The 72089-nt window shown below is 34.5% G+C and overlaps 2 protein-coding genes across 2 annotated transcripts; both read right to left on the bottom strand.

Annotated features, from left to right (window-relative positions):
* Window positions 1-49846: 49846 nt before the first annotated feature.
* On the bottom strand, window positions 49847-59450 carry LOC131803094 (uncharacterized). Its single transcript, XM_059124108.1, has 2 exons — window positions 58589-59450; window positions 49847-51271 (listed from the first exon to the last, which is right to left on the bottom strand). The coding sequence occupies exon 2, from the start codon at window positions 51265-51267 to the stop codon at window positions 50359-50361; it is 909 nt and encodes a 302-aa protein (XP_058980091.1). The 5' UTR covers window positions 51268-51271; window positions 58589-59450; the 3' UTR covers window positions 49847-50358.
* Window positions 52030-56638, bottom strand: LOC131800798 (uncharacterized). The gene is made up of 2 exons (XM_059118524.1): window positions 54305-56638; window positions 52030-52119 (listed from the first exon to the last, which is right to left on the bottom strand). The coding sequence occupies exons 1-2, from the start codon at window positions 56636-56638 to the stop codon at window positions 52030-52032; spliced, it is 2424 nt and encodes an 807-aa protein (XP_058974507.1).
* Window positions 59451-72089: the final 12639 nt, after the last annotated feature.

The following is a 72089-nucleotide window of genomic DNA, read 5'->3' as shown; positions in this document are numbered from 1 at the left end:
TCTGTGAGATAACTTTATGTCTTATTTATAATCATTTTGCCAATTTTGTTTTTCATTTCTACAACGAATATATATATATATCTACTGCATCAACTCTTCATGAATATGCAACAATATTCTCAGGCATATCTATTATTGTATTATTGCCATCAGCATTTTTTGCAATTTGTTATAAATTACTATGCAAATTCAAGCTGCATGCATACTTTTGTTGTGTCCTTAGACCAAAAAATTAAAAGAAGATAACCTTCAGGCATGCTAATAATTAACCACCTTTATATGAGTAGAAAGCTTTTTGTTAACTAACATTTGGGGTACGTAGACAAATTTGGCCAACATTTAAAACAACACTGTTTTCCTAAGTGCACTTGTTGGTACTCCTACATATGCATGTACATGTGTAGCCACACATGTATTGTAGACTTTTGTTTTTTTTTTTTTTGTTGTTGTTGCTTTTAGTTAGGTAGAGAAAACTATAATTGTAAATTTCCCCCAACAGAATCTATGATTATTACCTCCCTCCTTGCCAAAAAATGAAACAAAAACAAAACAAAGATAATACAATCAAGCACATATGCACACACACACACCCACACCATGTGTACACCCATAACATACTCCTACAGTAATCGTTCAGGTGAGTTGTTTTACTTGTTGGCCCTTAGGCCTCATATACTTGGAACCTACAGCCAATTATGGTAAACATTGTAAGCGAATGAATGTAAATATCCTAGGACTGGGAGCTTTAGTAGTCTTGTGTTTTGTTGGTAATTTCAAAGATTTAAGTGGTACTGTTGTTATTCAGGGTTTTTACTTAGACTACAACATAGTAAACATAATATGCGTCTGTGTGTGTGTGTGTGTGAGGGATGTACATATGTGTTCATACAACTTAAGAGAAGGTTGTCCAAAGGACACATTGTGTCCTTTATCACTTTTGGGAACAATTTTTATTGAAGCCATTATACAAGACTCATTAAAAGGTATCAAATAGAATGTCACACACATTTTAATTGATTGCTAGCTCACACACACACACATAAACACACGTACACATACAAACGTATATGTATATTTCGTGTAATGGTTACAGAATCATCTATAGGTTTAATACCAGTAAGTGTCGCAACAACAACTTCAATCTACAACATATTATGTTAAGGCTTTAAACTAATATTTTAACCACAGAGGACTTTTTTGGTTTTTATTTTAAGCAGAAGCACCGATCTTAATAAAATGTTTGTAGAAGTCCTCTTAAGGTAAATTTTTAGTGAAGACCTGTAAAAGATTCAATTAATAATTCACGCTTTAGAGAGACTCTTTTTCTGCAGAAGAGAGAAAGAGAAGAATTTAGAATAGGTCTGTTCAAGAACAAGAGCTCCACTCTTCTAATAAATCGCCAACAGATAAGTGTTGAAACATCATTGAAACAATTGAATAAATTGTTAAATATAAAGAAAAATACAGTGGTGTTAAAGAACAAAAGCTCGCTCTCTTTTCTTTTAGAAATCATTAACAAATAAGTGTGTAACCATTATTTATCTATTTTTTTATTATTAATTATTATAATTTAGGCACATCTTTATGATTTACTTGTCTACGATATTTGGTCTATATTCTACATATTCGTCAACGAAATCAGAATAAAATTGCCAGAAGTTCGCCATTCTATCCTCTGTCCGAAACTCTAACTCCATGCGAGAGTTCGTATCCTTTGGTTTCTATTTGTGACTTTTATAACGGCTTCAAAATCGGGAACATTTTTAGTTGTTGATCCATTTCAACCCCTAAATATATTGCGGACAACTTTGAAAACAATAGGCCTAGCCCTTCTGAGCCTAACCCTACCCTTGTGAAAAATTGCAAATATGTATATATATATACGGAATGGGCAGAATCCTTTAATATGTATACTTTTATGCCAAGAGGACATTCTGAATTGACAAAATTTGTCAAAATCGGTCCAGCCATTCTTGAGATATAAACATTCTAGCTAAAATCTACGTAGCGGTTAGAATTGACCTGTTCGTCTATTTGTGATTTCGCCGGAAATAAAATTTTTCACGGATAAATGGAAAATTTCACTTTTATTTAACACAAATATTATGGTCTATTTCATCCACTAAATATTACCCGATGACCATCAAAATTAAAAGGCTTCTGCCCAGCCTATTGAAACCTATTGCTTTTGAAGATTATTTATGAATTTTTTGTATCAACGCTTTAAAAATAATTTAGTATGTTCGTATACACGACTCTTATAGAAAGAAGGTATATTTTAAGGACCTCCTAAGAGATATTTTATTTTAAGAGAAGATTTTTTCCAGACCATTCCGTTCGAAGTCCTTTATAAAGAGAGAAGACATTTCCAGGAAATCTTTTGATAGAACAACTGTTACAGATTTTCTTTCCATAGAATTTAAGTTAGCAATTCATTTTAATGTTCTATTTGGTTAGAAGAACATTTACAGATCTTCGTTAGATAGAGTCCCTTTTACAGTCCTTAAGATATATACCTCCTATATTGAGACGACGCTTTTTAGGCCTTCTATAGAAAGAGAGTGTGTCTTTTACAGGTCCCTTATAGGTTTTTTATAGTGACAGAGAGGACCACTCTAACTGTAGATCGAAGATTTTGTATGTCATTTTTATGTAGATAAGGACTTTATCGCTCTCCCGTAAATAGAGCACAAGTTAAAAATTATTTTTACACATCATCTGCAGAGGAAAAAACTTTTACATGTTTTCTATAGAGAGTTCACTCTATACATTTCTTCTGCTTAAGATAGAATAGGTCATTTGTAGATAAAATAACATAAGTCCGTTTGTAGGTCTTTTTTTAGGAGAAGAGATTAAAGAGATATATTTCGCATAAAAGATATTTAAAAGAAGTCATAAGTAGACCATTCTTTAAAATTGTTCTTTAGAGTTAGGACGGCTTACAGGTCTTTTATGATGGAAGTGAAGTTGAAGGTAAGCAGAAAGGGCATTTTACATTTCCCTACGGAGAGAAGAACATTCACAGAAATTATATAGAACAAGTAGAAAAGCAGCAAGTCCGGCCAGGCCGAACTTTGAATACCCTCCACCATTTGGGACGAATTAGAAAATTTTCAAAAAAAAAAAAAAAAAATAATAATAAAATCCATTAAAAATTCTTTTAAAATCTTTAAAATATTTAATATAGGAAGGTGCCGATATATATATGGAGATATACGATATTGTTGACCTATAGACAAATCTATGTCTGATTGTAAAGTACTTACAAGGAACTCCTTGTGTGGATTTTCATATAATTACATTGGAAAAAGTGGTTAAAATAATCAAAATACCGAATATAGGGGAGTACCATTATATGGGGGATATACGATAATGTGGACCTATATAGACAATTCCGTTTCAGGGGTAAAGTGTTCACAAAAAACTCCGTGTGTGGATTTTCAGACAATACGATTGGAAAATGTGGCTAAAATCATCAAAATACCGAATATCGCGGGGTACCGTTATATGGGAGCTATACGTTATCGTTAACCTACATAGAGAATTCTCTGTCGGGGGTAAAGTGCTCACAAAGAACCCCTTGTGTACAAAGAACCCCTTGTGACCATTCCGTTGAAAAATGTGGCTAAAATCATCAAAATACCGAATACCATGGGGGTACCGTTATATGGGAGGGTATAAAAATACCAGCTTAATACCATTCACGTCCAGTCTAAGGGTCATACCTACTCAAACGTTCTAACTTGATTACTTCTTCTGAAGGGGAGTACATTTTTTAGTTCTTGTAGCGAGAGAGAATACCTTTAACATCGTTTCTATTGAGAGAAGTTATTGTACCGGCCTTCCATAGGAGGCTGCCACCCAAAAAGTCTATAATTAAAAAAAGCTCTTTAAAATATGTTCTCTTTAAAGAAGTCAGATACAAAGTATTATAGCGAAGAACATTTATAAGTAAAAGTAGTAAGTAAAATTCTTCAATAATTATCAAAAACAATTTTCGCACAGGTATCCTTCCCACCGATGTAATAAGTCGAGCATATAAGGATTTTTGTTCAATGTTCGTACAAAAACCACGACTACAAAACCAAAGTCATCGCATAGGCTTTAACCTATCATTAAAAAGTTTTAACATCTGTTATTGCCAACCTTCAGAAACAGTGGCAGCAGTAGCAGCAGCTGCAACAACAATCACGAAAAGTCTGTAAACAATACCGCTGAACTATTATAAAATGAGTGAAGGTGTGTGTTTTGTTAACGTTACCTCAGTTCGGGCTATATAATGATAGCTAATAGTTGTTGTTGTACTACTTTTCTTGTCTTACTTTACCGCATTTCGCCTTAACTTGGCTTGCTAACAGTTCTTTGATGGCAAAGGCGTAGTAGGCGAATGCTCTCATCTGTTGTATTGTCATTGTTTTTATTTAACCACTAGACATACTACCACCGGGTGGGTCACCCTACCACCAACGCAGCATCACCAACTACTACTACCAGTCACGAAGTCTTCAAGAACACTAGATATTCTCGTTGTTATGTGACCTTACATTGTGCCTGGAAACATTTAACCTCATCCTCTTGCTTCACCTGAATAGGTTATCATCATGGGAGGTGGGATCGAGGTGTCTTCATGAAGGCAATGTATAAATGTGGATACATGTGTTTGTTTATTCGAATAGTTTAATTGTATATATACTGGTATGAATCTGTGTGTGTGTGTCTACATGATACACACGTCGTCGTACGTTACACGTACTTAAAGTTGTTTGTACTATTTTTAGGTAAAGTTTTCTTAACTGTTGTCACTGATGTTATTGTTGTATTCTTATCGTACAATGACTAATTATAAAATGGCTTAAGGCCTAAAAAAAGTATTATTACCAACAAGTTGGTATATACCACCATCGACTATAATTTTAAGCAATTGGCATTGTAAACGAAGGGGGAGTTACTGATACACATATGCAGAAGTACATACGAATGTATACATACATACGTATTTACAAATATATTTTGTCGAAATTTTGCCAAACTTATTTAACTCACATCTATGGTTATCTGAGCTGATTAGTGTAACAAAGTGCTAGACACTAGCGTTGGAATTTATCGATATATGTTCTTAAACAAGTAAGCAAAGGCTATAGTCGTGCGGGGCCGACCATGTGATACCCTACAACACTCTAATATGTTAGAAGCCCCCTCACGTCCAAATCCATTTTGAAGATTTCGCTTTTGAAATTATATAACGCAGCACTGCCCAGATATTACCCTTAGCATTTTGATCAGGGACATTTTCCCAATATTTATGCACTCCGTCATGCTGTTAGTTTTTGTGGTCCATTTTACGGCTAAATATAATCCAATGGTCATCCAAAATGCTAGAATTCTTCACTGTGCTTAACTATCTTCTCAGGCGTGTCTATTGGCTTCTATTGTGTGATCAGGATTTTTTTTCTGTTTTTGGTTCATTTGAACCCCTAAATATATTGCGGACATCTTTGAAAACAATAGGCTTAGCCCTTCTAAGCCTACCTTTGTCAAAAATTTCGTGAGGATCGAACGATAATTGCAATCTGTATATAAATAATAACCCCAACCTGTGTTGTAAAGAGCAAAAATATTACAAAATATACACTTCAATATTTTAAGTCAAATTGAAAAAATCGCATGCGATAAAAAATATGAAAAAATAAAAAAATGTCACAAAATACTACAAAATCTATATCAAGGCTAGGCAAAGAGTATCCCTTGGGATATCTGTGTGTTCACCAACACAATTGTAAAAAATAAATTGTTTTGAATTTTCTGTCAAATTGGTTTTGGGAGAATATTTAGTTTTGTTCGAGCAGTCGATGAGGAAGGTGCTGTCGGACATTTTTATGAATACACCGTAAGAAATATTGGAACACATAAATATATCTTACTACATATTGAAACAAATATTTCCGAATTTGTAAAAATTACCACTGTTAAGATTATCTTTTTCGATTGAATTCTATTTGACAGACTTTGTATACGAATTCACATGTTAGGAATATAAATTCATTTCATATTGATCGACAAATTTATTGTCCTTTCAAATTAGAGACATTTTCATATCCCTTGATTTCTATGAAATGATATATACGTTCTTGGTCAATATTGGGAAAAATAACAGGTTGTGATGTTTGTCATTCTGCTTGTGATTCATAGAAATAATCTTTTAGGACCCAACACAGGATATGAGTTTTTGATCAGAGTAAAATTCGACGACTATTTGCATATGTCTGTATGTCAACCTGTGGTAATCAGTATTAATTTTTAAAGGGTCAACTTTGATGGTTATTAAACACAAATAACATCAAAATTATGTTAACTTATATATTTTTGAAGGACATTTATATTATTTTTTTATACCCTCCACCGTAATATGGAGATTATATTAAGTTTGTCGTTCCGTTTGTAACACCTCGAAATATACATTTTAGACCCCACAAAGTATATATAATCATGATCAGCATAAAATTCTATTTCGATTTAGCGATGTCCGTCCGTCTGTGGAAATCGCTCTAGCTTCCGAACGAAATGTAGTAGATTAATAAAATTTTGCTCAAATGTATATAATGTCTGCAGGACTTTTGGTATTGAAAATGGGCCATGTAGGTCCACGTATAGCCTCCATAAAACGGTACCTCCCGATAATCGGTATTTTGATGACTTTAGTTACATTATTCACCGTTTCTTTTATTCAAGTTTCGTATTTGAATATTGTAATAGTTTATGACAAAAGTTACCTATGCAGGTCCATGTCGTCGTTTTGACTCTAATATAACGGCAACATTCGGTATTTTTAAGATTTGAACAGAATTTTTAACGGATTTTACTTTTTGTGAAAATTGCCTAATTAGTTCCAGATGGTGGATGGTATTCAAAGTTCTGCCAAGCCGAACTTACAGCTCTTTTACTTGTTTTATATTAAAATTAATCATAATCGAAATAATTGTGCAAATATATCTCCGATTTGTCTAATCAAAATATTAATTTTTACCAACAAAGTTGTTTTGAAAACAGAAAATTTTAAATTGAAAATTTAAAGGTTACAAATTATTTCTCACTCTGTAAAGAGAGGCAAAAAAGCACTTGCAATATTTTGTTATTTCAAAACACATACAATCACAAAAAATTTTTGAGGCTCTCTGCCTAGCCCTGATCTATATTAACATCATTATTACCATCTTTTTATGCCATTTTTTTAGATTTTATACTTTTATGCAAAAGGGCATTCTATATTTACAACATTTGTCAAAATTGGTCCAGCCATTCTTAAGATATAATCGTTCTAGCTAACATCCCCTTCCTTTATATATACATACATTGTATATATTTCGCTATATATATCCGATATTTTAACTATTGGTATCTACGTAACGGTCAGAATTGAGCTGTTCGTCTATTTGTGATTTCGCCGGCATTAAAAATATTCGCGGTTTTATAAAAAAATTGACTTTTATTTATCACAAATGCTATGGTCTATTTCAACCACTAAATGTTACCCGATGACCATCAAAATTGGAAGGCTTCTGCCCAGCCCAAAGCTCTAGCCCCATGCTAACTTTCGCTTCGATTGGTCTATAATTGTGACCTGTAGAGCAACTGCAAAATCAGGAAATTTTTCAGTTTTTGTTCCATTTAAACCCCTAGATATTATGCGATCATCTCCAAAAGAAGTAGGGTTCTGTTTTGACATTAACCCCACCTACATTTTAAATTTCGTAAAGATCGGACCATAATTGCGACCTGTAGAGTGATTACAAATTAACATGGACAGACGGACATACATAGCTAGATCGACTCAGTTTGGCGAGATAGGAAGATCCATATGTACTTTCCTATGTGGGAAATTAATATTTCATGGTGTTACATAATTTTTGGCCCAATCAAACTTATAATACCCCCAACACAAAGTGTTGTAGGGTATAATAAATACAAACAGTTTTGATTGAAACTTTAAACCCTCTACCACCTGTAAATAAAGACCTTCCTTGGGTAGAAAATTTAACAAAAATGCTCAAACAGACAACAAACTCATATTATGGGTCGCACATTCAAATGGTGGATTACAGGGGCAATGTTAGTCAAGGAGAGTATCTATCTGCTACGAGATAATATTTCAGTCTTCCTATTTGGGCTTAATTTTTATACCCTCCACCATAGATGTTATGGATCGTATATTAAGCTTGCCATTCCGTTTGTACCACTTCGAAATATACATTTTAGAACCGACAAAGTATATATACTCTTGATTAGAACAAACTTCTATGTCGATATAGCGATGTCCGCCTGTGGAAATCACTCTATCTTACGAACGAAATGAAGAAGGTGGCTAAAATTATACTCAAATGTATATTATGTCAAAAGTATATTATGGTATTGAAAATGGTACCTCCCTATTTCGGTATTTTGCTGATTTTGGCGAAATTATTCACCAGCATTGTTTCAAATTTGGTATTTAAAGTTCGTAATGGATACTACAGCCTAAGACATAAAATTGTCTGTGCGGGTCCGAAGATCTTGGTATAGCTCTCATATAATGGTACCTCCCGATATTCGGTATTTTGATGATTTTAGCGGAATTGTTTTAAATTTGTTATTTAAAGTTCGTAATGAATACTACAGTCAATGACAGAAAATTGTCTGTGCAGGTCCACGTCTTCGTATAGCCCCCACATAACGACACCTTCCTATATTTGGTATTTTGATGATTTTAGCTACATCATTCACATTCTTTTTCACGTTTCGCATTTGAATAGTGTAATGGCTTATGACAAAAGTTGCCTATGCAGGTCCACCTCGTCGTAAGGAAAGACAAAATTCGGGTGGTGTAGACTTTTTGATACCCTTTAGAGCGGATTAAATGTTGCACAGGGTGAGATTAATAAACTGCAACCAACTTCAGACTGCTGTCATTTCTAAGCCACTCGGCCGACAGCTGTTAAAATTATTCCGGTGACAGCCCACTATATTGTTTACAAGCGTGCAAAAGCACTTTGGTCGCAACCTTGATGTATTATTTACATCAAATTCGAAGATTATATATGGGATAAATTTATTTTCAGGATGTACCTTATATCTTGTACCGAACATCCTTGTTATGAAGTGTATAATACGGATTTTGATGGCTTATATATAAAATCGGATGAAATACTTATATTGGCGATATAGTTGAACCCTACATAGTAAAATTCATAATAAGACCCATATAAGGTCGGCCAGTAAGTTTGCTGTCAAAACACATAATTGTGATTTGAAATTTAAAGAAAGTCAAATCTCAATAGTGAAAAACTAACATGTTTATTGTCAAATTGTTAAAAGCAGTCTTCTTGTCTTGTGCCTTGCTCTGTTATTTTTTTGTTTGCTTTGCAAATATACAATAAAGAATGTTGCGTAAAAATCGCTACAACCGCTACTTTTAACAGCCATAATCGCTACTGTAGTGACATAAAAAAGAAAATCGCTACAATTCTTAAACAGTAGTTTTTATGCGTCAAAATCGCAACAAATACCGAGAAAACCAACAAATTGGCATATCTGCTCCCACCAATTATTTGGAGTTAATGCTCTCCGCTCTCCAAAATTATACAATTTCTCAGTGCTCACGTATATGCTCATTTTGATAAGGAGATTATTGATGAGAGAATATTCCCCAACAATGTGATATTTCTCTGTATCTATGTGGCTGTTTTTCGCAGCTATGAGAAATTTCAGAAATTGAAAACTTACCCCACAAAAAAAGTTTGGAATAGATTATTTTTAGGTCAATGAACAAGTCCACACAATATAATATTAATAATACATATAATGTAATAATATAATGTTGATAATACACTTTCTGCGTTATACAATGAAAACCAGCAAAGAAAGTCCTAAAGTCGGGCGTGGCCGACTTTTTGATACCCTACACACCTTTGCTAATTTAGTAGAGCTCCACATAACAATTAAAAGTTTTTATGGGAAAATTCAATCATACACGCTATGATTATAATTAAAATTTAAACTTCAAAGGACTAAATATGCCGAAGCATACTTGTATTGCCCATTTGGTGCAAAAGTAATTTGAAATCAGGTAAAGATATATATGGGAGCTATATCCAAATCTGAACCGATCTCGATAAAATTTGGCCAAAAGATATTTCTGAGCTGCATTTGATATATTTCCCCGAATATTGTTGCTACAGAGTGCATATTACGGCTGCGGAGGACAAAAATAAGGCCTAATTTGATATATTTCCCTGAATATCTTTGTTACGGAGTGCATATTACGGTTGTGGGTAACAAATACTACAAATCGGATGAACAATATATATGGGAGCCATAACTATATCTGAACCGATTTCAATAAAATTTGGCATACTAGCTTCTAGACTCAATTCGGTCCAAAGTCCAAATCTCATCCCATTTGGGCAAAAATTAGACGTTTGGTGCACAATAAAAAGTAAATCGGACGAAGTTATATATGGGAGCTATATCCAAATCTGAACCGATCTCGATAAAATTTAGCAAAGGTATTTCTGAGCTGCATTTGATATATTTTCCCAAATTTTGTTTTTACAGAGTGCATAATACGGCTGCGGAGAACAAAAATAACAAATCGGATGAACAATATATATGGGAGCTATAGCTATATCTGAACCGATTTCAATAAAATTTGGCATACTTTTTTTTAGACATAATTTGGTTGTGTATGCAAAATTCCATACTATTCGGGCTGATATTACACGTTTGGTGCACAAAAAAAGGCCAGTATTCGGTGTAGGGTATAAAAACTTTAAAAAGTTGAACGCTTTAGAAGCGGCGCCGAACTGCACAGCCGAACACAATAAAAACACGAAATGAACTGATTTCATTTCGATCGCAACTGTGAGCAAAACAGTTAATAAACCAATACGCGAAAATCTCGGGAAAATGAATAAAGTAGAGAAAATATTATAAAGAGTATTATCAAAGAGAAATTTTACGAAATTGGAAATTTACTCAAAAACAATTTTATTCTTTCAGCCTTATCAACTGTTAATGCAATGAAAGTGTATAAAATAGTTACAGTTATATCAATATAGGGTTTGGCACATTTCATTTGTTTGGCGAACGTACCAAAATTTGTTATTATCGGTTCAGATCTGAATGTAGATCTCTATATAATTGGATTTAATTTATCTGTAATGTGCAACAAATGTGTACTATCTTTCCGAAATAAATGGATTTTAATATCGCTTTTAGCATTACTATTAATGACTAGGACTTTACATTAACTTATCTCAAAAATAACGACACTTGACCACTAAGCTAATAAACGTAATGTGTAACGACGGCATAGTGTGAACACTATAATACATGGAGACTTGAGCGAATCTCTGCGATCGCATCAACTGTTTTCTTCTTCTTCTTTTTATTTTTTTTTTCCTCCCTTAATTTTTTGGCTTCTCGTGGCAGTTGATAAGTACTTAAGTCTTTTATATGAAAATCAGGGATTTGGATGCTGTTTTGTAAGTCATTACTGGTGTCAAGCCGTGCTTATTAAAGAAATTATTTGGTAATGAGATTTGTGCTGGGAAAATTCAACTTGAAATTTGATTACAAACAAATAATACACTTCACCTTAGCGTAAAGGCAACATTTTTATATAAAAGTATCTGAATTCAAGCGTTTTTCACTTTAAACTTAATATACCAGTAAGACTTTTTGCATAATGCAATTAAACTTATGAAAAACCATAAAGTAAGTGAGGCTGTTATATGGGGGCCACACCAAAACGGGAACCTCTGTAGACAATTTTATACTTCAAGGATTGTCATCTATCAAATCTTCTAAAATACCAAATGTGAAAAAATTATTGGTGTAAATGTGACTAGGATTACAAAATACCGAATATCTGTGGGTGTCGTTATATAGAACTAAATATTCAATGTTCTGTCACCGGCCTAGAAACCATTATGACCTACAAATACCAATTTGTAGACAAATCCGTGAAAAAATGTGGCAAAAATCATAAAAATACCGAATATCGGAAAGTACCGTTATATGGGGGCTATACCAAAACGTGGACCTATACATTCAAGGTTTTGCCACACGAGCTAGAAATCATTATGACCTACAAATACCAATTTTTAGACAAATCCGTGAAAAAATGTGGCAAAAATAATCAAAATACCGAATATCGGGAGATACCTTTGTATAGAGGCTATACCAAAACGTGGACAAACATATACAATGTTCGCCATGGATTTTGGGCAAATCCATGGAAAACCAGTAAAGAAAGTCCTAAAGTCGGGCGGGGCCGACTTTATGATGCCCTAATTTAGTAGAGCTCCACATAACAATTAAAAGTTTTTATGGGAGAATTCAATCATACACGCTATGATTAAAATTAAAATTTAAAGTTCAAAGGACTAAATATGCCGATCTTTTAAATTCGGACTTGTATTGCCCATTTGGTGCAAAATAAATTTAAAATCATATAAAGATATATATGGGAGCTATATCCAAATCTGAACCGTTCTCCAAAAAATTTTACAAATATATTTCTGAGCTGTATATGATATATTTCCTGAAATATCGTTGTAACGGAGTGCATATTACGGCTGTGGGTAACAAATACTAGAAATCGGATGAACAATATATATGGGAGCTATAGCTCCGATCTTACTAAATTTGACATACTTGCTTCTGGACTCAATTCGGTCTAAGTGCCAAATTTCATCCCATATGGGCAAATATTAGACGTTTGGTAATAAAAGGTACATCGGACGAAGATATATATGGGAGCTATATCTAAATTTTTACCGATTATCTCCAACAGGGTTCGTCTTTGGGCCAAACTGTTATATGATTTGTGCAAAATTTCATCTCAATCGGATAAGAAATGCGACCTGCGTTTTGTTCACAAGAATACATGGACAGACGGACGGACGGACGGATGGACTGACATGCATAAATCAACTCAGAAAGTGATTCTATGCAGATCCTCAAAAGTAACTATGGGTCTATCTCGCTTCCTTTTCCATGTTACAAACAAATGCACAAAGACATAATACCCTTACCACTATGTGGTGTAGGGTATAAATATGGCACAAATCATCAGAATACAGAATATTGGGAGGTACCGTTATATGGGGCCTTTACCAAAACGTGGACCTATACTTACAATGCTTTCCTATACGAGCTAGTAGTGGATTCTACCTGCAAATACCAATTTTTAGACAACTCCGTGAAAAATGGTGCAAAATGCAACAACACACTGTATATCGAAATGTACCGTTACCTGGGGACTATACCAAAACGTGGATCGATATATCATTTTCAATACCAACCATCCTAGACACAATAAAAATTGTTCTGCTAAATTTTGACGCTCTACGTCAAAAAATATGGGCTGTATCGTGATTTCAACAGACAGACAGAGGTTATGGGGTCTACAATGAATATTTAGGGATGTTACAAACGGAATGCCAGGAATTAACATACACTCCTTTCCAAGGTGGAGGATATAAAAATGCATGGATACAGGAACGGAGTAAATCGACTCAGTATGTATACAGATCACCAAAAAGTGCTATAACTCTATCTCGAAAAACAAGTTATTAAAACGTCTTTCGAAAAACGTCAATGTAGCCCAACATTTCTGTGAAATATTTTTTTTAAATTTAAGTTTACTTAATCGATTAAGTCAGAACTTTTGATATTTTTATACATATCTGGAGAATAAATTTACATTTTTTTCCAAAACTAAATGAATAACTTCATATCTTGATAATTAGGAATTTTCTCTTTTGGCTCATATAAACATGTTTGCTATTTTATTACAATTGGCTGTAAATATTTGTATACTTAAAATAAAGCATGTATTTGAAGTGTATTGTATGTGACATGCTAATCCTTTAATTTATGATAATCATACAATTCATTATTGGTACTAAAAACCTCTTATAATATATATCATTGCATATGTATTCATAATACTACAATAATGATATTACATAATTTTATTTTAAATACAAAATAAGCCAAATGCATGTCAGTTTTAGTTCTTTATAAATTTTTATACCCTACACCACATAATGGTAAGGGTATTATGTCTTTGTGCATTTGTTTGTAACATGGAGAAGGAAACGTCAGTCCGTCTGTCCGTCCGTCCGTCTGTCCATGTATTTTTGTGAACAAAATGCAGGTCGCATTTATTATCCGATTGATTGAACCCTATTGAAATTGGTGAGAATCGGATCAAATTTAGATATAGCTCCCATATATATCTTCATCCGATTTCGGGTTAAATGTGTACCAAATGTCCACTCTCAGTCCAAATTACCTGAATTTTGGCACACCCAACCGAGTTCGGCCTAGAAGCAAGTATATCAAATTTGGAGAAAATCGGTTCAGATATAGCTATAGCTCCCATATATATCTTTCATCCGATTTGATCTTTAAGTCCCTTACATTTCTACTATGCACTCCACAACCGTGATATTTGGTACCAGGTATTAGATGGAGCACAGAAATAGATGTTTTAAATTTTATCGAATTCGGTTCAGATTTGGATATAGCTCCCATATATATCTTCATCCGATTTCGGGTTAATTGACCACCAAATGGCCAATATCAGCCCAAATGGCCCGAATTTTGGCACATGTGACCGAGATTAGCCTTAAAGCAAATACAACAAATTTGGAGAAAATCGGTTCAGAAACAGCTATAGCTCCCATATATATGTTTTATCCGATTTGGTGTTTAAGCCTCTCACATTCGTAATATGCACTCCACAAGAATGATATTTGGTACCAGATATAAGATACAGCCCAGAAATAGCTGTTTGTAATTTTATCGAAATCGGTTCAGATTTGGATATAGCTCCCATATATATCTTCATCCAATTTCGGGTTAATTGTGCACCAAATGGCCGATATAAGTCCAAATGGACTGAATTTTAGTACATCGGACCAAATTCAGCCTAGAAGCAAGTATATAAAATTTAGTGAAAATCGGTTCAGATATAGATATAGCAACCATATATATGTTTCATCCGATTTAGTGTTTTAGTCCCTTACATTCGTAATATTCACTCCACAAGAATGATATTTGGTACCAGGTATTAGATAGAGCACAGGAATAGCTGTTTTAAATTTTATCGAAATCGGTTCAGATTTTGATATAGCTCCCATATATATCTTCATCCGATTTCGGGTTAAATGTGCACTAAATGGTCAATATCAGCCCAAATCACCTGAATTTTCGTACATAACCGAAATTAGAAGCTAATACGTCAAATTTGGAGAAACCCGGTTCAGAGATAGCTATAGTTCGTAAAATGCACGATAGAATTAGATAGATTTTGATTTTGTACCAAATATCTCATAGAGCTCTGAAATGGCCTGTATAAACCTTTTTACGAGAGCTCTACTTAATATGCATAGTGGTGTAGGGTATCATATAGTCGGCCCCGCCCGACTTTTGAGCTTTCCTTACTGGTTGTATTCAATAAAGCGAGAAAATATTTTACGCTTTACATATTTCTTAAAAATAATCAGTTTAATAATTAATTCATCGAACTATATAGGAAAAAAAATTTCAAAGTAAATTGCAAAATTTGGCTGGTACAGTTATATATCAATATCAATCAAAATGTTGACCTGTATTAAAAGATGTTGAAACTTCTCTCATGTCAGAAATTTTATACAAGTAAAAAACGTAAGTTCGGCCGGTCCGAGAATGGAGAATTTGTAAATATTCAAAGAAAAAACCGTTGAAAAAAACTGCTAAAATAATAAAAAGTAAAAAAAAACCCACCATTGGGTAAAGAAATCATTTTTTATACAAAAGTATCTGAATTCATGCGTGTTCCACTTTATACCCGCAAAGCCGTTTGGATAATGCAGTTAAACTTATCAAAAAAGCATAAAGTGAGTGGGCCTTTATGTGGAGGTCATACCAAAAGGGATACCTATATAGACAACTTTATGTTACAACGATTGCTATCTATTGTGAGTCCACGTTTGAAAATTTTTGTAGGTGATTGTGACTAGGGTTACCAAAACACCGAATATCACTAAAGGAAAACATGGACCTAGATATTCAATGTTCTGCCACCGGAGCGAAAACCGATTAAGAACTACAAATACCAATTTTTAGAAAAACTCGCAAAAAAAAAATGAAAAAATCATCAAAATACCGAATATAGGGAAGAACCGTTATCTGATGGCTATATGAAAACGTGGACATATACATTCAATGTCACCGCCACCGGAGCTAGAACCCTCACATACATAATCCGTAAAAAAAAATGTGGCAAAAATCATCAAAATGCCGAATATCGAGAGGTACCGTATGGCAACTATACCAAAACGTGGACTGATATATCTCATTTTCAATGCCAACCATCCTAGACACAGTACAAATTGTTGTACCAAATTTTAAGGCTCCATATCAAAAAATGTGGGCCCTATCGTGACAGACAGACGGATATCGTTAAATAGACTTAGAATTTTATGATGAATAAACTGCAACCAACTTCAGACTGCTATCATTTCTAAGCCACTCGTCCGACAGCTGTTAAAGTTATTCCAGTGACAGCTCATTATATTGTTTACAAGCGTATAAAAGCATTCTGGTGAGAATTTTCCAGAAAAACAGTTACTCGTGATGGAATTAAAAGCGTTACAGTGTGATTTCTTTATATTTGGCTGGAAAAGCACAAGTGGCTTTCGTTAGAGCACTGCAACATTTTAATGTGAATACATCTTTTGTGTCTCGAACCATCGCTCGTTACCGTGATACTGGTAGCGTAGCCCGACGTCAAGGAAGTGGACGGAAGAAAACAGTAATATGAGCAGAAATGGTTGGAAAAGTAAAGAAGCGACTTGATCGAAACCCGCGTCGCAGTGGCCGAAAAATGGCTCGTGAGCTGAACATATCGCAATACATATCGCAGTTGTCCAGCAGTTTGTAAACAAACAAAATGATCGTGTTTACTTGCCAAAGAGGTCGGCTGAAAACGTGCACCTTCACTTGGCCACCAGAACTCAAGCGCCGGCCATAGTGATGGTGGGGGCCTACATGGCATCAGAATGAATGCCGAATATTATCGCGAAAATATTCTGGAGGGTGTTTTGAAGCCTTGGGTACGCAAACATTTTGGCCGCAGACCGTGGACATTCCAACAGGACTCTGCACCATCGCACTGGTATTTTGCTTCATTTCCAGCGCACAATGGCCACCAAAATCTTGGAATACCAATCCGTTGGACTATTGTGTCTGGAGTATTTTGGAATGCAAGGTTGGCACTAAAATTTACCAAAGTGTCGGTCATCTCAAGCAAGCGCTTCGCCGGGTATGGGTCAAAATACCGCAGTGCAACATTCGGGCAGCGTGTGACGGTTTCATTGGCCGTTTGAAGGCCATAATTCGTGCCAAATGTGACCAATTCGGACAAATCTAAACTTATTCTAAAATTTGATGCTATTTCCGATATTTTTTGCTTTCATTCAATAAAATTAGAAAAATGTAAAAATTATGGCGCTTGACGTTGTTACAGTTTTTTTATCTCACCCTGTGTATGTACATACCTTATTGGGTCTACGGCGAATATTTAGGGATGTTACAAACGAAATGACAAAAGTTAATATAATCTCCTTTTCAAGGTGAAGCGTATAAAAATACGTTTATATTGGGACCTGTATAAGCAAATTTCTGTCACAGGTTGTAGCTGCGATTACGAACTTATAATACGCAATGTGAAACAATTCTGAAGGTGATGTCGCTAAAATCATCAAAATACGTGATCTGAGTAAAATTTTATAAACCTACATCACATCGTTCGGAAGATAGACATCGTTAAATCGGCATAGAATTTTATCCTGATCATAAATATATATACTTTGTATGTATACATTGAGCTTTTACATACGCAATGACAAGCTTAACGACCCCTCCATTCTATGGTGAAGAGCATAAAGATATTGAAATCATCCTATGAACTAGAGTGAGAATGAAAAGTATCTTCTCTTTAGTTTGGGTTCTATAACAATAAAGAGGAGATTTTTAATTTAGACTTGCATTTACACATCATAGTATATTTTTAAATTTTTTGAAACATCCTTCATAAGATGAAATAATTAGTTAAATTCCTCTATGTAAGTGAGATACATAGGGCCGAACATTCGCGTTTGAAATATTCATATACTTTAGGTAAATTTATCCATTTCAATAATATCTTGTAGCATCGTAAATCTCATAAAAATTTCATTAATTTTGGCTTGAAGATTTTTTAAGGAATTAAACAGTCATAGACTGAGTTTATTTAGTTTTTGACAAAACCCACTGATGATTCTTATTTATTTTCTCTTTTCTACAACTAAAAAAACGGAATAAATCGATTGATAAAAGAAATTACTGCATATTATTTCAATATATATAATTATAAAACAAAAATGTTTAAATATATTTTTTCCCAACCGCCTAAATGATCTTTAAACACTTCTGTACAAAATTACATGTTGAATGTAGTTTGATATAATATTTTTATCTTCGCCAAATTACTAACAAGCATTTATCCTCAGGTGTATAGAAATGCATATATGTACGTACACGTAGGTACATAGGTTTATGTGTCTGTGAATACAGTCTGAAAATATTTATTTATGTTATACTTGTTTCTAATTTCCACAAAACACATTCACAAATATCCAAAAATGCCATTGCATGGACCAACGACAAAAAAAAAAACAAAACGACTGGGTTTATACGAATATTAATATGAAAACCAATACTAATCCAAAATATAGCCCAAGCCATTATCAGTTATGACCAACATAAACATTTATGGGTTGTTTATTCCATGCACCATAATGCGAATAAAAAGAGCAGTGTCATTCGGGCCTAAACACAAACAATATAAAACCAGTAAAAAAAGTCCTAAAGTCGGGCGGGGCCGACTTTATGATACCCTACACCACTTTGCTAATTTAGTAGAGCTCCACATAACAATTAAAAGTTTTTATGGAAGAATTCAATCATACACGCTGTAATTATAATTCAAAGTTCAAAGGACTAAATATGCTGAAGCATTTGTATCTTTTAAATTCGGATTTGTTTTGCCCATTTGGTGCAAAATTAATTTGAAATCATATAAAGATATATATGGGAGCTATATCCCAAATTGAACCGATCTCGATAAAATTTGGCAAAGATATTTCTGAGTTGTATTTGATATATTTCCCTGAATATCGTTGTTACGGAGTGCATATTACGGCTGTGGGTAACAAATACAACAAATCGGATGAACAATATATATGGGAGCTATAGCCATATCTGAACCATTCTTCACCAAATTTGACATACTACCTTCTAGACTGAATTCGGTCGTAAGTGCCAAATTTCATCCCATTTGTGCAAATATTAGACGTTTGATGCACAATAAAAGGTAAATCGGACGAAGTTATATATGGGAGCTATATCCAAAGCTGAACCGATGACGCTAAAATCTAGAAAAGGTAGGACAAAAATAACAAATCGGATGAACAATATATATTTGAGATATAGCTATATCTGAACCGATTTCGATCAAATTTGGCATACTTATGTTCAGGCCTAATTTGGTTGTATGTTCAAAATTCCATACTATTCGGGCTGATATTACACGTTTGGTGCACAATAAAAAAGCAAATCGGACGAAGATATACATGGGAGCTATATCTAAATTTTTACCGATTATCTCCAATTTCAATAGGGTTCGTCCTTGGGCCAAATAAATGTTTTTTGGAAAATTTCATTTCAATCGGATAAAAAATGCAACCTGCACTTTGTTCACAAGAATACATGGACAGACGGACGGACAGACGGACTGACATGCATAAATCAACTCAGGAAGTGATTCTATGGAGATCCTCAAAAGTTACTATGGGTCTATCTCGCTTTCTTCTCTATGTTACAAACAAATGCACAAAGACATAATACCCTTACCACTATGTGGTGTAGGGTATAATTACAACTATGTGGTGTAGGGTATAAAAAGAAAAGTAAAACTAATTAACTTTTTACTATTTTGTTTTTTCAAGTATCACGAAGGGAAGTTTCAAAAGTAAAACCGATGAACGGAAAGCGTCCGATAGGACGAATCCACGAGATAAACGAAAACCACTAGATGCACTAAAATAACTATGTGGACTAAAGAAACTAGATGAGTGAACGAGTTGAATACAATTCTGATCGTCCTTTTCACGTTCATTTGAACTTATTATTTTGGTAACGATTCAACTTTAGTTGAAAGATAGTGAAAAATGTTGTGTTTAGACATGTCTCTTTTAAGAATATTTTGAGTCGACCCTTCTGTGAACAAATTTAAATAATAACATGCATCGAGTATACAGGGTGAGATAAAAAAGAAATATTTGCCGAATGGAATATTGCGATATGTTCAGCTCACGAGCCATTTTTCTGCCACTGCGACGCGGCTTTACTTTTTGAACAATTTCTGTTTATGTTGCTGTTTCTGATGATGTTGCTGCTTCCGTCCACTTCCTTCACGTCGGGCTACCATACCAGTATCACGGTAACGATCGATGGTACGAGACACAAAAGATTTATTCACATTTAAATGCTGGAGTGCTCTAACGATAGCCACTTGTGGTTTTGCAGCCAAATATAAAGAAATCACACTATCACGCTGGAGTTCCATCACGAATAACTTTTTTTCTGGAAAATTCTCACTAAAATGCTTTGGTACGCGTGTAAACAATGTAATGAGCTGTCACTGGAATAATTTTAATAGCTGTCGGACGAGTCGCTTAGAAATGACAGCAGTCTGAAGTTGGTTGCAGTTTTTTCATCTCACCCTGTATAAATAATGGTATATGTATTCTATATTTAAACGAGTTCTTAAATATACAAATGCATGTGAAATCGGTTAGAGAATCCATTTAAGGTCTTTAAAATATCATAAAGAATGGACAATACATTAAAACGTGAACCTACAAGGAAAGCTAAAGCGGTTGTTATCTATTGTGAGTTTCAAATAATAAATTTAAAATAACCTCGCCGAAAAAATGGTTATGGAAGCTTTAGTAAAACGTGGTCCTATAGACAAGTTTATTCCTAATAAGCTCCAAGTACCAAAATTTAAACAACTCCGTTATGAATTGTAGCTAATATCATGGGGTCAATAGGAAACTATTATTTGGACCATCGTTTGAACCACTCTATCTTTTTGAATGTTACTGCGCATTTAATCCACAAAACATAGACAATTCAAATAATTAAAATAAATTTATCACATTTCTTAACAAGTAAATAAAGACTTAGGTTGAGCTGCGCCGACCATGTGATTCCCTATAACACTAAAATATGTTGAAAGCCCACGTTATGTCCAAATCCATTTTGGAAGATTTCTTTATTGAAATAATGTCTTAGAGCCCTGTCCAGATGTTACCCTTATTTGAGCACCCCGCAGTGTTGTAATGTATTTGAAATAAATTTAACGAAAGTTGTGATTTATTTTACAGCTAAATATAATCCGATGGTCATCCAAAATGCTAGTCTTCTTTACTGTTTTAACTCTCTCTTCAGGCAAAATTTGGTGTCGATTGATTTTCAATTGAGACCTGTAGAGCGACAGCAAAATTGTAATTTTGTTGGTCCATCTGAACCCCAAAATGTGCATCTCCATAACAATATGCTTTAATTCAGAACCTAACCCTACCCCATGCCAAATTTCGTGAGGATCGAACAATAATTAAGACCTGTATATAATACCTCCAACAAATAATGTTGCGGAGTGTAGAAAAACTTTAGAAAATGTACAATTGTCAATTGTAAGTCATATTAAAAAAATCACATTCGATAAAAAAATATTAAAATTAGTAATTATTAAAAAAATTAAATATTTACTTTTTTTATGGGCATATTTTCAAACGATTTTCTTAGATTTTATCCCTTTCTGGCAAGAGACCATTCCGAACTGATGAACTGTGAAAATCATTCTAGCGGTTCCTGAGTTATAAGCGGCATAACTAACATACATTTATTTTATGCATAGATTGTAACAATATCTTGGCTATCAGCATCACTGTAGTAATCAGAAGTGAACTTTTAATGTACATGTGATTTCGCTGGGATTAAAAATATTCGCGGTTTATTGGAACTATTTTAAATTTCGTGATGATCGGGTCATTTTCGCGAGCTGTAACTGGATTACAAATAACATGGACAGACGTACGGACGGACGGACATACATACATAGCTACATCGACTCAGCTCGGCGAGATAGGAGGTGTAATATAATTTTTGGGCCAATCAAACTTATAAAACCATTAAAAAAGCAGCTAAGTTCGGCCGCGCCAATCTTTTTATACCCTCCACCATTTTGAAGGAATTTGAAAATTTTCAAAAAAAAAAAAAAAAAAAAAAAAACAAGTTCTGGATAAGCTAAATTTTGTGATATGCTGTAGTTACGATTCCGAACTTAAAATACGAAATTTAACACAATACTGGTAAATAATGTCGCGAAAATCTTAAAAATACCGAATATCGCGGGTAACGTTATATGGAAGCTATATTAAAACGTAGATTAATATAGACATTCCCTTACAGGGGTTTAAGTACTCAGAAAGGAATCCTTGTGTGGATTTTCCGACTATTCCCTTGAAAAATGTGACTGAAATCATAAAAATACCGACTATAGGGGGGCAACATTGTATGGGGGCTATACGATATCGTGGATCTATATAGAAAATTATCTCTCAAGGGGTAAAGTATTTACAAAGACTCGTTTTGACTCTAGCGTGATTACAACAGACGGACAGGGCTAAATCGTCTAAGAATTGTATGCTGATTAAGAATATATATTTGTTGGGTCTAAAATTATTATTTCGATGTTTTTTTTTTTTTTTTTGCTTCGATCTTTTCCTAATTGGCTCAATAATTATCATAATATTGTAATTTGCTCCTGTAGTGATGAATTTAAAAAAAAAAATACTCCCCACAGTTTTTGGTATCTTTTATTAGTATATTTCTTATCACAACTGTTTTTAATGGCCAAATATTTATTTAAGGGTTTCCATATCTCTGTATGTGGATGGATGTAGGTATGAATATTTTCTCTATCTATGCTGTTGTCAACTGTATTCCATTGTGTTTGGCTGTGTGTGAATTGATGTTGTATTGTTAGTGGCTTCGTATTTCGAATTTGTATTTATTTATGTTTTGTGGCTTGTAGCGTGAAATTAGTTTTTAGACTTTAATAATAATAAACAATACCGGAAAACGCCATTATGGCCGTAGGTTTATTACAAACAATTGCCAAAAAAAATATTTATAAGTGCTGGAAGAATATGCATGGTAGGGGAGGATAAAAATGGGAAACCGAATAAAACAAAACAACAAAATAGAAACAAAATGGTATTTTACAATCCATACATTTAACATGTTTAAATTATCGCAATTTACATCACTCCCTCTAACCAACTGGCTGTTCACTCTTTAACAACTTCAGCATAAAATTTACATTTTGCCCATTGACACCAACAAAAGTGGTGACACAAAAAAATGAAAATTTTCATCACCCCATGTTTGAGTGAAATGGGAAAATCAAGTAGCGACGAAATAAAAAAGACAAGATTTTTACCCTCTGGTTTGAAATTGACACCATTGAGTAAATAGCGTCTAAGTAACAATGTTTAACCTTTCCAGCACCCCTCTCCCTCAACAGCAATGATATTGAATCTATGAAATCAATTTTACAAGAGTAGAGCCCTCCCCGAACTCCCATAAGCATTTTGCAAATACAAGACCTTTTGTAATGGTGTTTATCAAAAGTCTAGAGAGTAGAGTGAGATTTTCTTTTTGTTTACGTAGTTCATGAACACTAAAGTACTTAGAATGCTGCTGCTGCGGATGCTGTTACTGATGTCCCAACGCTTCTGGATATGTAGTATGTCTTTGTGGGGAATGCACATAACAATATTCTGGAATATGGCAACTAGATCAGCAGACAGATTAGGCAAAAAACTTGTAAAACGAAGAGCGACCATATTTGAAATGCGTAGGTTGGGTGTGGAGTAAACGAGCTGAGTTATTTTCTTTCGTGCCTTCAAAGGGTCAACTTAACATCTAGATTTTGCAGTAATATTTTATCGGATACGTCCGTTCCGGTTCCAGAAAAGTTCAGGAAACGTTCATAAAAACATTTTCAAAAATTCCTTACTATAATAATATTGAAATGAAAATTAAGTCGTATAGATAATTAACCTCAATTTTGAATAACGACACTTGTTGGATTTTATTTTCTCTCTACAGGGAAATGCAAGCAATTACTTTGAAAAATGTTCAGCGGAACAGTGGAGATTCGATCCAGTGCCTGATAGTCCTATAAAAAATATTTACAAAAATACTGCTCTAGATTGAGTTGCTAATTAAGAAATAGATCTTTCCATATTTGTATCCAGAATTTGACTTTTGTAACACTCATAGCTTTAAACACTATTTTAATAAATCTACAATTATACACAAAAAAAAACTAAAAAAATATAATTATAATACTCAATTTTTTTAACTCCACGTTTAGCAATAATTAGAAAGAAAAAAAACGACAAATTCCCGATAGTGAAGATTATACGAAGGCGTGGACCTGCACGAACAATTTTCTGTCATAGGCTGCAGTATCCATTACCAACTTCAAATAGCAAATTTGAAACAATTCCGGTGAATAATGTCGTTAAAAAAATCAAAATACTGAATATCGGGAGGTACGGTTATATTTGGGCCATACGAAGTCGTGGACCCGCACAGACAATTTTCCGTCATAGGCTGTAGTATTCATTACCAACTTCAAATGCTAATTCCGGTGAATAATGTCGCTAAAATCAGCAAAATACGGAATATCTGGAGGTACCTTTATATAGGGATTATACGAAGATGTGAAGCTGCGCAGACAATGTTCTGTTGCAGTCTGTAGTATCAAGTACGAACTTCAAATACCAAAATTCCGATGAAATGCCGCTAAAATCATCAAAATAACGAATATCGGGAGGAGCCGTTATATGGGGGCTATACCAAAACATGGATCTACATGGCCCATTTCCAAAAGTCCTGCAGACATAATATACATTTGAGTAAAATTTTTATACCCTACACCACATAGTGGTAAGGGTATTATGTCTTTGTGCATTTGTTTGTAACATGGAGAAGGAAACGAGATAGACCCATAGTTACTTTTGAGAACCTTCATAAAATCACTTTCTGAGTCGATTTATGCATGTCCGTCCGTCCGTCCGTCCGTCTGTCCATGTATTCTTGTGAACAAAATGCAGGTCGCATTTATTATCCGATTGAGATGAAATTTTCCAAACAATATTTTTTTGGCCCAAGGACGAACCCTATTGAAATTGGTGAGAATCGGATCAAATTTAGATATAGCTCCCATATATATCTTCATCCGATTTCGGGTTAAATGTGCACCAAATATCCACTATCAGTCCAAATTACCTGAATTTAGGCACACCCAACCGAGTTCGGCCTAGAAGCAAGTATATCAAATTTGGAGAAAATCGGTTCAGATATAGCTATAGCTCCCATATATATCTTTCATCCGATTTGATCTTTAAGTTCCTCACATTCCTACTATGCACTCCACAACCGTGATATTTGGTACCAGGTATTAGATGGAGCACAGAAATAGCTGTTTTAAATTTTATTGAAATCGGTTCAGATTTGGATATAGCTCCCATATATATCTTCATCCGATTTCGGGTTAATTGTGCACCAAATGGCCGATATAAGTCCAAATGGACTGAATTTTAGTACATGTGACCGAGATTAGCCTTAAAGCAAATACAACAAATTTGGAGAAAATCGGTTCAGAAACAGCTATAGCTCCCATATATATCTTCATCCGATTTCGGGTTAAATGTGCACCAAATGTCCACTATCAGTCCAAATTACCTGAATTTTGGCACACCCAACCGAGTTCGGCCTAGAAGCAAGTATATCAAATTTGGAGAAAATCGGTTCAGATATAGCTATAGCTCCCATATATATCTTTCATCCGATTTGGTGTTTAAGCCTCTCACATTCGTAATATGCACTCCACAAGAATGATATTTGGTACCAGATATAAGATGCAGCCCAGAAATAGATGTTTGTAATTTTATCGAAATCGGTTCAGATTTGGATATAGCTCCCATATATATCTTCATCCGATTTCGGGTTAATTGTGCACCAAATGGCCGATATAAGTCCAAATGGACTGAATTTTAGTACATCGGACCAAATTCAGCCTAGAAGCAGTTTTATCAAATTTAGTGAAAATCGGTTCAGATATAAATATAGCAACCATATATATGTTTCATCCGATTTAGAATTTTAGTCCCATACATTCGTAATATTCACTCCACAACCGTGATATTTGGTACCAGGTATTAGATGGAGCACAGGAATAGCTGTTTTAAATTTTATCGAAATCGGTTCAGATTTGGATATAGCTCTCATATATATCTTCATCCGATTTCGGGTTAAATGTGCACAAAATGGTCAATATCAGCCCAAATCACCAGTCTAGAAGAAGAAGAATACGTAAAATTTGGAGAAACCCGGTTCAGAGATAGCTATAGTTCGTAAAATGCACGATAGAATTAGATAGATTTTGATTTTGTACCAAATATCTCATAGAGCTCTGAAATGCCCTGTATAAACCTTTTTACGAGAGCTCTACTAAATATGCATAGTGGTGTGGGGTATCATATAGTCGGCCCCGCCCGACTTTTGAGCTTTCCTTACTGGTTTTAACCTACTTCATTTCTTTCGGAAGCTAGAGTGATTTCCACAGATGAATGGACGGCGGAGATCGCTAAATCGCTAAAATAGAATTTAGAAATTATATGCAGGCTTTAGATGAGTCGCACCTTCATTGTCAGTGGTCTCAGTTGGAAGATGTATATCAGCGCTGCTCAAGAAAAAATATCTCTTTCCAGTCAAATTTCTCTTTGCTTATATAAATCAAGAACAAAACAGTGTTAAGTCATTATTTATATAATTTTTTTTTATCCATTTGTTTGATAAATTATTTTGGTAAACATTCATGTTTAAAAACAATTAAATGGAACGGAAAAATGTAAAGAAAAACAGAATTTTAATTTTCTCTTAAATTATCTCTTTTTTCGACAGATGCAAAAAAATCCACTAGGTTGGTGAGTTAACAATAAGACAGCGGTGCTTAAAACCGTGTTCTAGAACATGAAGAGAAAAAAGAGATAATTTAAGAGAAAATTAAAATTCTGCTTTTCTTTATATTTTACGGTTCTATTTAATTGTTTTTAAACACGAATGTTTGCCAAAATAATTTATAAAGCAAATGGATAAAAAATATTTGTATAAATAATGACATAACACTGTTTTCTTCTTGATTTAAATAATCAAAGAGAAATTTGACTGAAATATTTCTTCTTGAGCACCGCTGCAATAAGAGCAAATTGCGAATAGTTTATTTGAAGCTAATGCTCTCCGCTCTCTAAAATTCTTACTTCTCTCACGCTCATATAGAACGTGAGATTATAGATGAGAGAATATTTCCCAACACTGTGAGGCAGCGGTGCTCAAGAAGAAATATCTCTTTTCAGTCAAATTTCTCTTTGCTTATTTAAATCAAGAACAAAACAGTGTTAAGTCATTATTTATAAAAATATTTTTTATCCATTTCCTTTATAAATTATTTAGGCAAACATTCATGTTTAAAAACAAATCAATGAAATCGTAATATATAAATAAAAACAGAATTTAAATTTTCTCTTAAATTATCTCTTTGTTCGACTCATGTTCTAGAACACGGTTTTGAGCAGGGCTGCTGTGAGGTGAATATATTCAGCGGTGCTCAAGAAGAAATATCTCTTTTCAGTCAAATTTCTCTTTGCTTATTTAAATCAAGAACAAAACAGTGTTAAGTCATTATTTATAAAAATATTTTTTATCCATTTCCTTTATAAATTATTTAGGCAAACATTCATGTTTAAAAACAAATCAATGAAATCGTAATATATAAATAAAAACAGAATTTAAATTTTCTCTTAAATTATCTCTTTGTTCGACTCATGTTCTAGAACACGGTTTTGAGCAGGGCTGCTTAATGTAAGTATAATTTTTATTCAGTTATAAAAATTCTATTTTTTAAGCTCAAACATTAAACTTAGTACTAACACGCTTGGTAACACCCAATTGCCAAACTCTATCCTTTTCAACATGCAGCGATTTTTCAATGCGTTTGGTGACATAATTCTTAATTTGGAGACATTAATTTGGCATAATTTAGGTCCGCAAAGACATAAAAATAGAAAAACTCAATCGTTTCATTTGAGGTGTATGGAGCTCTGTTGGAGGAATTACAATTTTAACAATGAAATGCTTGAATTTGCTTGATTTTTTGCGAAAAGTTTATGATTACCGTGATGTGGCAGGTACATACCACTTTAAAGAAATATAACTAGGTGATCCGAATATATAGGTTATTCCAACCTGTAATGGCTGTATAAATAAGAACAAGTTGCAGAATGAGATCCAACATGATATTTGTTCTTAAAAATACCTAAAATTTAAACAATTTTTTAAAAAACGTGAGATTCCTGTGAATACAATTTTGTTTTTAATATATTAATTAGAAGCTAAATGCAATATAGATTACATAAATTAAAAAATCGTTTTGGCGATATTTGCGATTTTTGACACATGATTAGCAAAAAGAAACTGGCAACCCTGTTTCTCCCAACTCCAAAATTTCCTTTGTTTGTTCAGACCACAAATTCTCAAAAAAATGATTCGCTTGTTTAGTCAGGCTCGGTGATGCCAGTATTTTTCTTTCTCTCGTCCCCTAAATCAAAAAACCTTTTCCCCAAATCTCCCAAATTTGATTCAATTTCCTCAAAAAAAAAAAAAACCCAAACATTTAACAAAAAACGAACAGAGTAAATTTATTTGAAAAACAAGTCAGCAAAGGCTATAGTCGTGCGGGGCTGTCACGGTGCACTGCCCAAACATTACCCTTAGCATTTTCACCAGGGACATTTGCCCACCCCGTATTGTTAGTTGTTTCGGTCAATTTTACAGCTAAATATAATCAAATGGTCATCCAAAATGCTAGAATTCTTCCCTGTCCTTAACGCTCTTCTAAGGCGTGTCGAATGGTTTCAATTGTGTGATCAGGAATTGCGGACATCTTTGAAAATAATAGGCCTAGCCCTTCTGAGCCTTACCCTACCCTATTTTGCGAGGATTGGACGATAATTGCAATCTGTATATAATATGCCCAACGTGTGTTGTAAGTTGAAAAAAATATTACAAAATATACACTTCAATATTTTAAGTCAAATTGAAAAAATCGCATGCGTTAAAAAATATGAAATAATAAAAAATGTCACAAAATACTACAAAATCAATATTAACGTCATTATAGGCTTCGTTTTATTATAGGCTTCGTTTTATGCGGTCTTTTAGATTTTATACTTTTTTGCCAAGAGGGCTTTCTGAATTCACAACATTTATCACAATCGGTCACGCCATTCTTGAGATATAAGCATTCTAGCTAACATTGTCTCCTTTTCTATATACACATTGTATGCAATATACATCCGATATATTTACTATTGGCATCTAAGTAAAGGTCAGAATTGACCTCTTCATCTATTTGTGATTTCGACGGGATTAAAAATATTCGCGGTTTAAATGGAAAATTTGACTTTTATTTAACAAAAATGTTATGGTCCATTTCACCCACTATATATTACCCGATGACCATCAAAATTGGAAGTCTTCTGCCCAGCCCTAAGCCATAGCCCCATGCTAACTTCCGCTTCGATTGGTCTATAATTGTGACCTGTAGGCAACTGTAAAATCAGGAAATCCTCACAAATTCTGCAATTTTTAAAAAGTCCCCAGCTTGAATTTTTCGTCCCCAATTTGAAAAAAATCCCCTTTTTGGGGAAAATTCCTCAATAATGGCAACACTGATTAGGCTTTTAACAGCCCTGCTCAAAACCGTGTTCTAGAACATGAGCCGAAAAAAGAGATAATTTAAGAGAAAATTAAAATTCTGTTTTTCCTTATATTTTACGGTTCCATTTAATTGTTTTTATACACGAATATTTGCCAAAATAATTTATAAAGCAAATGGATAAAAAATATTTGTACAAATAATCACTTAACACTGTTTTGTTCTTGATTTAAACACGCAAAGAGAAATTTGACTGAAAAGAGATATTTTTTCTTGAGCACCGCTGCTTTTAATGAATATTTGGAGTTATTGCTGTCCTCTCTCTAATATTTGTTATTCTCAGGCAAATGCAACAATATGCTCAATTTGATTAGAAGTTTATTGATGAGAGAATATTCCCCACAATGTGAGTCTGGCTTGGGAAAATACATTTGTATGTACCTTTGCAACTTTCTTTCGGAATTAGGAATAATTTAAAAACAAAACTCTTACCCCACAGAAAAGTTTAAAGCAGTATATTTCAAGCCAATGAACAAGTATATTCAAAAAAATTTCTGTTAATTACTGCATTACTGAATGAAAATTACTTTAAAACGTCGAGTAGCAAAACTTTAGACGCGGCACCGCACTGCACAACCGAACACAATAAAAACGCGTAATGAACTGATTGCATTTTGATCATCGGAGAGCAATTGCCAACTCTTGTAGGTGAACGGGAAATCAATACTCATTTGCAATTCATAAAAGAGATTTAAAAATAGGAGCAGAACGGTTAATAGAAAAAACGGTTAATAGATAATAAAGTTTTGAAATAGAGAAAATATGATAGAGAATATAGTAATTTTGTTTTGAGTTATTTACCACCGCCCCCGCCTTTTTCACCACATCATGTCATCTTTTGGCCACATCATGTCATCTTTGTTCTGTTTTCATTTTCAAACAGATATCTTCATAATTTTGGTACAAACAAACCATACATTTGCACCTTATAACCAATCAAAAATTGACAGATATGTGAAAGCAATACTTTAAATAGTACAAATTAACAGAGACGATTGAATTTATTTAAATACTTAAATTGTCTATATTAATTGGATTAAATGTACAACAAAATCGAATCAGTTTTATTAATTAATAAAAAAGAAACTATGATATAAAACATAGTTTACCCTTCACCACATTGTGGTAAGGGTATATGACTTTGTGCATTGTGCAAAAGGAAGAGAGATAGACCCATAATTACTGTTGAGGATCTTCATAGAATCACTTTCTGAGTGGTTTTATGCATGTTTGCCCGTCCGCCCGTCCATTTACTCTTGTGAACAAAATGCAGGTCGCACTTATTATTCGATTGAGATGAACTTTTGCAAGCAATATTAGTTTGACCCAAGGACGGACCCTATTGAAATTGGTGATGATCGGATCAGATTTAGATATAGCTCCCACCTATAGTCAACCGATTTCGGGTTAATTGGGTTAATATACCAAATGACCAATAAAAGTCCAAATGAGCTGAATTTTGTCAAATCCAACCGAATTCAGTCTAGAAGCAAGTACATCAAATTTTGAAATCGGTTCAGATATAGCTGTGGCTCCCTCTCATTCATAATATGATTTCGACAACAATGATATTTGGTACCAAAAATCTTATAGAGCTCGGAAATACAGCTTCCAAATTTTATCAAGATCAATTCAGATTTGGATATAGCTCCCATATAGCAAGTATATGAAATTAATAATATTTGTAAAATAATTTGTATAAAGTAATTTGTATAGGAACATATGATGCCGACTATAGGAACAATTGGAAAGTAGTGCCGACAACTGGCAAGAAAAAAACACTGTACCAATAATATTTCAAATTACAATTTAAATAAAAAAGTGATTTAAACTTTGTTTATTATTTCGAAATAAATTAATTTCTGAATAAATTAACTTTGTTATAATTCAGAAATTCCACTTAAAATTGTGAATGATTAAAGAAGCGAAAAACCATAACGTGGTATACTTACACTTAACCTATGTTAACAAATTTTCGATTATAGAAATTTTAAAATATTCCCCAGAACTGCGCTACCATAAAAGCAAGTAAAACATTGAGTTCGGCCGGGCTGAACTTTTAATACCCTCCACATTTGAGTAAAGAAAGCATTTTTACATAAAAGTATCTGAATTTAAACGTGTTTCACTTTAAACTACAAATATAAAAAAACCATAAGGTGTGTGAACCCGTTATATGGGGCCTATACCAAAACAGGAACCTCTATAGACATTTGTGTACTTTAAGGATTGTCGTCCACCAAATCTTCTTAAATACCAAATTTGAAACAGTTTCGTAGGTAAATGTAAGCAGAATTATTAAAATACCGAATATCGGCGGGTATCGGTATATGTGCCTATAGGAAAACGTGGACCTAAATGTTCTGCCATCGGATCTAGAACCCATTATAAACTACAAATACCAACTTTTAGACAAACCGATGAAAAAGCGTACCTAAAATCCTTAATATACTGAATATCCGGAGGTATCGTGGACCTAAATATTCAATGTTCTGCCACCGGAGCAAGAACCCATTACGTACTACAAATACCAATTTTTAGAAAATTCCCTGGAAAAATGTTTCAAAAAACCATCAAAATACCGAATATCGGGTGAAACCGTCATATGAAAGCTATACAAAAACGTGGACCGATGTATCTTATATAGACATAATGTACAGATATATCTCATTTTCAGTACCAATCATCGTAGACACAATACGAATTGTTCTGCCAAATAATGTAGGCTGTATCGTGATTTCAACAGACAGACGGACAGACAGAATATAATTTTATACTGATCATGAATAGGGATGTTAGGATGTTACAAACGGAATGACAAAGTTAATATATCCGCCTTTTAAAGGTGGAGGGTAAAATGAGGATTATCCCAAAATATTGATGGTCTGAAACTTTTAAGAACAAATATGAATTATTTTGTTTCTAGTTCACAGTAGTCTTGAAGACTTGTCTCAAGGGAAATTTCTCTCTATTCTCAAAATCAAAATTCCCCTTGTTTAGCCAGGCTCCTAAAAACTATTTGTAGGTAATGCTCTTCTCTCTCCAAAATGTTTCACTTCTCAGGTAAAAACCAAAATATATTCAATTGGATTTTGTTTGAGGCTGGCTTCGCAAAATATCCGCATCTATCAGTGTTGCCACCTAATGTGTAATTACACTTATCGTGTGTAATTATACCCTACACCACAAGGTGGTCAGGGTATTATGTCTTTGTGCCTTTGTATGTAACAGGCAAAAGGAAACGAGATAGACCTTTTGATGATCTGCATAGAATCACTTTCTGAGTTGATTTATGCATGTCAGTCCGTCTGTCCGTCCGTCCGTCTGTCCATGTATTCTTATGAACAAAATGCAGGTAGCGTTTATTATCCGATTGAGATGAAATTTTGCACAAATCATTTGTTTGGTCCAAGGACGAACCCTATTGAAATTGGAGATAATCGGTAAAAAATTAGATACAGCTCCCATATATATCTTCGTCCGATTTGCATTTTATTGTGCACCAAACATGTAATATCATCCCGAATAGTATGGAAGTTTGCACATACAACCAAATTAGGCCTGAAAATAAGTACGCCAAATTTGATAGAAATCGGTTCAGATATAGCTATAGCTCCCATATATATTGTTCATCTGATTTGTTATTTTTGTCCTCCGCAGCCATAATATGCACTCTGTAACAACAATATTTGTGGAAATATATCAAACTAGCTGGCCCGGTCCGCGTTGCCGGCCCCTACTTTTAGTTTTTAATGCATATTTTTTAAAGCATTATAAAACACTGATCTGAATGATTTCAAAATAGTCAAAGATAATTGGTCTTTTACACCCATTATCGTAAGATAGGAATTAATTTATTTTTGTCATTTAAATTGTGTGTTGGAAAACCCATAAAGTCCATATTTTTCTTCATAGTATAATTCAATAACGATCCAAAAAATAATATTCGTGATTTTTTCATGTTTCTGCCACAATTTGATATTTCGGAGTTCAAAGCATGTAGACGTACATCCCACATCTACGTTCCCAGCCAATATTCACTTGAGAGTTAAAAATTCAATAGTATATCAAATTTTTTTTTCTGACCAAACATTGGTTAGGAATGTGGATTTGCGGGTACACTAATGTGGGAACTATACTCAAAAAAATGCCTATGTGGACAATTATCTGTATGACGATTCTCTATCCCAGAGTAGCCTAAATACAATTTTTTAGCCAAATCAATTGATGAATGTGATCAAGACCAAGATGGACTCTACTCCAAAAGTCAAAATATTATGAGAAGAGGTTTTTTACACCCGTAGAAACAAAGATGCCAAATAAAGGCCTGAAAAATGAAAGAAAAATGTCGAAAACCCCGAATATAGCTTAAATTATATAATGGTTATACCAAAACGTGATCATTTTTGCGAGGATTGTTTCTTCTCAAATTACCAACTTTTGCTAAAATGCGTATGAGTAAAATATGGTTAAAATGTAAACTATACTTGAAAAAGGAGTGTACCCTTATCTGGGGGTCATATATCGTGACCTGCAAAAGCGATTTAAGATATCTTGAAAGTTTTTTTTCCTAAATGTCCAATTCGCTTTACCATTTTGCACCCTTTATATTCAGTATTTCACTGATTGCAATTCCAATGAATTGCATTTTGAGTTCTCATTGGGCGGATTATTGTAATATGAAAGAAATAGGTCCACATATAAGGGTTATACCAAAGCATGGTCCTATTCTTATAATTATTTGAAAAAATGTGTTGTTCTTCTTAAAATCTCAAATTACCAACATTTGATATACATCTGATATATATTTTGAACAACTGATTATTCATGAAACCCCTAGGAAAAATTTAAAACTCTATGGTAACTTTTGGGAAGTATAGAGCAAAATATTTGAGGCCCTTTGTGTTTGGTTAAACTATATAAAATGGACCCTAAAAACGTTTGATCGACCCCCCCCCCCCCTTTTTTTTTGGGATTTTTACTTACCAACCAAACTGACTACTGATGATAGCGCATAGTCACCGTATAACGTTTCATGGGAGTTAAGGTTACTTTTAAGGTTTCGGAAGAATTTTCCGAGGAAATGTATCCTTTTCTTTCCAAATTTTCAATTTGCTCCACTATTTTATATAGTTCGCATATAACAGTGCTCTTCATATTCGGTATTTCGCTGGTTGCAGTCCCAATGAGTTTTGCATTTTAAGTTCTCATTGGATGGATTATTTCCATATCTAGTAAATTTCCATTGATTTTTTTTTCGATTTTTCCCGATTTGAGAATTTTTGCCATGAGATCTCTTTTATCGTGTTTTTTAGCGATTTTGAAAAAGTAATTATCTTTTAACATTGGTCTAACCGCGTTAAGTTATTTCGATATCATTTGACTGACTTCCATGCAACCCGCCATCAATTTCAGTGCTCAAGAAATCAAGTCAATTAAATAAATTGGTATTAATATTCGAATTAAAAAAAAAAATATAAAAAACACTACAAATGTACATTAGAAAAAAGTAAGTCAAAATGGAAAAAAATCATGCAAAATAAAACATTACTATTGTACATTTCAAAAGTCAAAATGAAAATGTTAATTTATCACATTTTTACGCGATTTTTTTTTAATATTATCCTTTTCGGAAAAGAGACAATTCCGAATTTGTATGAATCGTTAAAATCGGATCAGCGGATCTTGAGTTATAAGCGTAGTAACTAACACAACTTACATTTATATATATAGATGCAGCTCAGAAATACATTTGCTAAATTTTATCGAGATCGGTTCAGATTTGGATATAGCTCCCATATATAACTTCGTCCGATTTACCTTTTATTGTGCACCAAACGTCTAATATTTGCCCAAATTGGATGAAATTTGGCAATTTAATCTAGAAGCTAGTGTGTCAAATTTGGTGAATATCGGTTCAGATATAGCTATAGCTCCCATATATACTGTTCATCCGATTTGTCATATTTGTTACCCACAGCCGTAATATGGACTCAGTAACAACGATAGTCAGGGAAATATTTCAAATAAAGCTCAGAAATATCTTTGCCAAATTTTATCGAGATCGGTTCCGATTTGGATATAGCTCCCATATATATTTTTATCCGTTTTCAAAATAATTGTGCACCAAATGGGCAATACAAGTCCGAATTTAAAATATACAAATGCGTCGGCATATTTAGTCCTTTGAACTTTAAATTATAATTATAATCATAGCGTGTATGATTGAATTCTACCATAAAAACTTTTAATTGTTATGCGCAGCTCTACTAAATTAGAAAAGTGGTGTAGGGTATCATAAAGTCGGCCCCGACCGAGAGTTTATTTAGCTAATGATTTCTGGGAAATGCTCGACACAAAGAGTGCTTGATTTTCAATAACATAGTCGTCATGCCATAACACTGAAAACCAAGGGATCATTCCCTTCGCCGCCATGAAATCGGGATATTTGTAGCGACCAGAAAATATTAAAAAGCTGTCGGTTTTGAAAGCATAAGGGAGAGTAATATGAAGTTAAGCCAAAGAGGGGATATTCCAGAGTTATGCAACCGAATATTTAGCGCTTTAAATAATTGCAAACAGGTTAAGAAACATGATATTTCCAAAAGCAATGGCTGCGATTTAATTTACCAATGAAGGTATCCATTGGAATGGAGACACTCACTTTTGACCGACATAAAAAATGTGCAATAAAACCTTGAAGTTTTAATCATTGTTGAAATTGAACTTGTATTCATTGAAACCACATTTTTTAAATTATAAATTATTATATTAATTTGGTACAAAATTAATTTAAGTCCACCATATAGAAATTTTTATTAAAAACATTAAATAATATGGATACATGTGTAATTTTCCCCCAATGTGTAATATTCTCATATGCAGTTTACCTGATGGTAACACTTGTATCTATATACCTTTCCCCCTATCGGGAAGATGTAACTAATGCTCTCCTCTCAACAACATTTTTTCCTCTCAAGTAAATACAAAAATATTCTCAATTTGATCAGCTGATTATTGATGAGATAATATTCCCTACACTATGCGAGGCTGGCTTTTGAAAATACATTTTCTAAATAAGAAAACTTACCCCACAGAAAAGTTTAAAGTAGTGTATTTCGAAACCAATGAACAAGTCTAAAAAATATGATCTCTTTAAATAATACACATGTATAATAATTATTAAATGAAAAGTACTTTAAAACGTCGAGTAGCAAAACTTTAGACGCGACACCGCACTTCACAGCCGAACACAATAAAAACGTGTAATGAACTGATTGCATTTTGATCGTCGGAGAGCAATTGCCAACTCTTGTCCGTGAACGGGAAATCAATAAAAAATGAGAGCAGAACTTGTTAATAGAAAATATATATATTAATATCCTGTGTATAATAAAGTTTGAAAAAGAGGTATATTATGTGTTGCATATTTACTCGAAATGACTTTTTTTGGTTATTCATAGAGGGAAAATATTGTGTTGCCGCTTTTTTCCTAGTTAAGCTTAAACTTTAGGCAAAGAAATAACAGCGCTGCCCAAGAAAAAATATCTCTTTACAGTTAAATTTCTCTTTGCTTATTTAAATCAAGAACAAAACAGTGTTAAGTCATTATTTATACAAATATTTTTTATCCATTTCCTTTATAAATTATTTTAGCAAACATTCATGTTTAACCAGTAAAGAAAGTCCTAAAGTCGGGCGGGGCCGATTTTACGATACCCTACACCACTTTGCTAATTGAGCTCCACTTAATAATTAAAAGTTTTTGTGGGAGAATTCAATCATACACGCTATGATTATAATTATAATTTAAAATTCAAAGGACTAAATATGCCGAAGCATTTGTATCTTTTAAATTCAGACTTGTATTGCCCATTTGGTGCGAAATTAATTTGAAATCGGATAAAAATATATATGGGAACTATATCCAAATCTGAACCGATCTCGATAAAACTTGGCAAAGATATTTCTGAGCTGTATTTGATATATTTCCCTGAATATTTGTTGTTACGAAGTGCATATTACGGCTGTGGGTAACAAATACAATAAATCGGATGAACAATATATATGGGAGCTATAGCTATATCTGAACCGATCTTCACCAAATTTGGCATACTACCTTCTAGACTCAATTCGGTCGTATGTGCCAAATTCCATCCCATTTGGGTAAATATTAGACGTTTGGTGCACAAAAAAGGGTAAATCGGACGAAGTTATATATGGGAGCTATATCCAAATCTGAACCGATCTCGATAAAATTTAGAAAATGGTATTTCTGAGCTGCATTTGATATATTTCCCCAAATATTGTTGTTACAGAGTGCATATTACGGCTGCGGAGGACAAAAATAACAAATCGGATGAACAATATATATGGGAGCTATAGCTATATCTGAACCGATTTCGATCAAATTTGGCATACTTATTTCCAGGCCTAATTAGATTGTATGTGCAAAATTCCATACTATTCGGACTGATATTACACGTTTGGTGCACAATAAAAAGCAAATCGGACGAAGATATATGTGAGCTATATCTAAATTTTGACCGATTATCTCCAATTTCAATATGGTTCGTCCTTGGGCCAAACAAATGATTTGTGGAAAATTTCATCTGGATAGGGCAATAAATGCGAACTGTACTTTGTTTGCAAAAATACATGGACAGACGGACGGACATGCATAAATCGACTCAGAATGTGATTCTATGCAGATCATCAAAAGGAACTATGGGTCTATCTCATTTCCTTTTGCCTGTTACAAACAAATGCACAAAGACATAATACCCTGACCACCTTGTGGTGTAGGGTATAAAAATGGGAGCAGAACTGTTAATAGAAAATATATATGAATATCCTGTGTATAATAAAGTTTTGAAAAAGAGGAATATTATGAGTTGCATATTTACTCATAATGACTTTTTTTGGAAAATATTGTGTTGCGCCTTTCCTGGTTTAGACAAAGAAATATTAATCTTCTCAAATGTCATATATATTATTCTTCTCAAATGTCAGAGCTGCTCAAGAAAAAATATCTCTTTCCAGTTAAATGTCTCTTTGCTTATTTAAATCAAGAACAAAGTTATTATTTATACAAATATTTTTTTCCTTTATAAATTATTTAGGCAAACATTCATGTTTAAAAACAATTAAATGCATTCGTAATATATAAAGAAAAACAGAATTTTAATTTTCTCTTAAATTATCTCTTTGTTCGACTCATGTTCTAGAACACGGTTTTGAGCAGGGCTGAAATAATCAACTTATGACATGAACATGTTCCGTACACAAATAATTCATTCAAATTATTAAGACAGTAAATCAGCGTTGCTTAAGAACAAGAGCCCGCCCACCAGTCAATTTCTCTTTGGTTTTGGAAATCATCTACAAATCATTATTTCTTTATTGTTAGTTATTAGATTCATTAATATTTTTGGACCATATACATACTTCATATTTAAGAACAATTGAAATAAATCTTAGAATACAAAGAAAAACAAAATAATAAGTTTCTCTTAAATGCTCTCATTTGTGGATTCATGGGAAATTTCTCCCTAATCTCAACAAAAAAATGTCCCTTGTTAAACCCGCTCCTATGATTGTTCGGAGCTAATACTCTCCTCTCTCAATAATATTTACTGCTAAGGTAAACACAAAAGTATGCTCATTTTTTAAGGAAATTATTAATGAGATAATATCCTCCAATGACCAGTGTTGTCCGATTTGTTTCTACCGCCATCGTCAAATCAAGTGCCACAAATCCCCAAAACAAAAATTCTTCAGTTTATATGAAAATATATACTGCATTTAATTTCTTTGTTAATTTCTAATTAATTTGTTAAAGACAAAATTTATTTCACCAGAAACTTGTACTTAGTTTCCTTTTAAGAATTATTTAAAAATTAGTTATTAATTAAATCTATTAGAATTAATTGTTACTGTTAAGGGTAGTAAATTTTTTTTTTTTTTTGATGTCATTTGTATTGTTTGGGTTGAACCTTATTACTCGCACAATATCAATTTATACATACATAGTATGAAGGGTATACTAAGTTTCTCATTCCGTTTGTAACTCATCGAAATAATCCTTTAAGATTCAACAAAGTATTTATTTTCTTGATCTAAGTGAAATTCTAAGACGATTTAGCCATGCCCGCCCGTCCGTCTGTTGTAATCACGCTAGAGTCCAATCGGCATGTGACATGAAGTTAAAATTTACCATCGAGTTGCTTTCTTGTCTGCAGTCAGGTGGTGTTCGGTCATATCGGTCAACGATTTCGCATATAATTGTACCTTCCCATACTCGGTTTGGTGACGAATTTAGCCCCGCTTTTTAATGGAATAGTTTAAAATTTGGTATTTAGAGTTTGTGATTGGTTGTACTCCATGTGGCACAATTTTGTCTATATCAATCTTTATAATTTTGGCCTCACTATCTGACGGGAAAGTGTAAAATTCTGTATTTAGAGTTCATAATATTTTCTACCTCCTGTGTTTGAACATTGCCTATACAGGTCCACGTTTTCCTATAGCCCATACACAAAGGTACTTCCTGATATTCGGAATTTTTACGATTTTAGCCAGATTTTGAATTGGTATAAACCTTCCGCATCACGGTAATCATGAAATTTCCGTCAAAAACCAAGCATTTTCGATATTTTTATGCGATGTTTTTGGTTTTATTATACCCTACACCACAAGGTGGTCAGGGTATTATGTCTTTGTGCATTTGTTTGTAACAGGCAAAAGGACACGGGATAGACCCATAGTTCCTTTTGATGATCTGCATAGAATCACTTTCTGAGTTAATTTATGTATGTCAGTCCGTCTGTCCATGTGTTCTTGTGAACAAAATGCAGGTCGCATTTATTATCCGATTGAGATGAAATTTTCCAAACAACATTTGTTTGGCGAACCTTATTGAAATTGGAGATAATCGGTAAAAATTTAGATGTAGCTCCCATAAATATCTTCGTCCGATTTGCCTTTTATTGTGCACCAAACGTGTAACACCAGCCCGAATAGAATGGAATTTTGCACGTACGATCAGATTGGACCTGAAAATAAGTATGCCAAATTTGATCGAAATCGGTTCAGATATAGCTATCCGATTTGATATTTTAGTCCTCCGCAGACGTAATATGCACTCTGTAACAACAATATTTGGGGAAATATATCAAATGCAGCTCAGAAATACTTTTGCAAAATTTTATCGAGATCGGTTCAGATTTGGATATAGCTCCCATATATAACTTCGTCCGATTTATCTTTGATTGTGCACCAAACGTCTAATATTTGTCCAAATGGGATGGAATTTGGCACTTACGAACGAATTTAGTCTAGAAAATATACCCAGTCATTCTTGAGTTATGTGCGTAATAACTAACGTCACCATATTTTATATATAGACATACATAATTACAAAACAGAATAACTTAAATTTAATATATTAGTAAATTTGCATACAAATACAGTATACCAACAAAATTATAGACTGTGGAAATTCTAATATTTTGAAGATTTTATTATTGTGGACTTTTCATGTCCCTGAATGTTTACAATCATTGATTATTAATTTAATGAATTAATGATTTTTTTTAATATTTTGAAATTTCCAATTTTGTAACATTTCCGTAAGACCCTTTTATCTATAATATTTTCTATATATTTCAAAATTAGCTTAATTTTATGTTTTCCTATTAACTGTTCTGCACTTCATTAATGAGTTGCAATTGAGTATTGATTTCGTGTTTACCTACAAATGTTGGAAATTATCTCGATTGAAATGCAGTCAGTTCATTACGTGCTTTTATTGTGTTCGGTTGTGCAGTGCGGTGACGCGTCTTTGTTTTGTTCCTCGTCTTGAATTATGTACTTTTTATATAATAATGCAGTGTGTGCATGTGTGAGATTATATTTTTTTTAAATTGTTCATTAGCTTAAAAACATACCATTTTAAACGTTTCTGTGGGGTAAGTTTTCGTTTTTCTAAAATTCTTCCTAACCTAAAGAAAGCTACAAAGATATAGGCAAATGAAATCACCAAAGCCATCCTCACAGTTTGGGAAATATTCTCGTATCAATAATCTCCCAACTATATATTTTTGTATTTACTTGAGCAGTAACAAATTTGGCGAGAGAGAGAGAGAGAGAGAGAGAGATAGAGGAAGAGAATAGCCTGGCTTAAAAAGGAATATTTTATCTTTAAGAAAGGTGAGAAATTTCCCTAGAGACTTTCCTAGCTCTTCTGTAACAAAAATCAGCAGAGTTGCCAATTTGCTGGGTTTCCGTCTACTTGTAGTGATTTTGAAGCATAAAAACCACTGTTTAAAAATTGCCATCTTGAAAGGAAGGGTATATTAACGTTGTCGTAGACGCCATAAAGTATATATATATTCATAATCAGCATAAAGTCCTAAGTCGATTGAACGATGTCCGTTTGTCTGTCTGTCCGTCCGTCTGTTGAAATCACGATGCAGCCCACATTATTTGACGTAGAGCTTAAACATTTGGAAGAACAATTTGTATTGCATCTAGAGTGGTTGGTATTGAAAATGAGATATGTCGGTCCAAGTTCTGGAATTGCCGCCATATAACGGTACCTTCCAATATTTGGTTTTTTGATGATTTGGGCCACATTTTTCTACGGTTATGTCTAAAAAATTGGTATTTGTTGGTCATAATGGTGACAAAACATTGTAAGTATAGGTCCACTTTTTTGTGTAGCCCCCATATGACGGTACCTCCCGATTTTCGGTATTTTGATGATTTGTGCCACATTTGCAATTCGCATGCAATTTTTTCAATTTGACTTATAATATTGAAGTGTACATTTTGATATATTTTTTACCTTCCAATAGAAGTTGGGGTTATTATATACGGATTGCAATCATCGTCCGATCATCACGAAAACTTTCATAAGAGTATGCTAGGCCTATTGTATTTAAAGATGTCCGCAATATATTAGGGGTTGAGATGGACCAACCACTAAAAATGTTCCTGATTTTGCAGCCGTCACATCTCACATGAAGTTAGAGTTTAAGACAGCGAGCAGAATAGACCACTACTTTTGCGTGAAATAAAAAATACGAACATATCCATTCTACCGAAACGCTAAAAATAACTTACAGGCGAAATCCAAAATACACAAAAGGCGGACATCTGTCTTTTTATACCCTACACCACAAGGTGGTCAGGGTATTATGTCTTTGTGCATTTGTTTGTAAAAGGCAAAAGGAAACGAAATAGACCCATAGTTCCTTTTGATGATCTGCATAGAATCACATTCTGAGTCGATTTATGCATGTCCGTCCGTCCGTCCGTCCGTCTGTCCATGTATTTTTGTAAACAAAGTACAGGTTGCATTTATTGCCCGATCCCGATGAAATTTTGCACAAATCATTTGTTTGACCCAAGGATGAACTCTATTGAAATTGGAGATAATCGGTCAAAATTTAGATATAGCTCCCATATATATCTTCGTCGGATTTGCTTTTTATTGTACACCAAACGTGTAATATCAGTCCGAATAGTATGGAATTTTGCAAGTACGATCAGATTGGACCTGAAAATAAGTATGCCAAATTTGATCGAAATCGGTTCAGATATAGCTATAGCTCACATATATATTGTTCATCCGATTTGTTAGTTTTGTCCTCCGCAGCCGTAATATGCACTCTGTAACAACAATATTTGGGGAAATATATCAAGTACAGCTCAGAAATATTTTTGCCAAATTTTATCGAGATCGGTTTAGATTTGGATATAGCTTCCATATATAACTTCGTCCGATTTACCTTTTATTGTACACCAAACGTCTAATATTTGCCCAAATGTGATGGAATTTGGAGCATACGAGCGAATTGAATCTATAAGCTAGTATGCCAAATTTGGTGAAGATCGGTTCAGATATAGCTATAGCTCCCTTATATATTGTTCATCCGATTTGTTATATATGTCCTCCGCAGCCGTAATATGCACTCTGTGACAACGATATTTGGGGAAATATATCAAATACAGCTCAGAAATACCTTTGCTAAATTTTATCGAGATCAGTTCAGATTTAGATATAGCTCCAATATAAAACTTCGTCCGATTTACTTTTTATTGTACACCAAACGTCTAATATTTGCCCAAATGGGATGGAATTTGGAATACGAGCGAATTGAGTCTAGAAGCTAGTATGCCAAATTTGGTGATTTGGAAGATCGGTTTAGGTATAGCTATAGCTCCCATATATATTGTTCATCCGATTTGTTGTATTTGTTACCCACAGCCGTAATATGCACACCGTAACAGCGATATTCAGGGAAATATATCAAATACAGCTCAGAAATATCTTTGCCAAATTTTATCGAGATCGGTTCAGATTTGGATATAGCTCCCATATATATTTATATCTGATTTCAAATTAATTTTGCACCAAATTTGCAATACAAGTCCGAATTTAAAAGATACAAATGCTTCGGCATATTTAGTCCTTTCAACTTTAAATTATAATTATAATCATAGCGTGTATGGTTGAATTCTCCCATAAATCCTTTTAATTGTTATGTGGAGCTCTACTAAATTAGCAAAGTGATGTAGGGTATCATTAATTCGGCCCGCTCGACTTTAAGACTTTCTTTACTTGTTTACTATTGTGATTTGACTTTCTTTAAAAATCACAATTATGTGATTTGACAGCAATGACAGAGATGGGCTTACTGATCGACATTATATTAGCCTTGTAATGAACTTTTCTTAGTAGGTGTTTATGAGTTTGGAAATAAAGTGAGTAACGTATACATGTATGTATGTTTATGTGCTGCTGAGATTTGTTCCGTTTTTTACCTTTCCATTTTTTCACATACATAGTAATTAAATCTTTTGCAATCATCTTCAAAAACAATAGACTTTTATTCTGAACCTATCCCACCCTTTAGTTTAAATTTCGTGAGGATCGGGCAATAAATGCGATCTGTAGCCACACATAGTTTCCTATGTCGGCGACCAATATTTCGAGGTGTTACATAATTTTTTGGCCTAATCGAACTAATAATACCCCAAAACGTAGTGTTGTAGAGTCAAATGAACATTTTTCCAATTCATTAGTTGAATTCTAAAATACATATGAATATATGTAAGATTTTTTTAATATTCCCTCTTTTTGCGCAAAGGTTGATTATTTCTACCGTTTTTACAAATTTCCTTAGTATTGTTTTGGTCTTAGTCAGTAGAGATTCGTTGTGATTTTTTAAAAACTTATCTGTTGCGATTTTTACGTCGAAGTAGTTTTTATACTTGAAAGTCAGAATCATTTTTTATACCATCCACCAAAAAAAGTATGGAGGGTATATTAAGTTCGTCCTTCCGTTTGTAACTCATCGAAATAATCATTTTAGACCCAACAAAGTATATATATTATTGATCAGCGTAAAATTCTAAGACGATTTAGCCCGATTTGCACAGATCTCTCTTTTGTCTGCAAGCAGGTCAAGTTCGAAGATGGGCTATATCGGTCCACGATATCGTATAGCCCCCATATAACGGTACCCCCGATATTCGGTATTTTGATGATTTTAGCCACATTTTTGAATGGAATTATCTGAAAATCCACACAAGTACTTCCTTGTGGGTACTTTATACCTCGGCAGAGAATTATCTATATATATCTCCACAATATCGTATAGCCCCCGTATAACGGTACCCCCACGGTATTCGGTATTTTGATGATTTTAGCCACATTTTTCAATGGAATTGTCTGAAATTCCACAAAAGGAGTCCCTTGTGGACATTTTACCCCCTCAAAAAGATTTGTCTATATATGTCCACCCCATATAACAGTACCCCACGAGATTCGGTATTTTTTTGATTTTACCCACATTTTTCATCGGAATTGTCTGAAAATCCACACAAGGAGTTCCTTGTGGGTACTTTATACCTCGGCAGAGAATTATCTTTATAGGTCCACGATATCGTATAGCCCTCATATAACATTACCCGCGATATTCTGTATTTTGATGTTTTTAGCCATATTTTCAACGGAATGGTCACAAGGGGTTCTTTGTACACAAGGGGTTCTTTGTGAGCACTTTACACCCCGACAGAGAATTCTCTATATATGTTAACGATAACGTATAGCTCCCATATAACGATACCCCGCGATATTCGGTATTTTGAAAATCCACACAAGGAGTTCCTTGTAAGTACTTTACACGCAGACATAGATTTGTCTTTATAGGTCCACAATATCGTATCTCCCCCCATATCGGCACCTTCCTATATTAGATATTTAAGTATTTAAAAAGAATTTTTAATGGATTTTATTTTTTTGAAAATTTTCTAATTCGTTCTAAATGGTGGAGGGTATTCAAAGTTCGGCCCGGCCGAACTTACTGCTTTTTTACTTGTTATACCCACCAGCATTAAAATTAATTTCATTTGCAATACCTTTTAATGTTCGTCGGGGACCTCATAAAGTATGAAAGCATGAACATATATTCAATATTCACTTTTTTACATCATGGTTGAGGGTATTGCAAGTTCGGGCCTGTAGAACTTAACATATAAAACTTTTCACCAGGCCTACTCTATGTATAAAAAACTCCGTATATCGTAGGTATGTTTTATGTACCCGTTTACACAGTGTCAAGTCTTACTTTATCATTTTTTCGTTGTTCAAACATGACATTGTTTAGTGTTCTCTACGACGAACTTTATTTTTGCTGTGGAGAGCTAAAGAACTGCATTCCAGAATACGTGTGTGTGTATGTGTGTGAGTTTAGCTGGCATTGTCAGAAACAGAGAAGAACATTTCTTCTACTTGTACATTTTATTCGCATTGTGAATTCCCCCGAGTTATACAGCATCTACCTACGTCGAACATATCTATGTGTTTTCTTCACTTCTTCAGATTTTATTTTTTTGCTATGGGTACTCTTTGGTCTGCTACGGTTATTCCACGGAGTAACGTTGTTCGTAAAGGTGGTACATATAATGCAAATATTGCATTTACTTGGGCTTCATCTTGTTTCGGTTAACACTAAACAAATTTCGATATCAAAGTGTATTATAAAATAAACGCTAATCATGTCTTTCATCGTCTGTTGTTTACCCCAATGGCTTTAAACTGAGATTTTGTATTTTGTTTTTTTACTACATTGTATTTGTATTTTGGTATGCTTGTGGAATATTTAGTATAAGTTTATTGAAAATATCATCTGATTGCAAATGAATAAATGTTGTAAGAATATCAAAGAGTTAAATATTTGTTAGATGTCAAGGTATACTGATCAATTTGTGAATTCATGGTAACATTTTATATAAAATAGTAAGAAAATGTTAGAGAAACAGTTCAAAAATATCAGTCGAGTGGGCCAATACTGTCCATTTTGTAGCTGGCATAAGTTTGATGTAAATATTACATTGTGCCAGATTTGAACTATATAGCCTATCTTATTTATATATATGATAATTTTTGAATGTGTGTGAAGTAGCAGATATAGTGCACCAAAGCATTCTACTTCATCCAAACTGATAAAAATATGTGAATGTGCAAAATTTTAAGAAAATCAGGCATCTAAAGCCAATATTTTGGAAAAATTCTTAATTATAATTTTTAGCCTTTGTGAAGGAGGTACAAGAAGGAGTGGGCCGATAAATTCCATATTCACGTCAGATCTTTGACTGAGAAAAATATGTAGATATAACAAGTTTGAAAAAATCGCCGACTTGTTTTGCGCGCTATAAAAGAGAAGAGGCTTTAGTAAAAATATTGGTATATATGAAATTTGAAGAAAATTTGATGCTTATTTTGCATTTTATGAGAGATATTATTATTCAAAAATTTGACCCCATGCGGAGGAGTTACCAAAAAACAGAAAAAAAGAACTAGTTCGACATATTCAATCTTCATACCTGATCTTGTGTTGATAGACATATTGGGATGTGCTGAGTTTGAAAGGAATCGGATGCTCATTTCGCATTTTACAAACTCCATGGATATTAAAAATTGTGAACCGTTGTGTGGGAGGTACCAAAATGAGTGGACCGATATATCCCACCTTCATGAAATCTGAAAAACATTCGGAATTTTATTTCTCATTACATAATAGTTATAATTATTTCAGATTTTTACCCTTTGTGGGGGAGATAATTAAAAAATATTGGGATTTGCAAAGTTTACACAAATTATCCTTTAGTCATCCTTGGTAGATAATTTGACATTTTGTGGAGGAGGTACCAGAACGTGTGGACCAATGTTACCCATTTCCGAACTCTATTTAAGTTTGAAAATTTTTTTTTTTTTTGTTTTTTGAAATCGGATACTCCCTATGAAATCGGATACTTCCTTTGAAAGTTATCGTGCGCACCAGCCAGACAGACGGATAGACGTACACCCTAGATGGACTCCAAACGTCCTGAAACGGATTTGGTGCAAAGAGTCCTTAAGTCTAAAACCGCTAATTAGGTGAGGAACGGTTTTGGCCCTATGAAATGATATATCTTCTCTGTAGCCGTATGACTGCGTATACACCGCTAAAATCATCAAAATATCGAATATCGAGAGGTACCGTTATATGAGGGCTATACGAAAACGAGGTTGAGGTTGACATGTTATATAAAATTTGACTGTTATATAGAATTTGGTTTTGAAATACCTTAAAAACATCTTACATTAAAGATTCAAAAGAAAATTCATCCATTCTCAAGAAAATTGAGAATGCCTCCTTAAATCCTAAACACAATCTACTACACCTTTAAAAAATAATTTTTAATGTCACAACAGGCCCTCAGCGACACACTGATTTTTTTCCATAAATGTAATTTCCATAAATGTAATTTTCCATAAATGAAATTTTCTCAATAATTTAACTATGCTACCAACCAAAAAAATTCTTAGAATTAATTTAACTTTTGCCCTGAGTTTTTTATTTTCTATAGCAAATATTGTCAAACCTAATGGAAATTTAAACCGGCAGTTTGTTTGCTATTGTAAAAAAGAACCCATTTAAACCATTCCACTGACAACGTACGCTATGTAAACATGTTCCTTCTGTTGTCGTTGGTTGGCTGTTTGTTTACATTTCAGACGTTCCTTGTGTCTTAGGGTTTTCTTCAAAATGTTTTTTTTTTTTTTAATTTGATGACTTACCTGCAATATTTAATATTGCATGTCTTTTTCGTGAACATTTAGAAAATCCCACAACGACACATTCAGAGATATCAAAATTGTAATTCGATATTTAAAAATAATTGGTGTTAATGGCAAATTTTTGTTACGGAAGTCAATGTTTGCGTTCGTATTTTTCTGGTTGTTTTTCACGACAATATGAGAATTGGTTGCTTTTGAGGGGTTGGTGACATTATGATGAAATCAATGAAGAACTTAAAATATGCAATTAATGACGATCGCCTTGTGCTGTTTGGTGGAATGTACCTAGAATACGTCATATACCATCGTCACCTGTCTTTGAAAACACTTCGCGGGCCTTGGTTTGCAGCCAACTAGAAGTTGCCATCACAGCGTTTAAAGCCATTAACCCATGTTCCTGCAGCTGCACTATAACAGGTGTAAGCATTGACGGCAATATTAGTTGTAGTGGACAAAAAATCCATCGCTAGAAAAACACGTTTTGCTGTGAACTTGAGTCGAACTTGGAGCGTGGGAGTTCACTGATTAATTGCAGAGACCGTGTAATGGAGAGCCAAAACAAGAAGCAAATATATGTACGTATATTTGTTCTCGTTGCTCGCACAAATGGATGAAGAAAATGAACCCAACAGAGCACCAGAAAAATAAAATAATAAAGTGTTAGGATATTCAGTGTTGGAGAGTATCTTTATTATTTTGGATGCCTTAGGATTGACTACTCACTGGACAGGTGTGGTATCTTCCAAGGTTAGCAAAAAACAAGACAGATAAAAAAGGAAATTGTCCCTTCAACATGGCCGATATACTCGCTATAAACTGATTACTTTAGTACAAGTATCTTGCCGTTATTACACTGGAATAACCTTGGCATTTTTAGAAAGATATTAGTTAATCAAAAAGAAAGGGGAAAGTTTAGGGATGCACATTTGGCGTAAACATTCCTCCCCCCCTTACAGTGTGTACTGTAATGGAATAAATATTTAAAAAAAACTTATTATGGCGCATGTTGAAGAGACATATATAGAATGGGAATAATTAATTTCGAACAGGTTAAATAGAACTTATTTTAAAAATTCACATTTGTAAGTTCATTATTTATAAAAATCCAATTTGAATAATATTCATTTTTTTTTTTGAGATATAATAATTAAAAAAAATGACTTTTAGTCTAAATTCTAATCTAATGGTTGAATGTTCCGTACAGTACAATTCCAAATAAAGTACTTTGGGCAGTTGGAAGTCCGGGTTTGGCATACATTCCATCGAGTACAATTCTTGCGTATACATCGACGCCTAGAACGATGTCAATGGGCGCAGATACGTTGAAAAACTTATCTGCCAATATAAAGTTAGCGAAATGTTCTTTTATGGAGTCAGGGAGCGATTTCTTTGGCGTCAGGGTGCCGATCCGGTGGTTTACTCTTAGTGTAACATCTATACTCCTTGACAATTCCGCTGTAGCCCATAGAGTTAGGGGGCAAATTGTTTCCTTGTCAAGTTCCAGACATACCACGCCTAACTTATCCAATAGCCTTTGGGATACGTAGCTCATTCTGGCCGCAGAATCGAGAAGGCATCTAGCCTGATGGTTTTTCCCCTTATTTTCGACTCTTACTAAAATGGTTGGCAGTAGAGTAACCATGTTGTGGTTTAGTAGGGAGGTAAGGGATGCGGTGGTTGGCGTAATGGGAGCAATGCGTGAATCTCGACCAGACGTTGAAGAACCGGACAAAGACTGTACAGCTTGACTTGATGTTGAGTTAGTTGCCTGTCTGATATGCCTATCGTCTGTCACCCTCCTCTCGGCTTCCCGAGATGAAGCTTTCCGAAGTCTAGAATGGGTGTGGAGTAGTGAATGATGTGCCTTGCCACAGTACCTACAGCCCGTTTTGGTGAAGCAAGTCCCCTGTGAGTGAGTATGGGCTAAGCAGTTCATGCAATAACCATACTTCTTCACAACGCGCATACGGTCCAGGGTGTTTAAGTCGTGAAAACGAGAGCATGACTTAAGAGCATGCCTTTGCCGGCAAACTCTACACGCAAACTTGCATTTGGTGGAAACTGATGTTCTTCTATTGTGAAACTTCATTTTTCTGAAAAAGAGACAAATATTAGATATGGAAAAGGGATTTTTGGATAGGATAGGATAGAGAAATAATTTAATTTAGGAAATTTTAGGATAAAAGGATAATTAGTTATGGGATATTGTCTGATATAATGACTAATTTCGTAATGGGTCTGGTTATCACGCCTCTTTGCGTGCGGACATCAGCAACTCTTACTCGGTTGTCGGACCCATGGTATACTTTCGTAACTCTTCCCAGTCTCCAACAATTAGGAGGCAGGTTTTCTTCGCGGACTACCACAAGAGTATTCTCAGTGACATTAATCTCTGGAGATTTCCATTTATGTCGTTTCTGGAGTTCCTTTAAATATTCATTCTTCCACCTGGCACAGAAATGCTGATGGATCGCCTTGAGCCTTTGCCACCGATTTCGTATAGATATCGGTTCTTCCTGGATTTCCGGATCTAACGGTAATAAGATTGGAGTTCCAATTAAGAAATGGCCAGGAGTTAATGCTGTTAAGTCAGATGGACTTTGCGACATAGAGGATATAGGTCTAGAATTAAGACAGGCTTCGATCCGCGATAACAAAGTCTGAAACTCCTCGAATGTGTATCTGGTAGATCCTGCAACCTTCTTGAAATGTTGCTTAAAGCTTTTTACCCCCGCCTCCCATAAGCCTCCCATATGTGGGGCGCCTGGAGGTATGAAGTGCCAGGTAATGTTTTGGTGGGAATAGTTGGAAAGGAGAGCTTTGTATGAGGTCTGAATAAATTCCTTTGCTATTATGCGAGACGCACCGACGAATGTTGTTCCGTTGTCAGAGTGTAAGTGGAGAGGACATCCTCGTCTGGATACAAACCGACTGAAAGCAGCTAGAAATGCAGGAGTAGATAGGTCAGATGTTGCTTCGAGGTGAATTGCTTTTGTTGCAAAGCAGACCAGGACACAAACATATCCTTTTGTGATTCGACAGCCTCTCCCCGTGTTAGTTTTTACGTCAAATGGGCCTGCAAAATCTAATCCGGTGTGAGTAAAGGGTCTGGAATACGTACACCTTTCTGGGGGCAGTGCAGCCATTAATTGTTTTTGACATTTGCGTTTGTATAAAATACACGGTTTGCATTTATGGATAGTTGTTTTTATTAAATTTTGAACCTTCGGTATCCAATATTGACTGCGAACCAATCGAAGTACTAGTTGGTTTCCACCATGGAGACTTATGTTGTGGACAAAGGAAACAAACAGCTTGGAATACGCGCAATTATAAGGTACTATAATTGGATGTCTTTCGTTATAGGAGAGGTTTGGAGCACCTTCCAATCTGCCACTTGCCCGCATAAGGCCCTCTGCATCCAGGAATGGGTTCAAACTCAATAAAGTACTTTTCGAAGAAATGGATTTTCCGGAAGAAAGTGCGGAATACTCATTTGGATAAACTGCCTTTTGACTAATACATATTAGTCGATTTCGGACGTACGAAATTTCGGATGGTGATATTATATGGGAATTTTCTTTTCTATACGAAGGTTTTTGTCCAGGATGAGTTGCCCGAATAAATCGGTATGTGTATGCCATAACTCTCATGGCTCTGGAGTAACAGGAGAAAGTTTCCAATACGTCCTGGTACGTTTCAAAATAGGAAAAGTACACTTGTTTTTGTTTTTTCTCTAATGCGAGTCCGTAGTCGATGCTGGTAGTTGGTCTGGGCCACGTTTCCATTGGATCGGATAACCAACATGGTCCCTTCCACCATAGTGTACTGTTTACCAATTCTTGGGGGTACATCCCCCTGCTTGCTAAATCAGCTGGGTTGTGAGCGGATTCAACATGAAACCACCGAGATGGGTCCAGCACTTGAACGATTTTAGATACCCTGTTTGCCACGAACGTATTCCAAAAACAGGGTGGTTTCGCCAACCAAGATAAAACTATTGAGGAATCTGTCCACCCAAATACAGAATAGTCTTGGAGGTCAAATTGCGGTAGGATGTTATCGATCATTTCTGATAGTAGGACAGCACCACATAGTTCTAGTCTAGGGATGGAAAGAGTCTTAATGGGGGAAACCTTGGTCTTGGAAGATATCAAATTAGTGCAAATTTTGTTGGGATATATGACTCGAATATATATGGCCGCTGCATAGGCTCTTTCCGATGCATCACAGAATCCATGAAATTGTACCTCAAGCTCGGGGGCATACTGGATCCATCTCGGGATACGAATTTGGTTTATGAATGGGTAATGACTTTGGAATGTTTTCCATAGACGTAGTGACTCAACAGATATTTCATGATCCCATTCTGTTTTATCCATCCAAATTTTCTGCATCAGGATCTTTGCCAACACAATTACAGGAGCCAACCAACCAGCAGGATCGAAAAGCTTGGAAATTTGTGAAAGTACGGCTCTCTTTGTGTACAAACTATCTGCAGAGAAGGATGTTGTGGAAAAGTAGAATTCATCGGAAAGGGCATTCCAACGAATCCCTAATGTTTTCGCCAAACTGCAGTCATCGAAATCTAAAAAATCTGAGTGGAGCAGGTCTTCTGGAGGCAGATCTCGTAGAATCTCCTTTGAGTTTGAGGTCCACTTCCTCATTGAGAATTTCGCAGAACGTAATGCTAGGATCAACTCATCTCTAGTCTGAATAGCTGACGAGATGTCATGTGCACCTACAAGTGCATCATCTACGTACATAGACGACTTGAGAATATTGTAAGCCGATGGAAAATCGGATTGGATATCATTAGCTAGCTGCATCATAGTCCTTATAGCTAAATAAGGAGCACAATTCACTCCAAATGTCACAGTTTGCAGCTCGTAGTCTTGTACTGGATCATTTGGAGTTTTTCGAAACAATATTCTTTGAAAGGATGTGTGGTCGGAATGGACACGTATTTGGCGGTACATCCTTTGAATGTCACCATTAAATACGTAACGATATAAGCGCCAATTAAGAATAAGGATGGTCAGGTCATTCTGTAATACAGGACCTGTATGGAGAATGTCATTTAAACTTAAACCATTAGTGGAGGGGTATGATGCATTAAATACTACCCGGACTTTGGTTGTGGTACTGTCCGGTTTAACTACCGCATGATGTGGCAAATAGAAGCCTGACGTATCATGTAATGGATCAGGAGGACTTATAGGAATCATATGTTGTAAGGACAAATATTCTGCGATATTCTCATCATATTCTTTCTTAAGTTGTGGATCACGGAGCAATCGTTTTTCATTCCTGAGAAACTGCGCCATTGCACTATTCCGGGAATTACCTATATTCGAAGTATGTGAATAGCCCTCTTTAAATGGAAGAAAAACTACATATCTGCCCTCATGATCGCGAGTTGTCGTTTTCTCATATAAATCCTCGCAGAATTTTTCAGATTCGGACACTAGCTTCTTCTGTGGAACTTTCTCCACCTCCCAAAAACGTGAAATCTGCTGGTCAATTGATATTTCACAGAAGTATGATAGGATAGTGGGACAAGATCTAGATTTCTTTTGACCTCCAATTGGTCCGGTTAAAATCCATCCAAAGACTGTTTCTTGTGCCATCAATGACCCACATATTCCATGTCTACAACCGGATAACATAATCGATGGCAAGACATCGGCACCTAAAAGAATATCAATCTTCGAACTTTCGTAGAATTTCGGATCGGCCAAAACTAATTCTGGCAACTTTAAAAGATCATCTGAATGTATAGTAGAAGATGGAAGATTGTTGGATAAATGTGGAACAACTAGAGCAGAAATGTCAATTGTAAATGTTGCATTAGAAAATGAACCCATCGTAAAACGACATTCCTTATGTACATCTGCCGCAAGGATATTGTTAAGACCGGATATTTTTGCAGAGGTACGAGTAGATGGTAGCTTAAGAAGATTAAACCATCTTTCGGATACAAATGTTCCCTCTGAACCGGAATCGATTAATACCCTTGCTGTATAAACGACATCCAAATGGATGATTTTGACCAATGCCGTTCCAAGCAAAACCCCCTTCGAATTTGTGGCAAAACAATTTTGGATAACACCACTGGATTGAGAAGTGGACTGTACTGGAGACGGAGTTAGAGGAACAAAGGGAGCTGCAGAAGGACTGGGGTTGGAACGTTGAGAACCTTTAGGAGTTGTAGGTACTACTGAATTGGAGTTGTTGTTGTCTTTATGAAGCAAAGTGTTGTGCCGTTTCTTACATTTGAAACATGAATTTTTGCTCTTGCAATTTTTAAGCAAATGAGCACTGGAAAAACAATTGAGGCATAAATTACTGTTTTTTACTTCAGTTAACCTCTGACTATGATCCATATTAAGGAACTTGGGACATTTCCGAATGACGTGAAATTCATTCGAACAAAGTTTGCATTTAGAGTGGGATATATTTGTCTGAAATGTATTGACTTTTGAGCTTACGCTTTTTGATATCGAAGATTTGTGTTTTGGAACGTTCGGTTTGGGGTCATGGGAACTCTTCACTTCCAAAACCGATTCTAGGGTCCTATGACGGTTTGTTAAAAACCTATCCAACTCTGACCATTGTGGAATGATAGCCTTGTCGGTCAACGTTTGCTCCCATAATGTGAGAGTTGAATCCGGAAGGCAATTGGAGCACAAGAATATAAAGATTGGATTCCAGCTGTTGACATCAATGCTATAAAGATTCAAAGTGGATATGCAACCATTTATATCCCGTTGAATCCTTTTAAGAGATGCCGCATTTTCGGTTGGAATCGAAGGAAGGCTAAAAAGAATTTTGAGCTGCTCATTAACAAGAACCCTTTTGTTCTCATAGCGCGCACAGAGGTTACTCCAGGCATTCTGGAAGCCATCATTTGTGAGCGGACTTTTGGCTACAATCTCATGAGCTTCTCCCTTAGTTTTCTGCGACAAATGGAAAAGCTTTTCTACCGGGCACAACTTTGAATTGCGGATACAAACTGCGGAAAACATATCGCGGAACGTAGGCCATGACCTATAATCACCATGGAAGGTGGGAAGCTCTATTGGAGGCAAATGGAAAGGGTTGTTTGGAGATGGTTGAAGGCTAGGAGAGGGACTGTGAACTATGTTCGACATGTTTTCTAAAGCTTCAGTTAACTTTGATATGATGCGACAGTAGGTGGAATACGAATTCCTATATTTTTGTTTCACTGTCTCGATTTCTGACGCTTCGTCATCCGCCTCTTCCTCACTCTCTTCTTTGTTGGCCAAGTCATCCAAACATTGTTCATAAATTACTTTAAGTCTTTCCCAAGTAGATTTTGTTTCCCCGATGTGCGCATCTAAAAGGCAACGTGTGGATACGGGGAACTCATTGCTATTGAGTGACGCCTCAAACTCCACCAAGCTATCAGCTAGGCGAATAAATCTGTCTAATGACATTTTTTTTTTCTGGTTTTTTTTTTTTTGTGTAAGTCACAAGGAATTGGGAATATTGGAAAAAGCAGATCTGAGATTTAGCGATAGAAACAAATAATAATTTATCCTCAAGGCACTCGACAGATTTAGATTTGGAAATTAAGAAAAAACTAAATTTTATACAAATATTCAATTTAGGAAATAGTTTGAACTACATAGATTGTTGAAAAACAAAAAAAAGTATAAATTTTATGAAAAATGTTTTATTTTCCTAAAACCTAAGTTGAATCAAAAATCTATGAAAAAGATATCGAAAAAGAAATAAAGAAAAATTCTTAATGTCAAAAATCCACTACTACGAAAATCCAAGAAAGAAATATTTAATAAAACATTTATATTAATTTATATTAATTAACAGAAATATATACAATTTTTTTTTTAACTTCAAATTTAAAACTTTGTTCAATTCGTTTAAAGAATTAAATTGAATTAAAATTAAAAATGCCTAAAAAAAAAAAAAAATTTTAGGAAAAATAAAAAAAAAAATGAGAGAAAAATAGAAAACAGTTCTTGAATCAAGAAAAACTATAAAATATAATAATATTTTGAAAATCAAAAAAAATATTGAAGTTAGTAGAAAATAAAAATATTTCGAAATATAAAATGTTGTTCGGACAAAATCGAAAAATAAATAAAAATTAGAGGAAAATATTGAGAAAATAAATTTCAAGAATAGAAATAAAAAACTGAGAAGAATTATAAAAATTATAAAATTGTGAGTTTAATGTGAACAAAATCTAAAAAATATTAAAATAAAATTGTTTTGAGGAAAAAATTGAAACATTATAGAAAAACATGAATTTAAAATTACAAAAATATTGAGAGAAAATAAAAAAGAAATATTAGGACATTAAAAGATATTTAAAATTTTGAATTGCAATTTAAGAAAATCAAAAAAAAAATAAAATAAATTAAAGTAAGAATTCTGATATAAAAATAAAAAGACTAAAGACTGCTTCAAACCACTGTGTCAGTCTATCTGTTGACGAACTATCTATGGGATATCGCAAAAAATGTAAACAAACCCGACAGATTGTCTGGCGGAGGGTACAAAATGGAAACAAAACATTGAACCAACTGCTTGTTTCTTATTTGTTTTGATTTTGATGGAGAGCGCCAGACACGTGTGACTCACTTATCATTGTTTATTCTCTGTTGTTATTACGCACATACACGTACGCGCAAACCATTTACATGAGATAAGTAAACAGAGAAATCCACATGAAGAGACCAGCACAAAACACGCAAGGCAATCAGCCAACCAGTGAAGTCCACTCAAAGAGAACGAACGCAGCACACAACATACTAGGCAAAATGAACTGTTGCTGACTATGCCACTAGCACTCAATGTACAAGAGCGCTTAAATTCTCAGTGGGCGTAAGAGAAATGTGCTTTAAGAGTTAGGAGAAACTGGTTTGATGAGTGTTGTCCAACTCTGAACGGCATGCGTATATGTGGGACAAAGAGACTTGTGTTGTGATTCGTTGCTCAGCGCACTTAAGAGAAAGGCATGTGCTGAAACTCAGATTAATCAGGTGGATGAGCGAAGCAGTACTCTCAACGGACATGCGCATAAATGCCAATATGAGGAATGACTTGAGCGGCAGTCAGTGGAATGTTATTAACATTGATGTTGGATCACCTATGTTAATAACATGTGCATTTGTTCGATATATTGGTTTGAACATACCAAATAACAAAACCACGTTTTTTGAGGAGCGTGTTAAACACTGTCAAACAAAAGTATTTTACATCAAGCAAAGGCTTGTGTAAACTGTGAATTTTTTTATATTTATTTTTTTATATTTATTTTTTAATATGATTATTTTTTTTTGAAATTTTGGATAAAATGACCATATTTAGATTCACCTGGTCTGCCACTTTACACTTTAATCAGTATTTGGGGAACTTACTGCGGATTACAAGATTGTAATTTTTACTTGCTATGCTTTGCCGTCGGCACTTCTCTGGAACAAACTTCAATTTTTTGCGGTTTTTTCCACTTTTACCAGCAAATTTAGGGGTTTGTCCAAGTTTACCGGCAACTTTAGGGTATTTGATCCAAGTTTACCAGCAACTTTAGGGTATTTGATCCAAGTTTACCAGCAACTTTAGGGGTTTTCTCCAAGTTTACCGGCAACTTTAGGTTATCTTTTTAATAATAATTTTGTAACACCGTGTTGTGTGACAAAAACCAAACTGATCTCACTTGAAAATCCAACTAGCGAAGGAACCAAACATACCAGTGAGCATCAATTTTTTGTGAAGCTGAAATCTCTCCTTACGGCCCTGTCTCTGATCCGGCTCGTTAGGACCAAAATGTTCACGCATATATTGCTGAATTGGAGCGTGGGAGTTCACTGATTAATTGCAGAGACCGTGTAATGGAGAGCCAAAACAAGAAGCAAATATATGTACGTATATTTGTTCTCGTTGCTCGCACAAATGGATGAAGAAAATGAACCCAACAGAGCACCAGAAAAATAAAATAATAAAGTGTTAGGATATTCAGTGTTGGAGAGTATCTTTATTATTTTGGATGCCTTAGGATTGACTACTCACTGGACAGGTGTGGTATCTTCCAAGGTTAGCAAAAAACAAGACAGATAAAAAAGGAAATTGTCCCTTCAACATGGCCGATATACTCGCTATAAACTGATTACTTTAGTACAAGTATCTTGCCGTTATTACACTGGAATAACCTTGGCATTTTTAGAAAGATATTAGTTAATCAAAAAGAAAGGGGAAAGTTTAGGGATGCACATTTGGCGTAAACAGATGGTTTCTGGTATTTCCCATATGCAAATCTGGTATTTCCCATATCGCAAAAAGTTCGAAATAAATACAATTTTCCAAAGAACGGCCCATGTAAGCCATCTTTTACACTAAATATGCCTGATGAGCCGCTTAACCGAAGATGAAACGCTTCGCATAGTGGTGAGTGTGTGATAGTGTTTATCTGGTTTTCCTTTTCAGATCGTTTAGCTGTTCATGTTATGAAATGTCTCGTTTCGCCAGACAATGTAGGACTTAATACGATTTATCATTTTAAAGTTCTAAATAATTCATGCCTATAAAAGTGATCACAAATAATAGCTAAAAGCGCTGAAAACTCAATATTTAAGGAGTTATGGCCATTTTTAAATTCTCAATAATTCATGCCTATAAAAGTGATCACAAATATTATCTAAAAACGCTGAAAACTCCATATTTAAGGAGCTATGGCTTTCTGGTACCTTAATAAAATGATTTAATATTATACTAGGGCACTTGGCCCACTACTTCATCAGCGAAAAGTCCACCTTAAAATTTTAGATTCGTTCCAACAATTCGTGTTAGGCCTTTTTAGTACTCAAAAATGCAAAATTTTGTTCAGCTTGAAAAAGGAAAAAAACTTCATAGCTCATAATCTAGATATCAAATTTTATAATTATACCCTCAGCCATTTGGCTACAGAGGGTATATATCATTTGATACGGTCAAAACGAAATAACGGTTTTAGACCCTAAGTCTCTTTGGACCAAATTCGTTTCAGACCATTTGGAGTCGATCTAGCTGTCCGTCCGTCTGTCTGGCTGGCTGGTGCGCACGATAACTCTCGAAGGGAGTATCCGATTTGGTCCAGACTTGGTACGTCGTAATATTTTAGTCAAACTTAGATTGAGTTCGGAGATGGGCAATATCGGTCCACCCTTCTGGTACCTCACCCACAAAAGGTCGAAATTTTCAAAAAATTTATTTTTTGCGCAGAAATCCGATTTTGCTCCAATTTTGCAAATTCTAATATTTGCGTCAGTGCTAGATCTGGTGCGAAAACGGACAATATCGGTACACTCCTTCTGGTACCCCCCACACTAATGTTCAACATTTTAAATAATTACAACTCTCATAAAATGTGATGTAACATTCCGATTGTCTTCAAATTTCACACATCCCAATATTTATATAAACCCAAGGTATTGTGTTAAGAAGGTATATATCGGTCCAATCTTTCAGGTACCTTCCCCACAAATGGTCGAAATTTTCAAAAAATACATTTTTTTTGCACAGAAAGAGAAACGATAATATGATTTTGCTCCAACTTTGCAAATCTTAATATTTGCGTCAGAGATAGGCTTGGTGCGAGAATGGACAATATCGGTCCACTGCTTCTGGTACCTCCCCACAAATGGTCAAAATTTTGAATAATTACAACTCTTATAAAATGTGATGTAACATTCCGATTGTCTTCAAATATCACACATCCCAATATTTATATTAATCTAAGGTCTGATGTTAAGATGGAATATATCGGTTCAATCCTTCTGGTACCTTCCCCACAAACGGTCGAATTTTTCAAAAAATACATTTTTTTGCACAGAAAAAAAAATACCAATACCAAATATAGCACCATTCACAACTTGTCGTACAATTGGAGTGCATATTTCCAAAACCAACTCCATATGTCCAACTCCTCCTGGTACTTCCCCCACAAACGGTCGAAATTTTCAAAAAAAAAAAAAAACATATTTTTTGCACAGAAAGAAAAACGACGAAAACAAAACGCTCAAAGATGGCGAAATAAGAATCCGACTCTCTTCAAATTTCACACATACAAAAATGTTTTCTAACACAAGATCTGTTGTAAAGATGCTATATATCTGCGAAACCCTTTTGGTACCTCACCCACAAAGAGACACAATTTTCAATACTTTTATCTGTCATATTCATAATACTACTTATATCATATTTACTTATAATACTACTTATACCATATGTCCAGGCTAGAACAGCGACCCTAATATAAAATTTCAGATTTTAATAATTATCTGTACACCCTGTACTAAATTGTATTAAATTTAGTTATTTTCTAATAATAATAGTGCACATTTCTAAAACCATCACATATACCAAGAGAGACTTCAAATTTTGGGATTCCAGCTCTATTCATTCATCCAATACCCAATTTGGTACCACTTATTACTTTTCGAATAATTATGGCACACAGTTCCAAAACCACCTCCATATCTCAACCACAAACACCAACAGTGATATTTATATACAATTTCAGGTTTTCAGCTCTATTCCTTCATCCAATGCCAAATTTAGTACCATTTTCATAATATCAATTGCACTATTTAAGAACTTTAAGATTACGAACTTAAAGTTCGAATTTCCAAAAACCCTTTGGTACATCTTTCCCGCACAAAGTATTAAATATTTAATACATTTTAGTACTTTTCCTTCCCTTTTAGCACGCATTTAGAAAAACCCAGCCTTATCTAATGCCTACGCATCAAGTCTAACCCTTGTGCAAATTTTCAAGATTGTAGCATCAGCCGTTTCGTCTGGGCATCGATTCTCTTTTATTTTATTACTCTTTTATACAAGGAGATAGTTATTAATTTTGATAAAAAATATATAGTCAAAAATAAAAATTATAAATCTTTCCATTGAATATTTAAATAATCGGTCTAGTTTGCAAAAATTAAAGACAGTCTAATTAATAGGCCCCTATTATTTTGTTGTTTTGTTTTTTATTTTCAATTTAAATGAGGTCGTACTCTTACTAATACCCACCACAATGACAAAACTGATTCCTGGAATATTCAAATACAAAACGGTGTGCACCATTGGGGATATAATATGCACAAAAAATCTATTCTATTCATCACAAACATTTCACAATTATCTCCTTTGAATTGTGAAGAGAAAAAAAAAAACAGAACGATGTGTAGTACGTACTTGCCATGCATACAGCTAATGAATGCTCATGCTGAGTTCGTTGAACATGTTCGATGAACTTCAGCAATAAGCAAATTATAATCGTTTCATTAGAATTCCATTGGTTAATGGATTGAACTGCTATGGATTACCAAGAACAGAGGTCAACATTTATTATAAACACACACATTCTCACTCAAACATTAAATGAAATATGAAAATTAATGTAAATGGCTAACGAGTGTAATTTAAAATATTAATGGAAAACGGAATTCAAATTTTGTGGCTGTGGTGTTTATTTGAAATCAAACGACAAACAAAGTACATATCGCAATTATTGTCCGATTGAAATGATATTTTCTACACATAATTTGTTTGGCCCAAGGACGAACAATAATGAAATTGGTGACAATCGTTCTGAATTTAGATATACCTCCCATATATATCTTCGTCTGATATTAATTTTGTTGAGCGTCTTTTGTGTATTTTAATATCAATAAGATGAATTTTGGCACATTTGCACAAATTTGGCCAAGAAACAAGTGTATCAAATTTAGTTCAGATATAGCTAAAGCTCCCATATACAAATGTGTTGATATTTAAGTCCTCCACTGCAGTAATACATACTGTTTTTTACTGCCACAAGGTCATTTTAAATTGATGGAAATGTTGGTCTTTTTATACCCTACAACACTATGTGTTGGGGGTATTATAAGTTTGATTGGGCCAAAAATTATGTAACACCACGAAATATTGGTTTCCCACATAGGAAAGTATATATGGATCTTCCTATCTCGCCGAGCTGAGTCGATCTAGCTATGTATGTCCGTCCGTCCGTCTGTCCATGTTAATTTGTAATCACTCTACAGGTCGCAATTATGGTCCGATCTTCACGAAATTTAGAATGGAGGTGGGGCTAGGGTCAGAATAGAACCCTATTTCTTTTGGAGATGATCGCATAATATTTAGGGGTTGAAATGGACCAAAAACTGAAAAAATCCTGATTTTGCAGTTGCTTTACAGGTCGCAATTATAGACCAATCAAAGCGGAAGTTAGCATGTGGCTAGAACTTAGGGCTGGGCAGAAGCCTTCCAATTTTGATGGTCATCGTTTGATATTTAGTGGGTGAAATAGGCCACAATATTTGTTTTAAATAAAAGTCAAATTTTCCATTAAACCGCGAACATTTTTAATCCCGGCGAAATCACAAATAGACGAACAGGTCAATTCTGACCGTTACGTAGATGCCGATAGTAAATATATCGGTTATATATAGCGAAGTATATACAATGTGTATATACAAAGGAAGGGGATGTTAGTTAGAATGCTTATATCTCAAGAATGGCTGGACCGATTTTGACAAATTTTGTCAATTCAGAATGCCCTCCTGTCATAAAAGTATAAAATCTAAAAAAATCGCAGAAAAATATGCCAATAATGATGTTAATATAGATTTTGTAGTATTTTGTAACATTTTTGTATTTTTTCATATTTTTTATCGCATGCGATTTTTTCATTTTGACTTATAATATTGAAGTGTATATTTTGTAATATTTTTTCACCTTACAACACAGGTTGGGGATATATATAAGTATTGCAAATATCGTCCGATCCTCACGAAAATTTTCACAAGGGTAAGGATGGGCTCAGAAGGGCTAGGCCTATTGTTTTCAAAGATGTCCGCAATATATTAGGGGTTGAAATGGACCAACAACTAAAAATTTTCCTGATTTTGTAGCCGTTATACAGGTCACAAATAAAAACCAAAGGACACGAAATCACGCATAAAGTTAGAGTTTAGGACAGCGGGTAGAATGGACCACTAATTTTGTGTGAAAAAATACCAGCATTACTTACAGGCGATATCCGAATTGAAGCTAATCGACACGCCTGTGAAGATAGTTAAGGACAGGGAAGAATTCTTCTAGAATTCTGGATTGGGCATAAGGGGGCTTCTAACATATTGTAGCGTTGTAGGGTATAACATAGTCGGCCCCGCACAACTATAACCTTTGCTTATTTGTTAAAAAAATATTTTTATTTTATTATTATCTTATATTGCAATATAACTTCTAAAAAGAATTGTATATATTGTAATTAGTACACAATACGCTGGTAGTTATGTTTTCAATCCTGAATCGACCAACACACTTGAATGGAACTATCAAACGTGGGCCTTTATTTCCGTATGGAAAATTTCTTGTCATAAGAACACAAAGTGCTGAATATCAGCTTATTCGGTCTAAAACCGGAAAAAGTGAAGAGCCGAATATTAAGACGTGCATAACAAACAATGAATTTATATCACCTGACATCCGGATTGGACTGGAATTGATTGGAAATGATTGGGAATTCCCTCTCAAACCTTTGAAATAACTTAAATCGGCTGACACCGTTATAGGAGGTTTGTGTCTAATAGGAATCCAATATAATACAATCATTACCGGAAAAGATTTCACTAAGTTGAATGTGAATGCATAAGCGGGCGAAAATTGTTGTAGCTCCCATATATCATCATCAGATTTGGTGTTTTAAGTTTCTCACATTCGTAATATGCACTCCACAAGTGTGATATTTGGTACCAGTTATCAAATGTAGCCCAGAAATTCTTCTGCCAAATTTTATTAAGATCGGTTCAGATTTGAATATAGCTCCCATATATATCTTCGTCCAAATTCGGGTCAATTGACTTCGGACGGAATCCAGCCTAGAATCATGTACTTCAAATTTGTTGAAAATCGGTTTAGATATAGATATAGCTCACATATACTATATGTTTCATACGAAGTGATGCTAAAGTTCCTCACATGCATAATATATACTTCACAACGATAATATTTGATACCGGGCATCAGATACAGCTCGAAAATGCAACTTCATCCGATTTTACGGTTATTTTTCACCATATATGTAGTATCTGTCCAAATTGGATATATTTTTTCATATTTAACCGAATTTTTCCATTTGGTGAAACTCGGTCAGGTATATCTATTGCTCCAATAAATATTTTTAATTTTATTTGGTACTATAGGTACAAAAGCCTCCGTCAAATTTGTTGAAAAACCATTTAGAGTTGGATATAGTTTTTAAAGCCACTACTACTCTAAAGCCATTGTACGCATTCAAATAAGATTCATAGTTTTTTTGTTACGGGAGATCTACTATAAACGCATAGTGGTGCAGGGTATCATATAGTCAGCCCCGGCCGACTTTTGACCTTTCCTTACTGGTTTTTATACCCAACACCACATAGTGGTAAGAGAATTATGTCTTTGTGCATTTGTTTGTAACATGGAGAAGGAAGCGAGATTGACTCATAGTTACTTTTCAGGATCTTCACAGAATCACTTTCTGAGTTGATATATGCATGTCAGTCCGTCTGTCCGTCCGTCCGTCTGTCCATGTATTCTTGTGAACAAAATGCAGGTCGCATTTATTATCCGATTGAGATGAAATTTTGCAAACAACATTTGTTTGGCCCAAGGACGAACCCTATTGAAATTGGAGATAATCGGTCAAAATTTAGATATAGCTCCCATATATATCTTCGGCCGATTTGCCTTTTTTTTTGTGGACCAAACGAGTAATATCAGCCCAAATAGTAGAGAATTTTGCACACACAACTAAATTAGGCCTGAAAATAAGTATGACAAATTTGATCGAAATCGGTTCAGATATAGCTATAGCTCCCATATATATTTTTCATCCGATTTGTTATTTTTGTGCATCAAACGTGTAATATCAGCCCGAATAGTATAGTATTTTGCACACACAACTAAATTAGGCCTGAAAATAAGTATGACAAATTTGATCGAAATCGGTTCAGATATAGCTATAGCTCCCATATATATTTTTCATCCGATTTGTTATTTTTGTCCTTCGCAGCCGTAATATGCACTCTGTAACAATAATATTTGGGGAATTATATCAAATACAGCTCAGAAATACATTTGCTAAATTTTATCGAAATCGGTTCAGATTTGGATATAGCTCCCATATATAACTTCGTCCGATTTATCTTTTAATGTGCACCAAACGCCTAATATTTGTCCAAATGGGATGAAATTTGGTACTTACGATCGAACTGGGTCTAGATGCTAGTATGTCAAATTTGGTGAAAATCGGTTCAGATATAGCTATCCAAATATATACTATTCATCCGATTTGTTATATTTGTTACCCACAGCCGTAATATGCACTCCGTAACAACGATATTCAGGGACATATATCAAATACAGCTCAGAAATATCTTTGCCAAGTTTTATCGAGATCGGTTCCGATTTGGATATAGCTCCCATATATATCTTTATCCGATTTCGAATTAATTGTGCACCAAATAGGCAATACAAGTCCGAATTTAAAAGATACAAATGCTTCGACATATTCAGTCCTTTGAACTTTAAATTATAATCATAGCGTGTATGCACTTTTAATTGTTTTGCGGAGCTCTACTGAGATAGCAAAGTGGTGTAGCGTATCATAAAGTCGGCCCCGCCCGATAACCAGTTAATGGATTGAAATATCCAAACAAATTACTGTCCTTTTTATAATTTCCTGTGGTTAAGACCAATAACATTTTAATTGGCCTAATCTATCATTCGTCTTGTTTTTGTTGCAATTCCAAACCCCCACGCATTCTTACAGAAAAAGGAAACACCAAAAAAAGTAATCAAAGCGAAGGATTTTATCTTGGAAGGGGTTGGCGGGGCGACGGCTGTGGCAGATGAATGCCCTTGAGCCTCTCGTGTATACATGCATTATTTGGTTTTATCTTTGCAGCAACGCTCAGACAAAGAGGATTCTAACAAGTAGTGCAACAACATGGCTAAGCTGTTTTTAAAAACTCTTAGGCATGTTATGAATGAATGGAACGTTGGATGCTGGCTGTGTTCTGATGCAAAGTGGACAAACAGTGCAGTTTTTTTTTCTCACCCGAACCTCTCTACGGTAATCCGCATTGTTAACATGAATTCTAGTATTTTAGAGCAGTGCTTGTGCCGCCGCCACTATTTTACGCCGGATTGCTTTTAATATCTGCTTCTTTCACTTTTTTTGTGGTGTGTTTTTCAGTCGTGTGGTTACTTAGCACCACCGCCACATTTATGCAAATCTAATTTTAAAACATCTTTCCGAGTTTATGTTGTTATGAATTAAAGAATGTAAACGTGGTACAAGTCCAATTTTTTTGTGCGACGGTTCATTCGTACACTGAGGGTGCTGTTTTTTTCAGGTTTCGCTTTTAGTTTTTTTTTTTTTTTTTTTTGTTGGAAAGTCTGTACATTTTTTGTGGATTATGTTTCATATTTTCTTAGAGTGGCTTTCATGTACTTCAGAAGATGAATCCCTCCACAAAAAGCTTGCACTCAAGTGCATACTTAAAATGGTGTTAAGGTTTGTTAGGTTATTTTGGGATGCATAGATAATGCCACATAGTTATGTTACCAACAAAAAACACAATGTCGCTTAGCTCCCCTGTCAAGCAGAAACAGTCGAGGAGTACGAAGTGTTACTTTAACTTTATATATCTTAATTTATTTTCAAATTGGCTTTATTGAAATTCTGAAATGGGCAAAATATTGTGTTCCATAAAAAAGAAGTCTTTCGTTCTAGGTTTTTGGCAAATATTTTATTGCATTTAAGATATACAAAGCAACATAACATAAGATGGAAAATCTCAAAATTATATAAATAATTTTGTAAGGATGTGAATAGCACACCATTTGTGCAACGGTTGTTATGTACCATTCGTTTTATATTCATCTAAATATATTTAGAACATAGGCTTGGGCTAGTTGACACACCTACCAAGGGTTTCCAAAGGCCAGTCAGATACTGTGTGTTTGAACTTGTGTTGTTGTCAGGTATGCTTTGATAAGTTCATTTGGGAAACTGATTGAGACTTCATCAGTGACCCAAAGGATGTACTTCAAGTGTTCGATTATCAAGTTTGGTAACATTTGGTATGAGAATCATTATTGGAAAGTACTAATTATGTCAATTCAGAATGCCCTCTTGGCATAAAAAAAAATAAAATCTAAAAATATCGCATCAAAAGATGAAAATAATGATGTTAATATGGATTTTGTAGTATTTTGTGAAATTTTTTTATTTTTTCGTATATTTTATCGCATGCGATTTTTATACCCTACACCACAAGGTGGTCAGGGTATTATGTCTTTGTGCATTTGTTTGTAACAGGCAAAAGGAAACGAGATAGACCCATAGTTCCTTTTGATGATCTGCATAGAATCACTTTCTGAGTTGATTTATGCATGTCAGTCCGTCTGTCCGTCCGTCATTTGTTTGGCCCAAGGACGAACCCTATTGAAATTGGAGATAATCGGTAAAAATTTAGATATAGCTCCCATATATATCTTCGTCCGATTTGCCTTTTATTGTGCACCAAACGTGTAATATCAGCCCGAATAGAATGGAATTTTGCACATACAACCAAATTAGGCATGAAAATAAGTGTGCCAAATTTGATCGAAATCGGTTCATATATAGATATAGCTCCCATATATATTGTTCATCCGATTTGTTACTTTTGTCCCCACAGCCGTAAAATGCACTCTGCAACAACAATGTTAGGAGAAATATATCAAATACAGCTCAGAAATACTTTTGCTAAATTTTATCGAGATCGGTTCAGATTTGAATATAGCTCCCATGTATAACTTCGTCCGATTTACCTTTTATTGTGCAACAAACGTCTAATGTTTGTCCAAATGGGATGGAATTTGGCACTTATGACCGAATTGAGTCTAGAAGCTGGTATGTAAGCTATGCTATATAGCTATAGCTCCCATATATACTGTTCATCCGATTTGTTGTATTTGTTACCCACAGCCATAATATGCATTCCGTAACAACGATATTCAGGAAAATATATCAAATACAGCTCAGAAATATCTTTGCCCAATTTTATCGAGATCGGTTCAGATTTGGATGTAGCTCCCATATATATCTTTATCCGATTTCAAATTAATTGTGCACCACATGGGCAATACAAGTCCGAATTTAAAAGATACAAATGCTTCGGCATATTTAGTCCTTTGAACTTTAAATTACAATTATAATCATAGCGTGTATGATTGATTTCTCCCATAAACACTTTTAATTGTTATGTGGAGCTCTACTAAATTAGCAAAGTGGTGTAGGGTATCATAAAGTCGGCACCGCCCGACTTTAAGACATTCTTTACTGGTTTTCTTTTTTTTTTTTGGCAAAGTTGACACACCTACCAAGGTTTTCCACTTGTGTTGTTGTCAGGTATGCTTTGATAAGCTCATTTGGTACACTGATTGAGACTTCATCAGTGAGCCAAAGGATGTACTTCAAGTGTTCGAAAATTATCAAGTTTGGTAACATTTGGTATGAGAATCATTATTGGAAAGTACAATCGACATATTGGTATGGTTGAAGGAAACACAAAAGTCGGCAGCCGCCTCAAACGGAGACTTTTGATCTAGGAAGACCATTTAGGGATAGAAAAGAAGAATAGAAAGTGAGGTAAAGGGTGAGATATAAAAACTGCAACAAAGTAAAACGTCATAATTTTATTTTTTTAATTTTATTGAATGAAAGCAAAAAATGTGGGAAATTTTAGAATAAGTTTAGATTTGTTCGAATTGGTTACCTTTGGCACGAATTATGTCCTTCAAACGGCCAATGAAACCGTCACACGCTGCCCGAATGTTGCTATGCGGTATTTTGCCCCATTCCTGGCGGTATTTTGCCCCCCATTCCTTGAGGTGATCGACACTTTGGTATTTTTTAATGTCAACCTTGCTTTCGAAAATACTCCAGACACAAAAGTCCAACGGATTGGAATCCGAAGATTTTGGTGGCCATTGTGCCCTGGAAATGAAGCGAGGAGCCTTATTTTGTAACCATTCTTGGGTGGCGCGTGCTGAGTCCTATTGGAATGTCCAAGGTCTGCGGCCAAAATGTTTGCATGCCCAAGGTTTTAATACACCCTCCAAAATAATTTCGCGTTAATATTCGGTATTTATTCTGATGCCACGGTCGATTAATACAAGCAGAAAGCGACCATCGGCGGTTATGGCGGTTATGGCGGTCCACACCCTCACTATGGCTGGCGCTTGAGTTCTGGTGGCCAACCGAAGGTCCACATTTTCAGCTGACCTCTTTGGCAAGTAAACACGATCATTTTGTTTGCTTACAAACTACTGCACAACGAATATTTTCTCATCGGAGAAAACCAAATTCAGCAGTTCACCACTTTCGGCCAAGCGAAGCAACTCTATAGCTCTTTTGAGTCTATTTTCTTCCTGTTGCGGTGGAAGTTCTTGTACTTTTTGGAGTTCATAATTCAATATTTTCCGAATGGAATATTGCGATATGTTCAGCTCACGAGCCATTTTTCGGCCACTGCGACGCGGTTTTCGATCAAGACGCTTCTTTACTTTTCGAATCATTTCTGCTGATGTTGCTGTTTTTTTTCGTCCACTTCCTTGACGTTGAGCTACGCTACCAGTATCACGGTAACGAGCGATGGTACGAAGCACTAAAGATTTATTCACATTTAAATGCTGGAGTGCTCTAACGATAGCCACTTGTGATTTTCCAGCCAAATATAAAGAAATCACACTATCCCGCTTGAATTCCATCACGAATAACTTTTTTTCTGGAAAATTCTCACCAAAATGCGTTTGTACGCTTGTAAACAATATAATCAGCTGTCACTGGAATAATTTTAAAAGCTGTCGGACGAGTGGCTTAGAAATGACAGTAGTCTGAAGTTGGTTGCAGTCATGGCACAATAAGGAGATAGAACAGCTTCGTAGAAATACAGCCCTGAAGCTATGCCCGCTTCCTGTCAGAATTATTCAAAATTCAAGTTCTTTTCATTTATTTGATATTTTTTGTCCATTTCTAAAATGAGTCAAATAGCGCGAAAAATGAATGAAATGCCTGGATGTTCTCTCAAAAATATGATCCTACGTGTTCAATTTTTCAATTCCATGGCAAATCTGGTTAATATCATTAATGCGCGCCCCGCAATTTAAGTTTCTTCCAATCATTGAATTAGAAAATATTTTGTTTTTATTTTTCAAAACAACAAATGCATACACAAATATGGCAGATGTCGGGCACACTTAGAAAAAAATTGTAATCAGCTGGAAGCTCTACCTTACCTTTTTATTGTACCATGGTTGCAGTCTGAAGTCGTCCCACCCTCTATCTAAATCGACTAGAAATTGGACCACATTGAGGAATACTTATTCAGCATGAAGTTAAGAAATATTTTTTTGGAAAGTTTGGAGTTTTAAGAGCACTGGTGCCATTTGGTAAATAAAATAGGACCAAAAAATTATTGCAATTCATATATACGTTCTTAGTCCCATCCTCGTTGTGCAAATCGATAGTTGTGTTGAGTAAATTCCATAAGATTTCCTAAAGTCTATATGAGCATATAACCGGAATTGGGTTAAGCAAGATTCATAGTTCAAGTGAATAAATTAAACAAGGTGTTAGCATTTATCTAAATTTCTAGGAATAATGTACATCCATACATAAAATTTCATAGACGAGGTGTAAAATAGAAAGGACTCCTCCCCAAAAACTGCAAAATGCTCTTAAATTCCTATAATTAATAAATGGGCTTTTACTAAACGAATGCCAGTAAGAAAAAGCAATTGAAAATATTTTTATGCTCGAAAGCCGCCCCCCATTAAATAAAACAA

Source organism: Musca domestica, unplaced genomic scaffold (genome assembly GCF_030504385.1).
Source record: "Musca domestica strain aabys unplaced genomic scaffold, Musca_domestica.polishedcontigs.V.1.1 1, whole genome shotgun sequence".
Taxonomy (NCBI): domain Eukaryota; kingdom Metazoa; phylum Arthropoda; class Insecta; order Diptera; family Muscidae; genus Musca; species Musca domestica.
This window is presented reverse-complemented; position numbering and strand designations above follow the sequence as displayed.

Bases quoted from the DNA above. Each gene is read 5' to 3' on its own strand.
- LOC131803094 (XM_059124108.1), bottom strand. From the start codon at position 51,267: ATGAAGTTTCACAATAGAAGAACATCAGTTTCCACCAAATGCAAGTTT.
- LOC131800798 (XM_059118524.1), bottom strand. From the start codon at position 56,638: ATGTCATTAGACAGATTTATTCGCCTAGCTGATAGCTTGGTGGAGTTT. The intron at 52,120-54,304 runs GTAGTATTTAAT...CTGCATTTCTAG, and splicing joins GTACCACAACCAAAGTCCGG to CTGCTTTCAGTCGGTTTGTA.